The sequence below is a fragment of the Erinaceus europaeus genome, chromosome 2, assembly GCF_950295315.1.
Source record: "Erinaceus europaeus chromosome 2, mEriEur2.1, whole genome shotgun sequence".
NCBI classification, from domain to species: Eukaryota; Metazoa; Chordata; class Mammalia; order Eulipotyphla; family Erinaceidae; genus Erinaceus; species Erinaceus europaeus.
The window spans coordinates 4,013,225-4,066,057 of record NC_080163.1 but is presented as its reverse complement, the minus strand read 5'-3'; the positions used below and the strand labels follow the sequence as shown (position 1 = coordinate 4,066,057).

Genomic DNA, 52,833 nt, shown 5'->3' with positions numbered 1-52,833 from the left:
TCATTGTTGTTGGATAGGACAGAGAGAAATGGAGAGAGGAGGGGAAGACAGAGAGGGGGAGAGAAAGATAGACACCTGCAGACCTGCTTCACCGCCTGTGAAGCGACTCCCCTGCAGGTGGGGAGCCGGGGGCTCAAACCGGGATCCTTCTGCCGTCCTGGCGTTTTGTGCCACCTGCGCTCAATCCACTGCGCCACCGCCCGACTTCCAATTTATATTTATTTTTAACCAGAGCACTGCTCAGCTCTGGTTTATGGTGGTGAAGGGCATTGAGCCTGGGAGTTCAAGGCCTCAACCAGGAGAGTCTCCGGCTTAACCATTATGCTGTTTCCCCCACCCTTTATTTTATTTTTTAAATATTTAATTTATTTATTAATGAGAAAGATAATAGAGAAAGGACCAGACATCATTCTGGTACATGTGCTGCCAGGGGTTGAACTCGGGACCTCATGCTTGAGAGCCCAGTGTCTTACCCACTGCGCCATCTCCTGGACCACTTAATTTTTAATAGTATGCAGAGATAGTGAGAGTGAAGGGGATGGAGAGATGGAGAGAGAGAGACAGAGATACCTACAACATTGTTTCACTGCTTGAAATCAAGAGGAAAGGGGGAGACAGAGAGGAAGAGAGACACCTGCAGCACTGCTTCACCACTCACAAAGTTTTCCCCTCGCTGGTGGGGTCTGGGGGCTCGAACCTGGACCCTTGCACATTATAACATGTGCCCTCAACCATGTAAGCTACTACCAGGCCCCTCTCTCTCTCCGTTCCCTCTCGATTTCTTTCTGTCTCTATAATAATAATTTATTGTAATAAATAAAGTAAAAAAGAAAGAGAGAGAAGGACCAGGTGGTGGCACACCCGGTTAAGCACACACATTGCAGTGTATGAGGACCCAGGTTCAAGCCCCTGGTCCCACCTGCAGGGGGAAAGCTTCACAAGTGGTGAAGCAGGGCTGCTGGTGTCTCTCTGTCTCTCTCCTCTATCTCCCCCTCCGCTCTCAATTTCTGTCTTTATCCAATAATAAATTAATAATGGAGAGAGAGAGAGAGGGCTGAGTGGTAGCACAGCAGGTTAAGTGCACATGGAAAGAAGCGCAAGGACCACAGCAAGGATCCCAGATCCAGCCCCGGGCTCCCCACCTGCAGGGGTGTCACTTCACAGGCAGGTTGTGGCAGGTGTCCATCTTTCTCTCCCCTTCTCTGTCTTCCGCTCCTCTCTCCATTTATCTCTGTCCTATCCAACAATAAAGGCAACAAAATGCAGAAAAATGGCCTCCAGGAGCGGTGGATTTTTTTTTTTTTTTTTTGCCTCCAGAGTTATCACTGAGGCTTGGTGCCTGCATCACAAATCCACTGCTCCTGGAGGCCGTTTTTTCCATCTTGTTGCCCTTGTTGGATAGGACAGAGAGAAGTGGAGAGAGGAGGGGAAGACAGAGAGAAGGAGAGAAAGACAGACACCTGCAGACACCTGTGAAGTGACTCCCCTGCAGGTGGGGAGCCGGGGGCTCGAACAGGGATCCTTATGCCGGTCCTTGTGCTTTGCGCCACGTGTGCTTAACCCGCTGCGCTACCGCCCAACCCCCCTAGGAGCAGTGGATTCCTAGTGCAGGCACCAAGCCCCAGCAATAACCCTGGAGGCAAAAAAGAGAGAGGGAGAGAGAGAAAGAAAGATTGGAACAGGGAGTCCGGCGGTAGCGCAGCGGGTTAAGCACACGTGGCACAAAGCTCTAGGACCTGCTTAAGGATGCTGGTTCGAGCCCCCGGCTCCCCACCTGCAGGGGAGTCGCTTCACAGGTGGTGAAGCAGGTCTGCAGGTGTCTGTCTTTCTCTCCCCCTCTGTCTTCCCCTCCTCTCTCCATTTCTCTCTGTCCTAACAACGACGACATCAATAGCAACAGCAATAACTACAACAATGAAAAACAACAAGGACAACAAAAGGGAAAAATAAATAAATATTTAAAAAAATAAAAGAAAGATTGGAACAAAAGGTCCCACAGATGAGTCCTGGACCCTGTGGGGTGCTCTCTGCTACCTCACTGTGGGGTGAGGGTGGGAGACGGACCCCTAAAGGCTCCTCAGGTACAGGCAGGGTGCAGTGGAGCTGGCCGGGTAGGACACACCCTGGGGACGCTGTGATGCCCCTGAAACACAGCCTGTCAAGGGCAAGGTCCCAAGTTCAGTCCCCAACACCACACATGCCCTGGTCATACTCAGGTTCTTTTCAGTGTCGATAAACACACTTTTGGCCTGGGTGGAGTAAATGGAGTATTGCACTCATATATTTTTCTTTTTATTATTTATTTTTTAATCACCAGGGTTATTTCTGTGGTTAGGCGCCTCCTTGATGATTAATCTACAGCTCCTGGCGGGGGGGGGGGGGCAGGGGGGAGGGGAGAAGAACTTTATTTTTTGAAGACTTTTTAAATATTTATTTATTCCCTTTTGTTGCCTTTGTTGTTTTATTATTGTAGTTATTATTGTTGTTGTTAATGTCGTCACTGTTAGATAGGACAGAGAGAAATGGAGAGAGGAGGAGAAGACAGAGAGGGGGAGAGAAAGACAGACACCTGCAGACCTGCTTCACCGCCTGTGAAGCGACTCCCCTGCAGGTGGGGAGCCGGGGGCTCGAACCGGGATCCTTCCGCCGGTCCCTGCGCTTTGCGCTTAACCCGTTGCGCTACCGCCCAAGTCCCCGAGAACAACTTTTTTTTAATAGGACAGAAATTGAGAGCAGAGAAATACCCAGGCCCTCAACCAGCTGTGCCAATGCCAGTCTCAACACATTAATCTTTTTACTATTTTTAAAAAATAATTTATTTCCCGGAGTCCAGCGGTAGCGCAGCGAGTTAGGCGCACGTGGCGCGAAGCCCAAGGACCGGTGTAAGAATCCTGGTTCGAGCCCCCGGCTCCCCACCTGCAAGGGAGTCGCTTCACCAGCGGTGAAGCAGGTCTGCAGGTGTCTGTCTTTCTCTCCCCCTCTCTGTCTTCCCCTCCTCTCTCCATGTCTCTCTGTCCTATCCAACAATGAGGACATCAATAACAACAATAATAACTACAACAACAATAAAAAGAGGCAACAAAAGGGAAAATAAATAAAATTTTAAAATAACAATAATCTATTTCTTTATTAGTATACGGAGACAGAAAGAAATCAAGAGGGAAGGGGAAGATAGAGAAGGGAAAAGAGGGACCAGGTGGTGGCACACCTCGTTGAACACACGTTACAATGTGCAAGGATCTGGGTTCAAGCCCCTGGTCCCCACCAGAAAGGGGAAAGTGTGTGAGTGGTGAAGCAGCACTGAGGGTGTCTCTCTTTTTTCCCTCGCTCTCTGTCTCCTCCTACCCCCTTGATAGGTGGGTGTCTCTACCCAAATAAATAAAGAAGGATAATAAAAATTTAAGAGAGAGGAGACAGACACCCGCAGCCCTGCATCATCGCTTGTGAAGCTTACCCCTGCAGGTGGGGACCATGAGCTTGAACCCAGGTCCTTGTGCATGGTGACAACGGTAACAAGCACTCAGGAGTCGGGCGGTAACACAGAGAGTTCAGTGCAGGCGGCACAAAGCACAAGGAACAGCATAAGGATCCCGGTTGGAGCCCCCGGCTCCCCACCTGCAGGGGAGTCGCTTCACAGGCAGTGAAGCAGGTCTGCAGGTGTCTGTCTTTCTCTCCCCCTCTCTGTCTTCCCCTCCTCTCTCCATTTCTCTCTGTCCTATCCAACAACAACAACATCAATAACAATAACAACAAATACAAATACAACAACAAAACAACTAGAGCAACAAAAGGGAATAAATAAATATTAAACAAACAAATAAACATGTACACTCAGCCAGGTGCACCACCACCCACCCACCTTTTTTTTCCCTTGCCTCCAGGGTTATCGCTGGGGCTCGGTGCCTACACTATGAATCCACTGCTCCTGGAGGCCATTTTTCCCATTTTGTTACCCTTGTTGTTATTGTTGTTGCCATTGTTGTTCGACAGGACAGAAAGCGAAAAATTGAGAGAGGAGGGGAAGATAGAGAGGGAGAGAGAAAGACACCTGCAGACCTGCTTCACCGCCAGTGAAGCAACTCCCTCCCTCCCCCCGCAGGTGGGGAGCCTGGGGCTTGAACCCAGGATCGTTAGGCCGGTCCTTGAGCTTTGCGTCATGTGCGCCTAACCCGCTGCACTACCGCCCGCCCTTTTGTTATTGTTGTTAAAGACACAGAGAGAAAGACACCACAGCACTGAAGTTTCCTTTTTTTAAAAGTTTTTATTATATCTTTATTTATTTATTGGATAGAGACAGCCAGAAATTGAGAGGAAGGGGGAGATAGAGAGGGAGAGAGGCAGAGAGACACCTGCAGCCCTGCTTCACCGCTGGGAAAGATTTTCCCCCGACTGGCACATTGTAACAAGTGCACTCAACCAGCTGTGCCACCACCCGCCCCCGAAGCTTCCTTCAGTTTGGTGACATCTGGGCCCCAGCCTGGGTCACACCCACGGGGAAGCCGTGCAGTAAGTGAGCTATTCTCTGCTCTCTGCTTCCAATTCCTCTGTCCTTGACCAGCGGCTGCTTAGCATTTGTTTACGGTGGCCCTGGGGGTTGAGCCTGGGACCTCTGAGCCTCAGGCATGATTTTTTTTTTTTTTTGCAGGGCTGGAAAAATAGATCACACAGTACACTGCTCTGTCAAGCGTGTGACCCAGGTTGGAGCCTGGCCCCAGCACATTGAAGGAAGTGTCGTGTTGTGGTCTGTCTCACTATCTGTCTCTCTAAAGGGTGGGAAGGAAGGAGAGGAGGGGGTGGGGCACCAGGAGAAGGAAGGGGGTGGAGAAAGAAGAGAAAAACTTCTTTTTTTTTTTAACCTCCAATATTATCGCTGGGGCTAGGTGCCTGCGCTATGAATCCACTGTTCCTAGTGGCCATCTTTTTTTTTTTTTTTCTTTTTCCATTGTTTTTGTTGCTGCTATTTTTGGATAAGACAGAGGGGAATTGAAAGAGAAGGAGGAAATAGAGAGGGGGAGAGACAGACAGACACCTGCAGCCCTGCTTCACCACTTGTGAAGCTTTCCCCCTTCAGGTGGGGACCAGGGGCTTGAACCCGGGTCTTTGCTTATGGTCATGTGAGCGCTTAAGCAGGTGTGCCACCACCTGATCCCCATCTGAAGGGGGTCCAGTTGCAACGTGGTCACTAAAGGAGGCAGCCCCTCCCGCAGGACCGGACCCACAGGGGTCTTGCTCTAGAGTCCCCCCCACCTGACCTCAGGATGCCTGGTGACCAGCAGCCCCTCCCTCCGCACCTGCCCTGCGCCGGAGGCGCTCACCCCGCAGTTCGGGACCCAGTGCTGTCGGCCTCTCTGTGTCTCCTGGGGAGCCTGGGTTTCTTCACCTGTAAGTCAAGATAATAGTCCGGGCATGGTCCACCCATTAGAGCACATCCCCGCCTTGCCTGGGGAGCTGGGTTCGAGCCCCGGAACAACGTGGGTGCACTGTGGATAGTGGAGTGGTGCCATGGTGTCTCTCCCATCTCCGTAGATTTCTAAATTAAAAAATAATAATAATAATAATTTCTGTATTTTAATGAGAGAGACACAGAGAGGAAGATACATAGACCAGAGCCCTGCTCAGCTCTGGCTGAAGCTGATGCTGGGGACTGAAACTGGGGCCTCACAAACTCAGGCAGGCAAGTCTGTTTGCAAAGGGCTGGGTGGCGGCGTCCCTGGTTGAGAGCAGATGTTACAAAGCCTAAGGATCCGGGTTCAAACACTCAGTCCCCACCTGCAGGGGAATTCACGAGTGGTGAAGCAGGGCTGCAGGTGTCTCTCTGTCTCTCTCCTTCTCTGTCTCCCCCTTCCTCTGAACTTCTGGCTGTCTCTACCCAATAAATAAATAAAGATAATAAAAAAATTTAATAAAATGTTTAATTTATTTATTTACTAGTAGGTACAGAGAAAGTGAGGGCAGACAGACACCTGCAGCCCTGTTTCACTCCTAGCGAAGCTTCCCCCCTGCAGTGGGGACTGGGGGCTTAAACCTGCACAGGGTGATGTGTACTCTCTGGCAGGTGAGCCGCCAGCCAGCCCTCATATTTCTTTGGTTTGGTTTTGGTTTCTTTAATAAAGAAAGAAAAGGGGAGTCGGGCGGTAGCGCAGTGGGCTGAGCGCACATGGCGCGAAGTGCAAGGAGTGGCCTAAGGATCCCGGTTCGAGCCCCCGGCTCCCCACCTGCAGGGGAGTCGCTTCCCAGGCGGTGAAGCAGGTCTGCAGGTGTCTGTCTGTCTCTCCCCCTCTGTCTTCCCCTCCTCTCTCCATTTCTCTCTGTCCTATCCAACAACAACAGCATCAAATACTACAACAATAATAACTACAGCAGCAATAAAAAAAAAACAAGGGCAACAAAAGGGAAAATAAATAAATATAAAAAAAGAAAGAAAGAAAAGAGGGACTGGGCGGTAGTGCAGTGGGTTAAGCGCACATGGCACAAGGACGGGTCTAAGGATCCCAGTTTGAGCCCCCAGTTCCCCACCTGCACGGGGGTCGTTTCATGGGTGGTGAAGCAGGTCTGCAGGTGTCTGTCTTTCTCTCCCCCTCTCTGTCTTCCCTTCCTCTCTCCATTTCTCAATTTCTGTCCTGTCGAACAACAGCAATAACAACAACAATAACAAGGGCAACAGAATGGGGGAAATAGCCTCCAGGAGCAGTGGATTCATAGTGCAAGCACCAAGCTCCAGCAATAACTTTGGAGGCAAAAGAAATAAAATAAAACGAGAAAGAATAGAGGGGAGCTGGGCAGTAGCACAGCAGGTTAAGCGTATATGGCGCAAAGCACAACGGCCAGCGTAAGGATCCCAGTTTGAGCCCCCAGCTCCCCACCTGCAGGGAATTGCTTTGCCAGCGGTGAAGCAGATCTGCAGGTGTCTATCTCTCCTCTCTGTCTTACTCATCTCTCTCTGTCCTATCCAACAATAACAGCTATGACAACAATAAAAGCTACAACAAGCACAACAATAAGGGCAACAAAATGGGAAAAAATGGCCTCCAGGAGTGGTGTATTCCTAGTGCAGGCACCGAGCCCCAGCAATAACCCTGGGGGCAAAAAAAAAAAAAAAAAGAATAGAATAGTGTGCTGGGGCCAGATGGTGGCGCCCCTGGTCAAGTTACATTACAGTGCACAAGGACCCAGGTTCAAGCCCCTGACCCCCATCTGCAGGAAGAAAGCTTCACGAGTGGTGAAGCAGGGCTGCTGGTGTCTCTGTTTCTATCCCCGTGTCTCCCCCTTCCGTCTCAATTTCTCTCTGTCTCTGTTTAATAATAATAAAATATTAAAATAAATAAAAAGAACGTGTCCTGGAGAGACCACTCACCCGTCAGCACACATTTGCCAGACCCTGGGTTCACTGTCTGGGTTGTGAGTTTAAATAAATAATTGAAACATTAATTCCCCAATAAAGAAGTAATAAATAAATAAATAAATAATTGAATTGAATTTGAAAAGGTTGGCAAGATAGCTCACCTGGAAGGGTGCCTGCTTCACCATGTGTGTGTGTGTGTGTGTGTGTGTGTGTGTGTGTGTGTGTGTGTCCCCAGGCTCCTGCTCAGTCCCAGAGGCACTGGAGAAAGTTTCAGTGCTATGGAGTCTTTCCCTCAGCCCAGAGCCGTGGGTGGAGGACAGGATAACTGTGCCTCCCTTAAGACTTTTTTTGTAATATTTATTTTGTTGCCCTTGTTGTTTTATTGTTGTTATTATCGATGTCGTCGTTGTTGGATAGGACAGAGAGAAATGGAGAGAGGAGGGGAAGACAGAGAGGGGGAGAGAAAGACAGACACCTGCAGACCTGCTTCACCGCCTGTGAAGCGGCTCCCCTGCAGGTGGGGAGCCAGGGGGTTCGAACCGGGACCCTTGCGCTTTGCGCCAGGTGCGCTTAACCCGCTGCGCTACCGCCCAATTCCCAAGACCTAAGACTTCAGTGCAAGGTTTGGCATGGACACAGACAGGTAGGTCGCCGTCGTAAGAGCCTTTCCCTGGAAGCCCCCCAACACACACACACTGTCCAGGTCTCCTGAGGGTGCTCTAGGCCAGAAGCTTGCAGCAAAAGGCCCTGGATCCATTCTGCTTGTGTTTTCTGTCCAAGAAAGCAACACTGTCAGTATTTGCAGAATGAGTGAAGGCCTGTCAAAGATTGTGGTTCTGAGACCTGTCTGCAAAACCTGTCAGCTCCCTCGCAGATGACCTCACGACCTCACCAATGTGTCCCAGAACCTCAACTGTCCAGAGCCCACTCTACTAGGAAAAGACAGAAACAGGCTGGGGGTCTGGATCGACCTGTCAAGGCCCATGTCCAGTGGAGAAGCAATTACAGAAGCCAGACCTCCCACCTTCTCCACCCCATAAAGAAATCTGGTCCAGGGAACCGGGTGGTGACACAGCGGGTTAAGCGCAGGTGGCGCAAAGCGCAAGGACCGGTGTAAGGATCCTGGTTCGAGCCCCCGGCTCCCCACCTGCAGGGGAGTCGCTTCACAGGCGGTGAAGCAGGTCTGCAGGTGTCTGTCTTTCTCTCCCCCTCTCTGTCTTCCCCTCCTCTCTCCATTTCTCTCTGTCCTATCCAACAACAATAATAGCAACAACAACAATAACAATGGGTAAAGATGGCCACTAGGAGCAGTGGATTCGTAGTGCAGGCATCGAGCTCCAGCAATAACCCTGGTGACTACTACTACTACTACTAATAATAATAATAAATTCTCCAGGTGGTGGCTCACCTGGTTGAGTGCACATGTTACCATGTGCAAAAACCAGGTTTCAAGGCCCTGCTTCCTGTGTGTGTGTGTGTGTGTGAGAGAGAGAGAGAGAGAGAGAGAGAGAGTGCTTAGTGAGCAGTGACGCAGTGTAGCAGGTGTCTCTCTATCTCCCTCTTACATCTCCACGTCTTTCTGTTATTATCCAATAAATAAATGTAAATAAAAAAATTCCCCAACAAGGATCACTTAAGAGAAATAGTCCCAGAGGCTCCCCAATACACACACACACACACACACACACACACACACACACACACGAGTTCAGGAGACAAGAGCTTATTATATCATTATTTTGGGGGGGTTAAACTGTTCCCATAGAAACAAAACAAGGTCGAATTAAAGCCCACACCCTTCCCCCTGCAACCGGCACCCTCTTCCCCTCTGATCACCTTCATTCTGTTGTCTGTTGGTTTCTTTTTATTTTTGTTTTTGTGGGTGGGTGTTTGTTTTTTTCAGAGAGAGGTCCTGCCTCACTGCCCTCCACCCCGGAGTCCCTCTGGCGGTTCATGATGCTCCCATGTGGTGCCTGGATTGAACCCAGGACCTCAGGCAGGGTAAACCATGGACGCCCTAGTGCAGTGTGTGACTCTCCCGGCCCTCCACTCGTTTCTGTGCATTTTCTTTTGCCAGTTCATCAGTTTGATTTCCTTCTGTTGGCCATGTGGGGGAAGTCCTCCACTCCTTGTCCTTCTCCCTTCCGACTTCCTTTACTTTGCACAACCCCCAAGTGCCTTTAAGTTGCTGCAGATGGCAAAATTGTATCTCTTCTTTTCTTAGCTGAGTAGTACAATCCAAGAATGCACTTAAAGGGGAGGGGGGTCGGCGGTGATGCACTGGGTTAAATGCACATAGTACAAAGAGCAAAGAAAGCTTGAGGATGGTGGTCCGGGAGGTGGCGCAGTGGTAAAGCTTTGGACACTCAAGTATAAGGTCCCTAGTTTGATCCCCAGCAGCACCTGTGCCAGAGTGATGGCTGGTTCTCCTATCTTTCTCATAAATAAATAAAATATTTAAAAGAAAAGAAAACTTAAAGATCCGTGGTCCGGGAGGTGGCGCAGTGGCTAAGGCACCAGAATCTCAACTATGGGGTCCTGAGTTCAATCCCCGGCAGCACATGTACCAGAGTGATGGCTGGTTCTTTCTCTCCTTCTATCTTTCTCATGAATAAATAAATTCTTTAAAAAAAAAAAAAAGAGGGAGTCGGGCTGTAGCGCAGCGGGTTAAGCGCAGGTGGCGCAAAGCACAAGGACCTGCATAAGGATCCCGGTTCGAGCCCCCGGCTCCCCACCTGCAGGGGAGTCGCTTCACAGGCGGTGAAGCAGGTCTGCAGGTGTCTATCTTTCTTTCCCCCTCTCTGCTTTCCCCTCCCTCTCTCCATTTCTCTCTGTCCTATCCAACAACGACAACAACAATAATAACTACAACAATAAAACAACAAGGGCAACAAAAGGGAATAAATAAAATAAATATTAAAAAAAAAAAAGATCCTGGTTCCCCACCTGCAGGGGGGTCGTGGCGGTGAAGCAGGTCTACAGGTGTCTATATATCTCTCTCTTGCTCTATCTTCCCCTCCCCTCAATTCCTCTCTGTCCTATCCAATAAAAATAGAAAAAACTGCCACCTGGATCAGTGAATTCATAGTGCAGGCACCAAGCTCTAATGATAACCCTGGAGGAAAAAAAAAAAAGAATGCACTTTATTAATTAGAGAGAAGGGGACCTAGGTCACACCACTGTAGCACTTGTGAGGCAGGAGATGAAAATTAGAACCTTGTCTAAGGATGGATGAGAAGACAGACAGTGACTGGAGGGTGAGGAAGGAAGGCATTGAGAGGGAGGGCGCGGCCAAGCACTGCATTATCCAGTAAAAGTAAGTAAAGTGTTTAATGTTTATTTATTTATTTGATAGGGCAGAGAGAAATTGAGAGGGAGAGAGAGATCTGTAACACTGTTCTCAGAGAGAAATAGAGAGGGGGAGAGGGAGAGAGTCATCTGTAACACTGTTTCCCCTGCAGGTAGGGACTCAGAGCCTGAAGCCAGGTTTTTGAGCACTGTGGTGTGTTCAGTCAACCAGGTGTGTTCCCACCCAGGCTCGGATAAATAAATGTTTTAAAAAAAACAATAAAACACAAAACACTGGGGGAAAAGCATGATGGTTCTGCAAAAGACTTACATGCCTGAGACTCTGAAGTCTCAGGTTCAGTCCCCAGCACCACCATAAACCAGAGCTGAGCAGTGCTCTGGAAACACCAAAAAAGAAAATAATAATGCTTATTATTTCTATTATTATTCCTTAGTGGGATTTCATTGCTTCATATCAACTTTTTTTTTTTTTTTTTTTCAGATAGCCCAAAAGAGAGGCAGGGGAAAGGAAAGCCACCACCACACCCAAGCTTCCCCCTGTGCACCGGGCTGAGCTTGGCACAGGACAGAACGAATGCTCTAGCTGGGCGAGCTATGTTACCAGTCCCAAATAGTATTTATCTATTTGCTGTGGAGCTGGGGCCTCATGCATATGCGATTTCGGGCTGTATTTCATTCAGAGAAAGAGAAAGACAGAGAGAAAAGGAGAGTGGAGCTTCCCCTGGTGCCGTGGCACCTTCCTTGCTGTGCTGGGCCAGGCTGGTGGCTGTCAGGGAAATAAAGCAAAGGGGGGAGGGGTCTGGAGGAAGAGGTGAGAGACTTGGGGAGGAGGGAGGGTGCTGGTGGGGTCTTGGTGAAGAGGCTGGGGACATGAGACACAGCCCCTGAAAGGCCCAGAGGACCCTGCAGGCTGGTGGGAGCCAGCGGGGGTGGGGGCAGAGGAGGACCCCACCTGGGCAGGGGGTGTCACTGGCCTTTCTGGGTGGGGTGGGCGCTCACGGGCAGGGGTGTTGGGACGCGGCAGCCTGAGGACCCGGCGCCCCAGAGCCGCCCCAGTGACTGCGGGGAGGAAACCAGGAAACCGGGGAACCGGGCTGTTGTTGTTGTAAACACGCGGCCCCACCCGGGCGGAAACACCTGCGGTGGGGCCCCCCAGCCGCGCCAGCTCTGCAGCCTGGCTCAGCCCCCCTTCAGGTCTCTGTCTCTCCCTCTCTCTGGGTCTGTCTCCCCTCTCTTTCTGGGTCTCTGTCCCTCTGTCCCCCTCTCTCTGGGTCTATCTCTCTCTCTCTGGGTCTCTGTCCCCCTCTCTCTCTGCGTCTCTGTCCCCCTCTTTATGGGTCTCTGTCCCCCTCTCTCTGGGTCTCTGTCCCCCTTTCTCTGGGTCTCTGTCCCTCTCTCTCTCTGGTTCTCTGTCTCCCTCTTTCTCTGGGTCTCTGTCCCCCTCTCTCTCTGGGTCTCTGTCCCTCTCTATCTGTGGGTCTCTGGCCCTTTCTTGCATCCAACTACTAACCAGGCCGGACCCTGCTTAGATCAGATAAGATCAGTCATGTTCAGGGTAATTTGGCCGTAGACTCTGACCCTCTCTCTGAGTCAGTCTCTCTCTGTGTCTCTATCCCTCTCACTGGGTCTCTGTCTCCCCACCCTCTAGGTCTCTGTCCCCTTCTCTCTGGGTCTGTCTGCCCCTCTCTCTGGGTCTCGGTACACCCTCCCATCTCTGCCTACCTCTCTGGGTCCGTCTCCCTCTCTCTGGGTCTGTCTCCCGCTTTCTGGGTCTCTGCCCTCCTCTCTGGGTCCGTCTCCCTCTCTAGGTCTCTGGATGTCTGTCCCTATCTTTTTGGCTCCTTGACACCCCCTCCCCCAACAGTGTCTGTGTCCTGTTCTCTGCACCTTGGTCTCTGTACTCTTTCTCCTTTCCTCTCTCTGGTTCCATGCCTTTTTCTATTGATGAAAAATTGTTTTTCACGGGGCCATTGGTGGCACACCTGGTTGAGCGCACATGTCACAATGCACAAGGATCTGGGTTCAAGCCCCACCCCACCCCCTGCCCCCACCTGCAGGGGGAAAGCTTTGTGAGTGGTGAAGCAGGGCTGCAGGTGTCTCTCCCTCTCTATCTCCCCTCATTCTCTCAATTTCTGGCTGTCTCTGTCCGATAAATAAAGATAATTAAAATAGATATTTTTAAAATTATCTTTACTTATTGGATAGAGACAGCCAGAAATTGAGAGGAAGGGGGAGATAAAGAGGACAGACAGAGACACCTGCCACCCTGCTTCACCACTTGTGAAGCTTTCCCCCTGCAGGTGGGGGCGGAGGGCTTGAACTCCAGTCCTTGTGCACTGCAATGTTTGCACTTAACCAGGTGCACCACCACCCAGCCCCCCTCTCTATATATATTTTTAGAGCTTTCTTCTGCTGGAACAGAGAGAAATTGAGAGGGGAAGGGGGAAGGAGAGGGAGAGTTAGTCACCTGCAACAGTTTCACCACTTGTGAAGCTTTCCCCTGGAGGTGGGGATGGGGGTTTGAACCGGGGCCCTTGTGCATGGTAACACATGCGCTTAACCAGGTGTGCTACCGGCGGCCCAGCTGCTCTCTTTATTTACCAGAGCCCCACTCAGCTTGGGATCAGGGTGGCGCTGGGGACTGACTCTCGGGGCCTTTACATAACCACCATGCCATCTCCTCAGCCTGCAAACCTCTTCGCTTTATCAAGGGCGAGAGTGAGCACGGGAGAGCAGAACAGGGCTCACGCTGATGGTGGTGCCAGGGCTGAGCCAGAGACCTGAGCCTCCTGCTTCAGTCTGGGAGAACCATTATGTTGCCTCCTCCACTCTTGCCCAGTCTCCCTGAGTGGGGCGGGGCTGGCTCTCTGCTGAAGCCCCTGGGCGGTGGCCCCTCCTGACCTGTCCTGCCCCTTCCTGCCCTCTTTGAAGAGGTGGTGCTTCCTCTAGCAGGAACCGCGCCCTCACGGGTGGTGTGAAAAGGAGCCGCTGGTCGGGGAGGGGAAGCAGCATCCATCCCTGGAGCCTCCGACCCTCCTCAGGGCCCCGTCTCCCAACCCTTGTACCAGTGCTGCTGCAGTCCCTGGTACAGGCTTGGGGGGCAGGGAGCCGGGGACTCCCACGGAGCCAGCTGAGGGCATAGCCGCAGGGACTCCAAGACTCCAGGGTGGGTGAGGGTCTCCTTTCTTTGGAGTTGTCTTTTAAAATATTTATTCCCTTTTGTTGCCCTTGTTTTTCATTGTTACTGATGTCATCCTTGTTGGACAGGACAGAGAGAAATGGAGAGGGGAGGACGGGGAGAGAAAGACAGACACCGGCAGACCTGCTTCACTGTGTATGGTGACTCCCCTGCAGGTGGGGAGCCAGAGGGGGGGGCTCGAACCGGGATCCTTGCGCAGAGGGTCTCTTATTCTCGCTGCCCTTGGCCCCGTAGCCCCATTTTGTTTTATTTTGGAGTGAAATTGAGGGGATGGTACGTCAAACACCTGCAGCCCTGCTTGTGCAGTGGCCTCCTGCAGGTGGGGGTGGCGAGATTGAACCCCAGCGCTTTCTCATCAGCACTGGCTGATGGTGGTACACAGGAACTGAACCTGGGATAGGGAGCCTCAGGCAGGAGGGGGGTCTCTGTGTCACCATCATGCTATCTACCTCTCCTCCCTTTGCCACCCAGCTGACTCTGCTGCTGCCAGGTCCAACCTGGGACTTGCAAGCCTCCCTCAGTCTGTATCTGACACCCCAGGGCCCCACCCCCGTTGTGCTGCTCAGAAGCCTTCAGCCACTCCAGGCAACCCTGAGGGCCCTGCAGGGCGGCGAACTTGCTCTCCACGGGCGGGCAGTGGCTGGTGAGCATGCTGCTGATGCACTCCGGCAGAGCTTCCCGGCCCCTTGGCCCTTAGAGGGCGGCTGGGGAGCCCACAGCTGAGCTGGTTCCAGGCTGGTCCAGCTTGGCCTCACCTTAGAGCAGCGTTCCTGTGGGCTCAGCTGCCAGCTTGGGAGAAGCAGCAGCCCCAGTTGAGCCTGCTTGTGCACTGGGGGTGTGTGTGAAGCCAGAAGAGTGACTGGCATCCCCGTCCTGGCTCAGGGACAGGAAGTGAGGACCAGACCCGCAGAATGGGGGACCAAAGGGGGTGCCAAGGTGTCAAGCCCTGCAGCCCGGCCGGCAGGTTATCTCTTCTGGCCCCTCCCCAGCGAACAGACCTGAGTGCAGGGGACACTGGAGCCTCCACGCCACTTCCTCCCCAGAGACAGGGGTGGGGCGGGGCGATGGGGGTGGGGGGGGGGCGCGGAGGCGCCCAGGCTCAGGTGAAAGCTGTTCTGACTGCAGGTGTCTTTGCTGCACATGGTCATCGCCATAAAACAGACAGGAGGCAGACCTGGTTCCCAAAGCATAAAAAATAAAAAAGGCAGTTGGGCTGTAGCTCAGCGGGTTAAGCGCAGGAGGCACAAAGGATCTTTTAAGGATCCGGTTCGAGCCCCCGGCTTCCCACCTGCAGGGGAGTCACTTCACAGGCGGTAAAGCAGGTCTGCAGGTGTCTGTCTTCCCCATCTCTCTCCATCCTACCCAACAATGACAATAACTACATCAATAAAACAAGAGGAAATAAATATTAAAGAAAACAACAAAAAAAAATTAAAAAGACCCCCGTGGGGGTCAGGCAGTGACACAGCAAGTTAAGCAAAAGGCTGCAAAGCGCAAGGACCCTGGACATGCCCCAGCTCCCCACCTGCAGGGGGGTCACTTCACAGGCGGTGAAGCAGGCTTGCATTCCCGGCTCCCCTCTTCATTTCTGTCCCATCCAACAACGGCAACAAAATGGGAAAAATGGCCTCCAAGAGCAGTGGATTTGTAGTGCAGGCCCCCAGCCCCAGCCATAACCCTGGAGGCAAAAACCACACACTACAACACCCCCAAGGCAGGCACCAGGAGCTGGCCTTGAGTGGATAAAAGCTTTTATTGAGTTGAGGGGGCGGGTGCGGCCTCAGAACTTCTGGAACTGCTTCTTGGTGCCGGCAGCCTTGGTCACCTTGAGCACGTTGAAGCGCACGGTCTTGCTCAGGGGCCGGCACTCGCCCACCGTGACGATGTCGCCAATCTGGACGTCCCTGGGAAGTGGGCAGTGGCCGTGTCGGGGAGCTTCCAGAGGCCCCCAGCTTCGCCCCCCCCCCCCGTTACGTTCTGCCAGTGAGAGCACCAGGCACAGAGGGGCGGGAGCCCCCGGTGCACTGGATCAGAACACGAGGCTCCCCGTCTGGCTCCCCAGGCCGCCGCCCCCACCCCGCTCACCTGAAGCAGGGGGACAGGTGGACGGACATGTTCTTGTGACGCTTCTCAAAGCGGTTGTACTTCCTGATGTAGTGCAGGTAGTCGCGGCGGATGACGATGGTCCTCTGCATCTTCATCTTGGTCACCACGCCTGGGGCGGGGAGACCACCGGTCAGAGCTCCCCGACAGAGGGGGCGCGGGGCAGCAGGTCCCCCATTAGGCCCACGCCCGACATCAGCCACGCCAAGCGGCCGTCTCAGCAGTGCCAGCCGCGGGCATCTGCAGACCATCATGAGAGTAGCCATCATCTGCCGGGGGGCCCAGAGGAGCGCCCGGAACCCGGAGTCAAAGCCGCAGGGCTGTCACTCACCAGACAGGATCCGGCCCCGAATGGAGACATTTCCGGTGAAGGGGCATTTCTTGTCGATGTAGGTGCCCTCGATGGCCTGGCGGGAAAAGGCAAGCCGTGAACGCGCAGCTCCCGGCAAGGCGGTGCGGCTCTCAGGACACAAGCTACAGCTCCCCTCCCCCCAGCAAACACGCCGGGATCAGAACCCGGGGCCTCGCCTGCCCCCACTGACCTCCTTGGGCGTCTTGAAGCCGAGGCCGATGTTCTTGTAGTACCTGGGCAGCTTCTCCTTGCCGGTCTCCCCGAGCAGGACCCTCTTCTTATTTTGAAAGATGGTCGGCTGCTTCTGGTAGGCACGCTCGGTCTACGGGGCAGAGACGAGACAGAGGCGCCTGACCTCCCCGCAGCTGGGTACCCGCCCGCCAGAGGGGCCAGGCAGGCCGCAGGGACCCGGGTTCAAGCCACTGATCCCCACCTGCAGCGGGGATGGAAAGCTTCACCAGTACTGCAAGTCTCTCTCTCAGATTTTTCTCGATATAGACAGTACTAAATAAATAAAAAACACTAATAAAACAGGGCAGGGTATAGACAACAGACAGCATGACGGTCATGCAGAGAGACTCTCATGCCTGAGGCTACAAAGTCCGAGGTTCAAGTCCCTGCACCACCAGAAGCCACAGCTGATCAGTGCTCTGGTAAAGACAAACAAAACACAACAACACAAGTAGAGCCTGAACCGGAATTGCCGTATTGCACCAAAAGTAAAAGACTCTGATTACAGGTCCAAGAAGGATGACACAGGACCTAGTGGGGGTTGTACTGTTAAGATGGAAAACTGGGAAATGCTATGCACGTACAAACGACTGTATTCACTGTTCAATGTAAAACATTAATTCCCCAATGAAGACATTAAAAAAAAATGACAGACCCACCGACTCCCCAGAGGCTGCAGCCTCCACCCCGCAGCCGCCCCTTCACTCTGTGCAACGCACCACAGTCGGCGGATTGTCTCTTGCTTGCTTTTTATTGGCAACTAAAGAACATGCATTTATTTGTTCGTCGTGTCCTCAAGATAAAAGCGTCGGCAGAAAAAAAGCAAGCGGCCCGGGAGGCGGCGCGGCGGGTAAAGCACTGGACTCCCTGCGCTCAAGCCCTGGCAGCACGTGCACCCGTGGGATGTCTGTTTCTCTTTCTCCTCCCGTCATTCTCAGTAATAAACAAAATGTTTATATGGAAACAAACACAGTAAAAACAAAAGGAGGGGAGGGGAGGGCGGCAGCACGTGCCGCCAAGCGCAGGGACCGGGGTCAGGATCCCGGTTCGAGCCCCCCTGGCTCCCCGCCTGCAGGGGGGGGGGGGTCGCTCCACAGGCGGTGCAGCAGGTCTGCAGGTGTCTGTCTGTCTCTCCCCCTCTCTGTCTGCCCCTCCTCTCTCCGTTTCTCTCTGTCCTGTCCAACAACGACGACGTCAGTAGTAACAATAACTACAACAACAATCAAAAACAAAGGCGACCCAAGGGGAGAGTAAATAAAGAGGGAGCGGGGTGGGAGAGAGGGCGCGGCGGGGGCCTCCGACTCCAGCCCGCACGGAGCCGCGTCTCCCGGGCACCGCGGGAACAGCGCCGCCCCGCCCCGCCGGCCGAGCCCAGCGACCGAGCGACGCCGCGCGGGACAGACAGCGGGACTCGCGGCCCCGACTTGCTCATCTCCTCCGGCCGCTGCGGCCTTAGAGTGAAAAAGCCAAGCGACCGGGCTCCCGCCATTCGCCTCTAGGGTCCCGGCCTCCCCACGCGGCCGCGACTTAAAGCAACTCCCGCTGCTTGGCGGCCATCAACTCCGCCGGCCGCAGACACGCGCCCTGAGCCCCCGCCCCAAAGTCTGTCCCCAGAAAAGGGACGACGCCCCCCCCCCCCCCGCAGACTGTCCCCAGAAAAGGGACGATGGGCCCACCCCCCCGCAGACTGGGCATCCCCCGGCCGGGACGCCATGCCCACCTGAATGTCCGCCATCTTCCCGGCCGCCTGGAAAAAAAGGAGCGTCGCAGCGGCTCACCGCTTCCTTATCCGCCGCGCGTGGGTCGGGGCGGAAGTGACGAGGAGTGGGCGGGGCCTCGAGATGCTGATTGACGGGCGACCCTTGACCGAGCACTGCGGAGAAGCTCGGCGTGGGCGGGGCCGACATCTGCTCTCGAGAGTTTAGCCTAGCCCCGCGTTACTTGAAGGCGGCGACGAAGAGTGGGCGTGGCCTGTCTGGTCCCGCCCGCCTCATCGCGAGAGTTCGACGGAGGCCGCCATGTTCCGAAAAGGCTTTGCCCACGTGGGGGCCGCGTGGCCCCGTCCGTACAGCGCACGGCGGCCTATGGCGGCAGCCATCTTTCTCCGAGGTGGGCGACTGGCCGGTCCCCCCCGCTCGCGCGGCGACTCCGCCTTCTCTGCAAGAGATTTTAACTTGAATAGAATTTCCTGGCACGTTCCATTTAGTCCCCAGGAATTGCTTTAGTGGCAAAAAAGGCCATTCTGATTTTTTTTTTAATTTTTTAACCAGAGCTGATGGTGGTGCGGGGGGGGGGGGGGGGGTTGAACCAGGGACTTTGGTGCCTCAGGCATTAAAGTCTGTTTGCATAACCTTCTGCTATCTACCTCCCGCCCCGGATTGTTCAAATTATTTTTCTTTTAACGTAAGAAGATACAGAAAGGGCAGGGGTAGATAGCATAATGCTTATGCAAAGAGACTCTTCATGCCTGAGGCTCTAAAGTCCGGGGTTCGATCCCCTGCACTGAGCAGTGCTCTGGTTAAAAATAAATTAATTAATTAAAAAAGATACAGAAAGACCGGCGACCTCTGCTCAGCTCTGGGCTTTGAACCTGGATCTCAGAGCCTCTTTGCAGGGCGGGGAGGTTGCATAATAATTATGCAAAAGAAAAAGCCTCTTCTGCCTGAGGCTGCAGGTCCCGGGTTCGATCTCCTGCACCAGCAGCCGGAGCCGAGCTGGGACCAAAAAGGAAAAGGAGAAATCTCTCTCTTCGCATAACCGTTCCCGGGCCCCTCCGTCCTTCTGCTGGTCTTTGCGATGTGCTGAGCGATAAAGCACATGGCTGGAAATGTCGTGCTCGCGGCTTAAAATCCACTGTTCTTAGACTTAAATCCTGAGTGGCCACCATATGGGACTGTAACTACCATGTTAGCAGCGCAGATTCGTAACTGGACACTCACTTCTTGTTTCACGGACTTTTATTTTTCTTCCGACCAGAGCACTGCTGGTCTCTGGCATATTGGTGGTGTAGGGAACTGAACCTGAGACATTGGAGCCGCAGTTGTGAAAGCCATTTTGCTTAGTTTTAGCCCTGGTATCTATTTTAGACACAGACAAGCCTCGCCTCGCAAGGACTTACTGGCCCATGAACCCACCTGTTGTGGAAAAATGTTTCTATTGACTTTTTAATTTTATTATCTTTATCTACTGGATAGAAGCTGCCAGGGATTTAGAGGAATAGGGGCACAGAGAGGGAGACAGACACCTGCAGCGCTGCTTCACCACTTGCAAAGCTTTCCCCCTTGCAGGTGGGGACTGGGCGCCTGAACCCAGGTCCTTGAGCCCTGTGACATGCGCTCGGCCAGCTGTGCCACCACCCAGCTCCAACTTTTGAATTTTTTACCACTTCAGACATGACTTTTCACAGGCAAGGTGAAGATCATGGCAGCCCATGTGCTAGAGTGATGCGAATTTGCTTAATATTTTAAAAAAGCACCAAGCAGGGGCAGAGCTCTGTTATCTCTGCTGTGTTGACAGGTGGCCCAGGTCAGGGCCAGGTGAAATGGTTCCCTGCTTCGCCATGTGAGCAGCCCAGGTTTGAGCCTGGTCTCCACGGGACTGAAGGAAGATTTGGTGTCAGTTTTTGTGTGCTGTCTTCTGCTGAAGAAAAAACTTGAGATGGAGGAGAGAGCTGCTTTCATGCATGAGGGTCAATGCCCTGAATCACCATTAAGCCTGTGTGTGTGGTACCTGCAAATAAATACACGGTAGTCTGCCTGCCATCTTTCCCAGTGGTGGGGTAGGTGTGATTTCCTGGTTTGGTTTTTAACCCGGGGGATTGCTCACCTCTGGTTTATGGTGATGTTGGGATTGAATTTGAGACTTGAGTCTTGGGCATGAGTTTCTTTGCATAACTATTATGCTCTCTAGCCCCCACCCTTTCCTCTTCCTGTTAAATTCTGCAAATTGAGTCAGTGGTAGGTAGTCAGAGGCTCAACCCTCAACATTGCTGTAAGCCAGAGCTGAGTAGGGTTCTTGGAATCTCTCACTAAAAAAATACCGATTCACTTTCGAGGGGTGAGAATCCTCTGGCAATGGACTAAAAACCCAGCACCTATGGAGCTTAAGCTGCCACCCCTGTCCTGGCTCCTTTTTTTTGTATTTATTTTCCCTCGTTATTTTATTGTTGTAGTTATTGATGTCGTTGGGTAGAACAGAGATACACACCTGCTTCACAGCTTGTGAAGCGACTTCCTGCAGGTGGGGAGCCGGGGGCTCGAACCGGGATCCTTGTGCTTCACACCATGTATGCTTAACCGCTGCACAGCTCCTGCTTTTAACATCTGGTCACAGCGCAGTCAGAAATACCTTCTAAAAGGTCACCTGAGTGGTCCAGCACTAGACTCTCCAGCATGAATGGTCTTGAGTTCAATCCCCAGCAGCACATGTACTGGAGAGATGCCTGGCTTTCTCACTAAGAATCACCTAATTCGCCCTACCTTTCCTTTCCTTTATTGAAGGCTGGCCACGCTCGCTGCTTTGCTGCAGCAGTGTGTGCTCTGGCTGCTCCCTTTCGCCCTTTCTTGACTTGTAAGGTGAGCAGACTGTCTGTACTACCTGTAGTCACCCTCTCACCTCCTCAGGCAGCTGGAAATGCCTGTGCCCATAGGACCCTCCTGGCAGGGAGCATAGCGCTAGCAGGGCTGCCAGGTCTCCTGGCAAACTGAGGGGCTGTAAGCAGGAAAGCAGCTTCCTAGTCAGCCCAGGAATCCTTCCCTCCCACCCTACCCGCCTCGCTGCAACATTTGAGGGCGGTTTCATGGTGGCACCACCCGCCAGGGTTGAAGACGGCTGGCAACTAGCTGCCTAGAAAGCGCAATCTGAAAGAGCAAAGAGGGGAGGGGAGCAGAGGGTTTTATCTGGACCCTGCAATGCTTCCTGCTCCTCTGTACAAACCCACCATCCCATGTGGCAGAAACGGCTCCAGGTGGGGCGTGCCCAGCCTAATAGGGTGGCGATCCCATACTTTGCAGCTGAGGGAGGCACTTTACAGGTGTACAGGGCATTGCAGGCCGTGATGTCGGAGACTTACAGGACCAAGGTTGCCTGTAAATCATCTCTAGAGCTTAGTTCTTCCACGAGACGGGCAAAGCCCATCTTTGCGCTTCAAGGCCCCTCTGCTTTTCCTTGTCCTACCGCAGGGCCTGCCTTCACAGCAGACATATACTGCAGACACTCCGAATTTTATTTTAAAATAATTTATTTTATATTACAGAACACAGGGCCGGCACAGGAACCGATGCCCTTAGCTGCCCTCCCAGCGTAAGTCAAGCCCCCTGTACAACATCAGGCCCACACCTGCCCAGGCTAGCACTCTCCACCAGCTGCAGAGTATAGCATCGACCACCCCGGGAGTGAAAGCCCCAAGCCCTCCGTGTTTCCAGGTCACCATTGCAAAATTCCATAGTCGGAGCTGGCTGCTCCAAGTGCTGATTCCTTAAACTTGTGCACAAGCTGGCCTCAGGCAAGCTACACCCACACTCGTGTGAGCTCTGTAGGCCCCAGACAGCTTGCCCTGTGGGGTCCCCCACGCCCCAGGGCCCCGGGGAGGAAGGGAAGGCCAGACGTGAGCAAACAGTCAAGTTTATTGGGCTCAGACCAGGAGTCCGTGGGTCTTAAGGACCTCTGTGAACTTGCAGATCTTCTTCTCGGCGTTCTTCTCGGCCTGTTTCCGTAGCCTCTGTGGAGTGGAGAGAGTGGGAAGTGGTCAGCGGCTGGTCAGCCCGTCCCAGGAGGGCACCCCCCGCCCCCAACCCCCCGCGCCACCCGGCGGAGCCCTGGGCACAGGCCTGGGCGCCCGGCCGCCTCACCATCAGCTGCTTCTTCCTGCGGTAATGCATCTTGGCCTTCTCCTTGCGCTTCTCCTCCAGGGTGGCCGTCACCGCCTGGTACTTCCAGCCCACTTCGTGAGCCAGGCGCCCCAGGTAGGCAAACTGGGATGGGGTGGGAGGAAAGACGGCCGGCCGTGAGGGGCCCGGGCTTGGCGAGGAGCAGCCCTCATGCCCTAGAGTTTTCCCTCCTGGCATCAGCTGAGCCACTGGCATTTTCGGCAGCGCCCTCGGCGGCATCCGCAGACCATCGTGAGAATGAACCATCATCTGCCAGTCTTGGGGGACCCCGGCCCCCAGCCCCCGACTCACCTTCCTCGTTGGCTTCAGACGCACGACCTTGAGGGCAGCCGGCACCACCATCCGCTTTTTCTGTGGGGGAAGCAGAGGGGCTTAAGGGACCTGGAACCAGGGACGGACGGGGAGAGCTGGCTGGGACGGGCGTCTCAGGCAAGGAGCTGTTCTCAGGAGGGTCAAACAATGTAGGTAACGGTCGGTCATCATGGACGCCCCGCCGCCGGGGCCGGGGCTGGGGAGGGGGCTGCGGAGGGGGCTGCAGCCGGCCCAGCTCACCCACCTTGTCGTACGGGGGCGGGATGCCGTCAAACACCTTCAGCCGGTCCAGGGCGGCCTGGCCCCGCTTGGTCTTGTGGGGCAGCATCCCTGCAGGCAGGGGGGGGGGCACCCGGTCAGCGCCGCTGCCCTCGCGCGCCCCGGCCCGGCCCTCCCGGCCCCGGCGGCCTCAGATGGTAGTGCATGCGGTGGTCTCATGGTCGGCCAACTCGAACACGAGGGGACAATCCTCATCAGCGGCCGCCGCGCCCCGCCCCGCCCCGCCCGCCGCTCACCCCGCACGGTCCTCCAGAAGATGCGGCTGGGGGCGCGGAAGTGGTAGGGGCCGCGGGAGGGGTTGGTGTTCATCCGCTTGCGGAGAAAGGCCAGGTACTTCACTGCGGGGCAGGCACAGACGGGCCGGTCAGGCGCTGCCCCGGGGCCCCGCACCGTCCCGGCCTCCCGCACCCCCCCCCCGCCGCCGCCGCACCACTCACGCTTGTTCCGGTAGAAGTTGCCAGAAATGTTGATGCCCTCGCAGCGCACCACCACCACCTTCCGGCCTGTGGGGGGAGAGAGACACACACACACACACACACACAGACAGACAGACAGAGGGCAGGCGCGTCAGCAGGACAAAAGCCGGCGGCAGAGCGCGGGGCCGGGGCGCGGGCCGCAGGTCTCAGAGCGGTGCATGGGGTTCATCTCACGGCCGCGAGGCTCAAACGAAAGATGGTGATTGTTGCTCATCACCGACCGTCCGGGGGCCGCAGGACAGACAGACAGACAAACAGACAAGGTGAAGGAGACTGACTCACCCAGCAGCACCTGCTTGGCCACGATGGCCGCCAGGCGGCCCAGGAGATGGCCTCGGCCATCGAGGATCAAGACCTGCTGGGGGGAGGAGGCAGGTGGGATCTGAAGCGCACGAAGCGCCTCCCGGGGCCGGGTCGGGTCGGGGTGCGAGCTCCTCCTGTGCACGTCCCCGGGACGCGAAGGGAAGCCCGCGCGGCCGGCCGCGTGTCTCCCCAGCCCGAGGGGAGCAGCGCTGCATTTCACCAAAAGTGCCTGCGGCCCCGAGCCGCGCCCCAGGGCGGGTCTGTCTCCCTTCCCTCCTCTCCCTCGCGGAGAGCCCCCCGATTCGCACCCCGGCCGGCCCCACGCCGCCCCGCCGCGCTCCGAGGCCCACCTGCCCCTCCGCCATCTTCGGCAGCCGCCTGGGAAAGAAGGAAGGGACGCCGCAGGGTTTCTTATGCCTCGAAGCAGGGGCGGAGGAAGTGACGCCACGCGGGCTGAGCCGGCGGCTTCGCGGCTTCTCATTGGCCGGCGTGTCGGCGCGTGCGCAGAGACTTCCCCTCGGGAGGAGGGCCGTCTGGAGATGGGCCAATCCGCGAGTGACGCCCCGCCGAGCTAGGCGGGCGGGGCGGGGCCCGGAGGGAGGTCACGTGACCCCGGGGGCAGGGCACGCGGGGCGGGGTCGTCCGGGCCGGGCCGCCATGCTCTTGAGGGGTTGCGGGCGCCGTCCCGCCGCTCCACCCTGGGGCCAGCCATCGGGGGCGCCGCCACCCCCTCCGGCGACCGCGGGCCGCAGGGCGCGTGTGACCGGCGGGAGGCGGGAGGCAGCGGGCTCGGACCTTCCGCGCCGGATCAGGGCTGAACGGTCGGGGTTCCCAGCCCGGCCTCAGTTTCCCCTGCGGTTCAGTGGGCGGCGTGGACGCCCCCGGGGACGGCGCGAGCCCTGGGACCCCGGCTTTGAAGCCTCCCACCGCGCGGCAGGCGCGGTGGCCCCGGGGGAATCTCGCGAGAGCGGCCGGGACCCGGGAGGTGGCGCACCTGGTAGGGCGCACGCCTCCCCGCGCACAAGGCCCCGGGTTCAAGCCCCTGGCCGCCGGGCTGCGGGGCGCTCCGCCACACACTCTGCTCTCGGTCTCTGTTCAAAATCTGCAGGAACCTGGCTCACCAGGTGTCAGACATGGCTGGGAGATGCTGTGGTGTCTCTCCCTGTCTGCCTCTTCCTAGTTATTATTTACTTATTATCATTTATTTATTCATGAGAAAGAGAGAGAACCAGACATCATCCTGGTACTCGTGTGGCCGGGGATTGAACTCGGAACCTCAGGCTTGAGAGTCCAGTGCCTTAACCACTGCGCCACCTCCCGGATCACATTATTATTATTATTATTATTATTTTAACCCGTTCTGGTTTATGGTGGTGCAATCTGAACCTGGGACTTGGGAGCGTCAGCTTGAGAGTCTCTTTACATAACCATTATGCTATCTACCCTCCGCCCTCTTTTTTAAATTATCATTATATTTATTTACTGGATAGAGACAGCGAGCGAGACACCCGCAGTCTTACTTGACTCGTGAAGCTGCCCGTGGGCAGCCGGGGCTTGAACCCGGGGCCTGAGGCTCTGTCATGTGCGCCACCGCCTGGCCCCCTCTTTTTTCTGCCGAGCTCTGGCTGATGGCTCTGTGCAGGGGGATTGAACCTCGGGCCTTGGAAATCTCAGGTAGGAGTCTTCTTGTTACCACCAGTACGCCATCTCCCCCACCCTCGCTTGATGTCTCTGTGTGAAACTTCGGTCTACTTACTGGGAGGGGTGGGAAGTCGGGAAAAACAAAACAAACAAGCGTGGGGAAGAAGCAAAGCAAAGCAAACACAAATGGGCAAGGGCTGGGGAGACAGCATAATGGTTCCGCAAAAAGAGACTGGTGCCTGAGGTTGCAAGGTCCCAGGTTCAGTCCCCAGCGCGGCCACAAGCCAGACCGCGCAGTGCCCTGGCGACAAATGGCTAAACCGGGACGAGGCCTTGCAGAGCAGCGCAACCCAGGGCCTTCTGGCTGAAGGGCCGTTTCCTCTAGGAAGGCCGGCAACACCGGCGGCGTCACATTCCTGCCAAGCGAGAATTCTCTGGATGATGTCTCTCCCCAGAGACAGAGCCTGAAGAGGGCTCGCTGGCTCTGACCCCCTGCGCTGGACAAAAAAGCTAATGAATGAAACATCGCCTTGCCGTGGGGAAACCAAGTCTTAATTCCACCCCACCCTGGCCACACACACACCTGGCCCGAACTGGTAGAAAAAGATGATTTATATACATTGTCCCAGAGAGGAGGACTCTGTGCAAAGCGGGCAGGTGGGCCCTGGAGCCGATGTGGCCTCCGTCCTCAGGAGAGAGAGAGAGGGAACCGGCGAGGCCTAACCCCAGCCGACGTCCTCGCAGGCCCGGCCCTGTGTCCTCTGCCGGGTGACTCCTCAGGGCTTCCGTGCCCTCCGTAAAATGGGACGAGAGACTCCTCCGTCCCGCTGGGTGGCTGGAGTTTCCCGGACGGAGCAGAGGGTAGCACCAAGCTCAAAGCCGGGCACAGACCTGGTGCCCCAAACCGCCATTTACGTGAGGGCTCCGTTCACGGTGAGGGTCTCGGCCCTAGGAGGATCTTTGGGGAAGGACAGAAATGTTTCATTACTTTTTAGAATGACTTACATTATTAATGCAGGCTAGGAAGATAGCTTAGTGGTTCTGGAAAAAAAAAAAAAAAAAAAAAAAGCCTTTCATGACCAAGGCACCAAAGGTCCCAGGATGTTTGACCTCCCACACCACCATAAGTTAAAAGCTGCGCAGTGTTCTGGTAAAGAAACAGAGGAAGAGAAAGGAGGAAGGAAATTATATATGTATAGTACCGTGGTCGAGAGGAGAGATGGGTGTGGGAGACAGCAGAGTGGTCATGCAAACAGACTCTCAAGCCTGAGGCTCCCGGGTCCCACATTCAGTCCCTGTACTTCCATCAGCCAGAGCTGAGCAGTGCACAGGTGTGTGTGTGTGGGGGGGGGGGGGTGCGAGGGTCAAGCACACCAGTCACGAGGCACAAGGATCTGGGCTCAAGTCCCCCACTCCACCGGCAGGCAGCGGCGAAGCAGGTCGGCAGGTGTCTTACTTTTTCTCTCCCCCTCTGACTTCCTCTCCTCTCTCATTTTCTCTCTGTTCGAGCCAATAAAAAGTTTAGGGAGAAAAAAAAAAAAAAAAAGGGCCTTCAGAAGCAGTGCATGTGTAGTGCCATCAGTAACCCTGGAGGCAGAGAGAGACGCAGGACTAATAAACGGTGGTGCTGCCGGCTGAGTGCATGTTACAGTGCGCAAGGAGCCAGGGTCAAGCCTGGATTCAAACCCCCGGTCTCCACTTGCAGGGGGAAAGCTTTGCAAGTGGTGAAGCACGATTAGAGATGTCTCTCCCTTTCCTTCTCTGTCTTCCCCTTCCCTCACTCTGTGTCTATCAAATAAATAAAGCATTTTAAAAGTTTTAATACAAAAGAAAGAAACCAAATCCATTAATGAGAATAAGAAAATCAGCGGTGGAAGGATCCCGGTTCGAGCCCCCGGCTCCCCACCTGCAGGGGAGTCGCTTCCCAGGCGGTGAAGCAGGTCTGCAGGTGTCTGTCTTTCTCTCCCCCTCTGTCTCCCCTCTTCATTTCTCTCTGTCCTATCCAACAAAAATAATAACTACAACAATAAAAACAACAAGGGCAACATAAGGAAATAAAATTTTAAAAATACACACACAAAAAATCATATCATCACTTTGGCACGTGTGACATCAAGAGATTGAATCTGGACCTCATACAAGAGGGTCCGATAATTTTATCCACTGTACCACCTCCAAGGCTGCTGTAATTCATTTATTTTTACCAGAGGACTGCTCAATTCTGTCTTGCGGTGGTTCTGCTATTGAACCTGGAACCCGAGTCATGAAAACGTGTGTTTTTTTTTTTTTTTTTTGCATAACCATTATACCATCTCAGTCCACTTATTAATTTAACCCTTCTCCAAACATCTTATTTATTTATTCCCTTTTGTTGCCCTTGTTGTTTTATTGTTGTAGTTTTTATTGATGTCGTTATTGTTGGATAAGACAGAGAAGTGGAGAGAGAAGGGGAAGACAGAGAGGGGGAGAGAAAGACAGACACCTGCAGACCTGCTTCACCGCCTGTGAAGTGACTCCCCTGCAGGTGGGGAGCCGGGGGCTCGAACCTGGATCCTTACATGATTCTTGTAATTTACACCACGTGCACTTAACCCACTGCGCTACCACCCGACTTCCTTAATTTTTTAAAATATTTTTTGTTCACTTTTGTTGCCTTGTTTTATTGTTGTCGTTATTGATGTCGTCGTTGTTGGATAGGACAGAGAGAAATGGCGCCTGACTCCCTGTTTTATTTCAGTGAGAGAAATACACAGAGAAAAATACAGTGTGAGAGAGACCAGAGCCCTGCTCAGCTCTGGCTGATGGTGGTGCTGGGAACTGAACCAGAGACCTCAGAGCCTCAGGCAGGAGAGTCTGTTGCAGAACCATTATGCTGTCTCCCCAGCCCTCTGCTAATTTTTTAATATTTATTTTATTTATTTATTCCCTTTTGTTGCCCTTGTTGTTTTATTGTTGTAGTTATTATTGTTGTTGTCGTTGTTGGACAGGACAGAGAGAAATGGAGAGAGGAGGGGAAGACAGAGAGGGGGAGAGAAAGACAGACACCTGCAGACCTGCTTCACCATTTGTGAAGCGACTCCCCTGCAGGTGGGGAGCCGGGGCTCGAACCCGGATCCTTATGCGGGTCCTTGTGCTTTGCGCCACCTGCGCTTAGCCTGCTGCGCTACAGCCCGACTCCCGCTAATTTATTTTTATAAATTTTTTTTAAGATTTTCTTTGATAGGACAAAGAAACTGAAGGGGGGCAGGTAGTGCAACACCTGATTAAGTGCATATATTACGGTGTGCAAGGACCCGGGTTCAAGCCCCCCCCTCCACCTGAAGGAGGAAAGCTTCAAGAATGGTAAAGCAGTGCTGTAGGTACCTATCTCTCTCTCTCCCTCTCTCTGTATTATTATTATCATCACTAAATCTTTACTTATTTATTGGATAGAGACAGAACTTGAGAGGGAGAGAGATAGACACCTGCAGCCCTGCTTCACCCACAAAGATTTCCCCTTGCAAGTGGAGACCGGGGGCTCAATCCTGGGTCCTTGGACATTGTCACGTGCGCTCAACCAGGTCCGCCAGCAGTCGGCCCCTCTTCACCCCCCCCCCCGCCTCTCAATCTCTGACTATCTAGCCAATAAATAAAGATAATGAATTTTTTTAATAATAAAAGAAATTGAGAGGGATAGGAAAGAGAGAGAGGAGCATGGACAACATGGCCTCACCACTTGTAAAGCTTCTCCCCGTGGGGGGACCAGGCGTTTAGACCCGGGTCCTCGTGCTCTGTCACAGGAGCACGTCACCTGCTGCCTGGCCCTGCTGACTGACTTTTTCTTTTAACTTTTTCATTATCTTTACTTATTAGTTAGCTAGAGACAGCCAGAAGTCGAGAGGAAAGGGGGTGATAGGGAAGGAGAGGGACAGAGAGACCCCTGCAGCCCTGCTTCACCACTCGCAAAGCTTTCCCCCTGCAGGCGGGGGCCAGGGGCTCAAACCTGGGACCTTGCGCACTGTGATCTGTGCGCTCAACCAGGTGAGCCACCACCCGGCCCCCCGCTAATGGACTTTTCAAGGTGATGGGTTTGTGGTGACTGGGGACATAGCTTGGCTGGTGGAGCACTAGACTTTCGTGCCTGAGATTCATGCCTAGACCCCAAGTACCTCATGGTTGAGATTCCAGTGCTTTATCCACTGCGCCACCTCCCGGATCACCCCTAGGATCTCATGCACTAGTGTCTCTCTCTCTCTCCCTCTCTCTCTCTCACCTGCTTCCTGTGAAACTCCCTCTCTTAGGTGATAAGTAAAATCTTCAAAAACTATTGTTTTGGGCTCAGGACATAGCACAAAGCTCACGCAAAAGACTGCTTCACGGGCGGTGAAGCAGGTCTGCAGCTGTCTGTCTTTCTCTCCCCCTCTCTGTCTTCCCCTCCTCTCTCCATTTCTCTCTGTCCTATCCAACAATGACAACAACAATAATAACCACAACAATAAAACAACAAGGGCAACAAAAGGGAATAAATAAATATTTTTTAAAAATGAAAGGGAGTAGAGCTGTAGCACAGCGGGTTAAGCGCAGGTGGCACAAAGCACAAGGACCGGCATAAGGATCCCAGTTCGAGCCCCTGGTTCCCCCCCTGCAGGGGAGTCGCTGCACAGGCGGTGAAGCAGGTCTTTCTCTCCCCCTCTGTCTTCCCCTCCTCTCTCCATTTCTCTCTGTCCTATCCAACAACAACGACATCAAGAACAACAACAACAATAAAGAACAAGGGCAACAAAAGGGAAAATAATTTTTTTAATAAAAAAAAGAAAAGAAAAATGGCCCCCAGGAGCAGTGTACTTGTAGTGCAGGTACTGAGCCCCAGCAATAGCCCTGGAGGCAAAGCAAAAACTCATGCCTGAGGCTCCTAGGCCGCAGGTTCGATGCCCAGCACACCACAAGCCAGAGCTGAGCAGGGCTCTGACAACATAAATAAAATTGTTTTGCAGCCAGGAGGTGGCGCAATGGATAAAGTTTCAGCCCTTAAACCTGAGGTTCTGGTTCTGATTCTTGGTAATGCTTTGTTTTCTCTCTCCTCCCCCCCCCAATAGACAGATGGATTTTTTGAATTATTATATTAAATAATTAATTTGGATAGAGACAAATCGAGTGGGAAAGGGGAGAGAGACGCCTGCAGCCCTGCTTCAACACTCGCAAAGCTTTCCCCCTGCAGGTGGGGACCAGGGGCTCGAACCAGCATCCTTGTGCACTGTAACGTGTGAGCTCAACCAGGTGCACCACCACCTAGCCCTGATTTTTTATGGTAGTTATATGTAGACTTCTGAAACACACACACACACACACACACACACACACACACACACACACACGTCAGATCACCACCCCCCAAAAAGAAGCAGCCTGGGCGATTCACAATCACCAGCACTTGGATTCAAAAGCATGAGGCCCCAAGTCTGATCCTGGGCACTGCATGTACCAGAGTGGTGCTCTGTTTCTCTTACATCAAAAAATAAGTATTTTGGGAGTCGGGCGGTAGCGCATCAGATTAAGTGCACATGGCGCAAAGTGCAAGGACTGGGGAAAGGATCCCCATTTGAGCCCCCGGCTCCCCACCTGCAGGGGAGTCACTTCACAATCAGCGAAGCAGGTCTGCAGGTGTCTGTCTTTCTCTCCCCCTCTCTGTCTTCCCCTCCTGTCTCCATTTCTCTCTGTCCTGTCCAACAAAGATGACATCAATAACAACAACAATAATAACTACAACAACAACAAAAAGAGCAACAAAAGGGAAAATAAATTTTAAAAAATAGTATTTTGTGGTCTGGGAGGTGGTGCAGTGGATAAAGCACTGGACTCTCAACCATGAGGTCCTGAATTCAGTCCCCAGCAGCACATGGACCAGAGTTTGGTTCTTTCTCTCTCCTATCTTTCTCACTAATAAATGAATAAAATCTTCAAAAAATGTAAGTATTTGGGGCTAGGCCAGCATGAGATCCTGAGTGCAATTCCCAGCAGCACATGGACCAGAGTGATGTCTGGTTGCTTCTCTCTCCTATCTTTTTTTCTCTCTTTTTTTTTTTTTTTTTGCCAGAGCCCTGCTCAGCTCTGACTTGTGGTGGTGCAGGGAATTGAACCTGGGGCCTTGAAACCTCAGGCAGGAGAGTCTCTTTGCATAACCATTGTGCTATCTACCCCTGCCCTCTCTCCTCCTTTCTCATAAATTAATAAATAAATAGGTGAATCAATAATAAAATCTTGCGTAGGGAAGACAGCATAATGGTTATGCAAAGAGACTCTCCTGCCTGAGGTTCCAAGGTCTCAGGTTCAATACCCCGCACTACCATAAACCAGAGCTGAGCAGTGCTCTGGTGAAAATAAATAACTAAACAGTAAAATCTTGAGAGAGAGAGAGAGAGAGAGAGAGAGAAAGAGGCAGTGAGAGAGCTCCCAGCACCCAAGCTTCCTCCTTACTTTTTGCCACTAGGGTCATGACTGGCTCCAGTGCCTACACCATCACTCCACTGCTGCTTTTCCATAGAGAGGGAGAAATAGGAAACGAGAGGAGGGGAAAGTAAGAGAGACACCTGCAGCACTGCTTCACTGCTGTGAAGCTTCCCCATCACAGCGGGGGACCCGGGGCTTGAACCTAGTTCCTCGTGCACAGTAGTGTGCGTGCTCAGCCAGATGCCCTGCCACCCAGCCCTATGAGCTGCCTGCAATGTCAGGCTCAAGCCTGGGTTGCATACATGGTGAAGCAGCTATTTCATCATCCCAAAAACTATATTCAAAGAGTTATTTTGGTTAATAATTAAGATTTCTTGGGCAGGGATAGCTAGTATAATGGTCATGCAAAGGGACTCTCCTGCCTGTGGCTCCGAAGTCCCCGGTCCCATCCCTGTACCAGAATCCAGGGCTGAGCAGTGCTCTGGTAAAGAAAAAAAAAAAAAAGTATTTTCACTAGAGCATTGCCCAGCCCTGGCTTCTGGTGGTACAGGGGTTAAACCTGGGGACTCCGAGATGAAGACAAAAGTCCCTTGTGTAAACCAATGTGCTCTTTTCCCTACCTTTAGATTTTTATTTTGTTTTATATTTTAGTACTTTTATTAGCGATTCACAAACTCATAAGGTAATAGTGGTATAATTCCACACCATTTCCACCACCAGAGTTCTGTGTCTCTGCCTTATTTTGTTTAATTTATTTGCACCTTGAGAGAACTCTGCGGCTGACTTGTGGTAGAGCCGGGGACTGAACGTGAGACCTTGGAGCTACAGGCCTGAAAGTCTTTTCTTTAAAAAAATATTTATTTATTTATTCCCTTTTGTTGTTTTTTATTGTTGTTGTTATTGATGTCATCGTTGTTGGATAGGACAGAGAAATGGAGAGAGGAGGGGAAGACAGAGAGGGGGAAAGACAGACACCTGCAGACCTGCTTCACCGCCTGTGAAGTGACTCCCCTGCAGGTGGGGAGCCGGGGGCTCGAACCGGGATCCTTACGTGCCACTTGTGCTTAACCTGCTGCGCTACCACCCGACTCCCCTTTTTTTTTTTTTAACCAGAGCACTGTTCAGCTCTAGCTTATGGTGCTGCGGGGGATTGAACCTGGGACTTCGGAGCCTCAGGCATGAGACTTGTTTGCATATATACCATTATACTGTCTCCCCTCCATCCTGCCACCATGGTTATTGTGGGATAGAGACAGAGAGAAATTGAGAGAGGGGGATACAGGGATAGAGATACAGGCAGAGACAGAGGCCTGCAGCCCGACGTCATCACTCATGAAGCTTCCCCTACGAGTGGGGACCAGGGGCTTGAACCCTGCTCCTTATACACTGGAATGTGTGTGCTTAACCAGGGCCACCACCACCGGGCCAGCCTTACCTTCGTTATTCTTTTTTGCTTCCAGTAGCTAGGGCTCAGTGCCAGCCTTATGAATCCTCTGCTCCTGGTGGCCACTTTTCCCTTTTCTCTCCCCCCAGCCCCCCGTCATTTCATTGGATAGGACAGAAAGAAGGGAGAGAGAGAGAGAGAGAGAGAGAAAGACACATGTAACACTGCTTCACCGCTTGTCAACCTTCCCCACTGCAGGTGGGGAGTGGGGGCTCGAACCTGGTTCTTCGTTATTTTTCAATATGGAACCCTTCATGAATTTGCCTGTCATCCTTGCGCAGGGACCATGCTTCTCTATATCCGTCCAACTTTCGGATATGGGGCTGCCAAAGCCAGCACACACTTGGCTCTTCGTGCGGGTCCTTGCACTTAGTACTCCGTGCGCTTAACAAGGTGCACCACCACCCGGCTCTCTTCCCCCATCTTTAAATGAGGTGTGACAGAAAGACATTGAGAGGGGAAGGGAAGATAGAGAGGGAAAGAGAAAGAGACGCCTGTAGCCCGGCCTCACTGCTCCTGACGCAGGTGGGGAGAGGGGCCTCAGATCTGAGTCTTCACACAGGATGACGTGTGCGCTCAACTGGTGCTCTGTCCTCCTGCCTTCCTCCCCCTGAGATTAGTTCCCTTTGATGAAAGAGAGAGGGAGAGCAGAACACTGCCCCACTCCAGAATATGGCGCGAAGGGGCTTAAACCTGGGTCCTCCAGGCCTTAAGCACTGAGTCTGGTGAATAGCCACTGGACATCTTCCGAACCCCAGACTTCTATGTCCTTGAAACTGAAGTCACACATAGAAAATGCTTATCAGGGTGTCCGGGTGGTAGCACAGCGGGTTAAGCTCACGTGGCGCCAAGTGCAGGCACCAGGGTAAGGAATCTGGTTCGAGCCCCCAGTATCATACCTGCAGGGGGGTCGCTTCACAGGCGGTGCAGCAGGTCTGCAGGTGTCTGTCTTTCTCTCCCCCTCTCTGTCTTCCCCTCCTCTCTCCATGTCTCTCTGTGCTATCCAACAATGACAGCCAATGGCAACAATGACAATAACAACAACAGGAAGGGCAACAAAGGGAGGAAAATGGCCACTAGGAGCAGTGGATTCATAGTGCAGGCACCGAGCCCCGGCAGTCACCCTGGAGGCAAAAAAAAAAAAAAAAAACAGTCTATCAGGACAGAGGAGACAACATAAAGGTCATAGGACTGTCACACCTATAACCAAAGCGCCAGGTTCAAACCCCAGCACCACTATAAACCAGAGCTAAGCAATGCTCTGCTATGTTTGGCTATCTATATTTCCTCATTAAAATATTTTTTAAAGTGGGGGGTAGATAGCATTATGGTTCTGCAAAGAGACTTTCATACCTGAGACTCCAAGGTCTCAGGTTCAATCCTCTGCACCACCATATGACAGAGCTGAGCAGTGCTCTGGTGTAAAAAAAAAAAAAGAGAGAGAGAGAGAGGTAGAGACGCAGTGGGTTAAGCGCACTGGCGTGAATCACAAGGCTCGAGGATCCTGGTTCGAGCCCCCGGCTCCCCACCTGCAGGGGAGTCGCTTCACAGGCGGTGAAGCAGGTCTGCAGGTGTCTGTCTTTCTCTCCCCCTCTCTGTCTTCCCCTCCTCTCTCCATTTCTCTCTGTCCTATCCAACAACGACAACATCAATAACAACAGCAATAATAACTACAACAACAATAAAAACAAGGGCAACAAAAAGGAAAACAAGTAAATAAACAGATATTTAAAAAAACAACGCCCCACCACCCAGAAGTTGATTTCTCTGTTTCTCCATAACTGGCACCCTTATCTTCCAAGCACAGAATGCCTCTGAGCCGCAGCAAAGGTGCCGGCTTGTCTCCGGGCCCTCCCCCTCCTGGCTGACTTGTGGAGAAAGACCAGCAAGCAAGCCAGAGCCGACCTGGCCCGCACACCCCACCACAGGCAGGCGGCCTGCGATACAGTGGGTATTGGGGGAGGTGGGGGCACGTCAGAGGTGTGTCCTCCAAAATGGCCTGGAGGGGGCGCTGAGCCCCGAGGTGGGCTGTGCAGGTGGGACAGGGGGTCTGCACGGCTGCTGTCACTGCAGCTTCACCATCCTGGGCCAGCTTCTTGAGAGAGAGAGAGAGAGAGAGAGAGAGAGGGACAGTGGGGGGGAGGGACAGAGAGGGAGGGAGAGAGGGATAGTGAGAGAGGGAGGAGAGGGAACGGGGGAGGGAGAGAGCAGGGAGGGGAGGGGAGATGGGGAGAGAAACCACAGCACCAAAGCTTCCCCAGTGCCAAGTACCCCCATGTGGTGTGGGGATTGAACCTGAGACTCTGGAGCCTCAGGCATAAGAGTCTCTGCAGAACCATCATCCTGCCTACTCCTGCCCTCAGGTGAACTATCTCACTGGCTCTTGGAATTTCAATTTTTCCCAGCTTTATGTTGTTGTTGCTGTTGTTATTATTATTATTATTATTATTTGCCTCCAGGGTTATTGCTGAGGCTTGGAGCCTGCACCATGAATCCACTGCTCCTGGAGACCATTTTTCCCCCTTTTGTTGCCCTTGTTGTTGTAGCCTTGTTGTGGTTATTGTTGTTGTTGAGGTCACTTGTTGTTGGATAGGACAAGAGAGAAATGGAGAGAGGAGGGGAAGACAAGGGAAAAGAAAGACAGACACCTGCAGACCTGCTTCACCGCCTGTGAAGCGACTCCCCTGCAGGTGGGGAGCTGGGGGTTTGAGCCGGGATCCTTATGCCGGTCCTTGGGCTTCATGTCAGGTGCACTTAACATGCTGCGCTACCGCCCGACCCCCTCATTGTTATTATTATCATTGGCTTTTTATTTATTTAAGACCTATTTACTCACTAATGAAAGCGAGAGAGAAAGAGAGAGACCACTGCCACATCCAGTCCCGTGACTGAATAACAGACCTTGCACTTGGCTCGCCTAATGCTTGACCCGATGCCTCTTGGACACGCTATTGTCTGTTATTGGCAAAGACTATAGGCGGGGCGACAGCACAGTTCTGCAAAGAGACCCTCACATCTAAGGCAATAAAGTCCCAGGTTCAATCCCCCTCACCACCAGATGCCAGAGCTGAGCATAAAAGAAAGGGATACAGCTTCAAGTGAGGAAGGTGGAGAGCAAGCGGGTCTAATTATACCAACATGGTGGGGGTGAGGGGGAGAGCAAGGTACACAGGGAGAAAGCAGGAAGACAACTTACTCCATATTGTACAGGAGGGGCCCAGCGGTGGCGCAGCGGGTTAAGCACACATGGCACAAAGCGCAAGGACGGCGTAAGGATCCCGGTTCGAGTCCCTGGCTCCCCACCTGCAGGGGGGTCTTCTCACAGCGGTGAAGCAGGTCTGCAGGTGTCTATCTTTCCCCCTCTCTATCTTTCCCTCCTCTCTCGATTTCTCTCCATCCTATCCAATAACAACAACAGCTATAACAACAGTAACAACCACAATAAGGGCAACAAAATGGGAAAAATACCCTCCAGGAGCAGTGGATCTCTAGTGCAGGCGCGGAGCCCCAGCGATGACCCTGGAGGCAAAAACAAACAAATAAATTTTACAGGAAAACAAAAGTGTGGGATGGGGGGAAAACACAGTGGCTCTGTGAGCAGACTTTCATAGCTGAGGTTGCCGGGTCCCAGGTTCAATCCCTTGTACCTCCAAAAGCTAGAACTGAGCAGCGACTTAAGTCTGTCTCTCTCTCTCTCTCTCTCCCCTCTTTCATGAGGAATAAAACACATAACATGTTCTTAATGTCATTTGTCTTCTGCACTATTCCTGTAAGATCACAATTAAACTGTGGGCTCCAGAAGGTGGCATCGTGATTCTGCAGAAAGACTCTCATGCTTGAGGCACCAAAGGTCTCAGGTTCAATCCCCTGTACCACCATAAACCAGTGCTGAGCAGTGCTCTGACAAATAAGTAATTCATAAAGTTAAACTAGAAAATAAATTTAAAAAATACTTTTTAAATTTGGGGGTGGTGGTTGTTGACACCAGGGCTTTGAAGCTCTGGTCAACTTTTTCAGCTAGGAAGAGGGAGTGAGGGAAAGAGGCAATAAATAGTACCTCGCTTTCTTCCCTTTTCTTTTCTTTCTTTTTTTTTTTTTTTGCCACCTGGGTTATCACTGGGGCTCAGTGTCGTCACTATGAAGCCACCACTCCCAATGGCCATTTCTTCCTTTTTTCTTTTTTATTTATTTACAGGACAGAGAGAAATTGAGAGGGATAGAGAGATAGAGAGGGAGAGAGAGAGAGACAGAAAGACACACACCTGCAGGCCTGCTTTACATCTAGTGAAGCATCCCCCCTGCAGGTGGAGAGTGGAGGCTCGAACCCCGGTCCTTGCGCGTGGCAACCTGTGCATTTATCCCAGTGCGCCACCACCTGGTCCAAGTAAGTCACTTTCTCCAACTGGGTGGGGGGCTGGGCCCCAGCCTGAGTCACCGCCAGAGCAAAGCAGGTACAGCCCCCAGGTGAGCTGTGTCTGGGGCTCTCGTCCAGAAGAGCACAATTAACACCGCAGCTCACATCTGTAATATGATGGAGGAGTTTTGAGGGAAATAGTCAGAGGGCTGGGGAGACAGCAGACTGGTCCTGGAGAAGACATTCATGCCTGAGGCTTTGAGTTCCCAGGTTCAGTCCCCAGCTCCACCAAAAGCCAGATGTGAACAGTGCTCTAGTTAAAAACCAAATCTCCTTAGTTTCTGACAAGCAAAGTGGAGTAACAAGGGTGTGGACCAGGTGGGGTGCGGGTTCGAGCAGCTGTTGGTGGGTGGAAACTAGACGCGCCGTGCTTGGTGGCTGTGGTGTGGTTTGTAGAGACGTCGAGATTTGAGGCGGCATGTCTGGGAGCTGCACACGCCGCTGCAATGACGCTATTTCCATCTTGTGTTTGTCTCTGGGGTTATCACTGGGGCTCAGTGGTGACACTATGAATCCACTGCTCCTGGTGGCCATTTTTTCCATTTTATTGACTAGCACAGAGAGAAATTGAGAGGGGAAGGGTAGATAGAGAAGGAGAGGGAAAGACAGACACCTGCAGACCTGCTTCGCTGCTTGTGAAGTGACTCCCCTGCAGGTGGGGAGCCGGGGGGCTTGAACCTGGATCCTTGTGCCGGTCCCTGTGCTTTGTACTTTGTATGTGCACTTAACTCAGGGTGCCATGGCCTGGTCCCCCACCATTTCAATTTTTCCCCTTTTGTTGCCTTGTTGTTTATTGTCATTGTGGTTATTATTGTTGCTATTACTGTCGTTGGATAGGACAGAGAAATGGGGAGACGAGGGGAAGACAGAGAGGGGGAGAGAAAGAAAGAGAGGGGAAGGGTAGATAGAGAAGGAGAGGGAAAGACAGACACCTGCAGACCTGCTTCACCGCTTGTGAAGTGACTCCCCTGCAGGTGGGGAGCCGGAGGCTTGAACCGGGATCCTTATGCCGGTCCTTGCGCTTTACAGCATGTGAGCTCAACCCACTGCAATACCGCCTGGCCCCCGCTATTTCAGTTTTTAAGAAGTCTTGTTCAGAAAGCCAGGAGAGAGTTGAGTGGGTAGAGATGGAAGAGTTATGTGAACTTTGGGCTTAAAAACAAGAGGTCCCTGGGGCCGTGTGGTGGTTCACCCGTGTGGTGGTTCACCCGGTTAAATGTACACATTACCATGTGCAAAGATTCAGGTTCAAGTCCCCGGTCCCCACCTGCAGAGGGAAGCTTCATGAGTAGCGAAGCAGTGCTGCAGGTATCTCTTTCATATATGTATGTACTTTTTCATATATATATATATTTTTTTAACCAGAGCACTGCTCAGCTCTGGTTAATGCTGGTGCAGGGGATTGAACATGGGAGCTGCAGACAGGAGAGTCTCTTTGCAGAACCATGACAACACTATCTACCCCCACTTGGTATTTCTCCCCCTCTCTATCCGCTTTCCATCACAGTTTGTCTCTATCCAATAAATCAATCAATAAATAGTCAACATTAAAAAAGAAGGAGGAGGAAAAGGAGGAGGAGGAGGAGGAGGAGGGGAACAAGAGCTCCCTTGACCTGTAAGGTGTCACAGTAGATAAACTGTTTGACTCTCAAGCGTGAGGTCCTGAGTTTGATCCCCAGCATGGATGCTCTGGTTCTCCCAAATACATAAATAAATAAAAACATACATACATAAATCGGGTGGCCTGGGAGGTGGCACCATGGATGAACTGTTGACTCTCAAGCAGGAGGTCCCAAGTTCAATCCCTGGCAGCACATGTACCAGAGTGGTGTCTGGTTCTTTCTCCTTCTATCTTCTTCATGAATATATAAAATCTTTTTTTTTAAAGACACTGTACTTTAAAAAAAATTATTTGTTGGGAGTCGGGCTGTAGTGCAGCAGGTTAAGCGCAGGTGGCGCAAAGCACAAGGACCGGCATAAGGATCCTGGTTCCAACCCCGGCTCCCCACCTCCAGGGGAGTCGCTTCACAGGCGGTGAAGCAGGTCTGCAGGTGTCTGTCTTTCTCTCCCCCTCTCTGTCTTCCCCTCCTCTCTCCATTTCTCTCTGTCCTATCCAACAACGACAACAACAATAATAACCAACAATAAAACAACAAGGGCAACAAAAGGGAATAAATAAATAAAATAAAAATATAAAAAAAGTGTATGTGTCAGAATATAGTAGTCACATCACTTTATAAAAAAAGTTATTTGTTTATTCCCTTTTGTTGCCCTTGTTTTGTTGTAGTTATTATTGATGTTGTTGTTGTTGGATAAGACAGAGAGAAATGGAGAGAGGAGGGGAAGACAGAGAGGGGGAGAGAAAGACAGACACCTGCAGACCTGCCTCACCGCCTGTGAAGCGACTCCCCTGCAGGTGGGGAGCCGGGGCTCCAACCGGGATCCTTACGCCGGTCCTTGTGCTTTGCGCCACCTGCGCTTAACCCGCTGTGCTACTGCCCGACTCCCTGAATAAATAAAATCTTAAAAGAGAGATTGTGTGTATGTCTGCCAGAAGCTGTGGGATTGTTTAGGCTCGGAACCTTAGAGAAAGCCCTGGCAGTGTGGCCTGGGAGGTGGAGCAGAGGGCAGAGCACAGCATTCGCAAACAAGACGCCCAGTCCAGTCCCTGACATCACGTGTCCGAGGGGCGCTCTGGTCCTCTTTCTCTTCCCCTCTCCTCTCCTCTCGCATGAATAAACATGTAAATAAGTAGATCTAACTTACAAAAAAGAGAAAAAGGAAGAGAGAAGTGGGGGCAGGCAGTGGCACACTCAGTACAGGGCACAAGGACCCAGGTTCAAGCCGAGTCCCCACCTGCAGAGGGGGAGCTTCATGAGTGATAAAGCAGGGCTGCAGGGGTCTCTCTCCTGATGTCCCCCTTCCCTCTAGACTTCTGTCTCTATCAAATAAACAAACAAAATATTTAGCGAGAGGAAGGAAGGAAGGAAGCAAGCCTGTAATTACCTTGTGCAAGGCCCCTGGTCCCCACCTGTATGGGGGAAGCTTCACGAGTGGTGAAGCAGGGCTACAGATGTCTCTCTTTCCCTGTCTCCCTCTTCCCTCTCAGATTCTCTCGGTCACTATTTAAAAAATGAATGAATAAATAAACAAATAAACAAATTAATTAATTCAAAAGAAAGGGGCTGGGTGGTGGCGCAGCAGGTTAAGCGCACATGGCTTGAAATCCAAGGACCGGCATAAGGATCCCGGTTCGAGCCCTCGGCTCCCCACCTGCAGGGGAGTCGCCTCACAGGCGGTGAAGCAGGTCTGCAGGTGTCTGTCTTTCTCTCCCCCTCTCTGTCTTCCCGTCCTCTCTCCATTTCTCTCTGTCCTATCCAACAACGACGACAGCAATCAGAACAATAATAACAACAACGACGATAAACAACAAGGGCAACAAAAGGTAAAACAATAAAAATAAAAGTCTTTAAGAAAAGAAAGAGAGAGAGAGAAGCCAGCTCTCACCTGGCAGAGTGGTCGCTGCCCAGGCTCTGGGGTCGCCACAGCCCCCATCATTCCCTGTGCTCCCTCCTCCCTTTGGGCCCCCACAATGCACCCAGATGGCCAGGCCCTGGGTCCCTCCTCTGCGCCTGTCCGGCCGGCCCTCCCCTCCCTGATCACGGACCCCGACTGCCATGCCACCCCGGACCCTGCACGCCCAGCCTCCAGCCCCTTCTTGCCTTCCCCGAGGGGTCTCCCAGCACCCAGAACTGTCCCCCTGCGCCGCCCAGGCCTGCCCCCCTGCTTGACAAGGACTCACCCAGGTGAGTCCAGGCTACACCAGCTGCTCCCGGGGGCTGGAAACGGGGTGCACCTGTGGACCCCATGAGCTCAGCCACCTGGGCACTGCAGGGCCTTCCGGCCACCCTCCTCCCAGGGGTCCCAGTGGGCTCACCGGCTCCGCAGGGCGGGGAGTCGCCCGCCGCCGCAGGCACCAGGCGGCCGCCAGCAGCGCGGGCAACAGGGGCAGCAGCAGGAGGAGCAGCGGCGAGGCCGCGGGGGCGGGCGGCTCCATGGACCCCAAGGCGCCGGGGGTCCTCAGGGGCTGCAGGGTGGAGGAGTCTGGGGGAGAAGGGGCGAGCAGTGACCAGGGGAAGGGCAGCGAGGCCTCAGGGGCTGCAGGGTGGAGGAGTCTGGGGGGAGAAGGGGCGAGCAGTGACCCAGGGGAAGGGCAGCAAGGCCTCAGGGGCTGCAGGGTGGAGGAGTCTGGGGGAGAAGGGGCGAGCAGTGACCCAGGGAAGGGCAGCAAGGCCTCAGGGGCCAGCCAGCTCGCTCCTCTGTGCCTCAGTTTCCTCATGCACACAGTGGGTGCTGTCAGCGCTCCCGGGAAAGCGCCCAGACAGAGGTGCACAGGGCGACATGCTGGGTGTGAACCCTGGGCCTCCTGCCTGCCTGAGCCCACTGAGTCGGCCCTCAGGCTAAACTTCCCATTCTTTTATTTTAAAGACTTATTGAACTCTGTGGAGGGATTGTACCCGGGACCTGAGAGCCTCAGGCCTGAATGTCTGTGGCATAGGGGGCCGGGGAGGTGGCAGAGTGCATGAGAGTGCTGGGAGCATGAGGTCCTGAGTTTGACCCATGGTACCTACCCCATGTGCCTGGCTGAGGCTCTGTTGTTCTCTCTCTTTAATTTTGTTTTTTACCTTTATATATTTATTGGTTAGAGATAGCTAGAAATCCAGAGGGGAGAGAGAAGGGGTGATGAAGACAGAGAGACAGAGAGACACTGGCAACACTGTTTCACCACTCACAAAGCTTTGCCCCTGCAGGTGGGGACGCGGGGCTCAAACCTGGGTTCTTGCACATAGTAACATGTGCACTCAACCAGGTGCTCTACCACCGAGCCCACTGGTGTTCTCTCTCATAAATAAACAAATACATTTAAAAAATAAAAGGGGGTTGGGTGGGTTAAGAGCACGTGGCGCAAAGCGCAGGGACCGGTGTAAGGATCCCGGTTCGAGCCCCCGGCTCCCCACCTGCAGGGGAGTCGCTTCACAGGCGGTGAAGCAGGTCTGCAGGTGTCTGTCTTTCTCTAACCCCTCTCTGTCTTCCCGTCCTCTCTCCATTTCTCTCTGTCCTATCCAACAACGACAACAACGACGACACCATCAACAACAATAATGACTACAATAACAATAAAACAACAAGGGCAACAAAAGGGAAAATAAATAATTAAAAAATTAATAAAAAGTCTTTTTCCTTTTTGCATAACCACTATGCCATCTCCTCTGTTCATTATTTTAAAATATTTTTACTTTTTTTTTTCCTTTTGTTACCCTGTTTTTTTTATCGTTGTTGTGGTTATTATTATCATTGCTATTGATGTCATTGTTTTTGGATAGGACAGAGAGAAATGGAGAGAGGAGGGGAAGACAGAGAGGGGGAGAGAGAGACAGACACCTGTAGACCTGCTTCACCACTTGTGAAGCGACTCCCCTGCAGGTGGGGAGCCGGGGGCTCAAATCGGGATCTTTACACTGGTCCTTGCGCTTTGTGCCACCTGTGCTTAACCCGCTGCGCTACTGGCCGACTCCCTATTTTTACTTATTTTAATGAGAGAGATACAGAGAGAAAGATACAGAGAAAGACCAGAGCACTGCTCAGCTCTAGCTGATGATGGTGTTGGGGACTGATCCTGGGACCTCAAGGCCTCAGCCATGAAAATCTTTTGCAGAGCCATTATGCTGTCTCCCCATTCCTGCTCATTATTTTGTTTAAAAAGAATGGTTGGGGTAGATAGTATAATGATTATGCATGAGACTTACATGCCCACATGCCCAGAGAACCAGAAGTCCCAGGTTCAATCCCCCGCACCACTATAAGCCGGAGTGAGCTGTGCTCTGCGTCGGGGGGGGGTGGGGTGAGGGGGTTGTGGGGGGGGGGCAGGAACATAGTGTCTGGACCGTATCATTATCATGTGCAATTTCACTGCTACCAGGCCGACCTTTTCATCATCATTATTACATCATTTATTGCCACTAGGGTGATTGCTGGGGCTTAGTGTTGGCACTATGTAACTTTTTTTTATTATCTTATGTTTATGGGATAGAGACAGCCAGAAATGGAAAGGAATGGGGAGATAGAGGAGAGAGACAAGACACCAGAGAGACACCTGCAGCCCTGCTTCACCACTTGTGAAGCTTTCCCTCTGCAGGTGGGGACGGGGGCTTGAACCCGGGTCCTTGCGCGCTGTAACATGTGCGCCTGGCCCCGTGTTGGCAGTGTGAATCCACTGCTCCCAGAAGCCATCCCCCACTTTTTTTCCTTTCCTCTTCCTTTTCTCCCTTCCTTCCTTCAATTCTTTCTTTTTTTTTTTGCCTCTGATCCTGGATGCCACTTTTTCCATTTTTGTGGTCCTTGTTATTATTGTTCTTGCTGTTGTTGTCGGATAGGACAGAGAGAAATGGAGAGGGGAGGGGAAGACAGAGAGGGGGAGAGAAAGACAGACACCTGCAGACCTGCTTCACCGCCTGGGAAGTGACTCCCCTACAGGTAGGGACCTGGGGTTCGAACCGGGATCCTGACGCCGGTCCTTGCGCTTTGTGCCACGTGCGTTTAACCTGCTGCGCTACCGCCTGACTCCAGTAGTCATTATTGTTGTTGTTGTTATTGATGTCGTCGTTGTTGGATAGGACAGAGAGAAATGGAGAGAGGAGGGGAAGACAGAGAGGGGGAGAGAAAGACAGACACCTGCAGACCTGCTCCACCGCCTGTGAAGTGACTCCCCTGCAGGTGGGGAGCCGGGGGTTCGAACCGGGATCCTTTCACCCGTCCCTGTGCTTCATGCCATGTGTGCTTAACCCTCTGCGCTACCACTTGGCCCTCTCTTCTATTTGTATTAGGACATATAGAGAAATAGAGGGGGAAGGGAGGGAGCGAGGGAGGGAGGGAAAGAGAAAGACAGACACCTGCAGACCTGCTTCACTGCTCGTGAAGTGACGCCCCTGCAGGTGGGACTTATTTATTTTTATTTCATATAGATCCCCTGATGCCAGGGCTCCAACTGGGGCATTCACCTTACAGGGTGAACTGTTTTCCAGTCCTACTTCTTTATTTTAATTAATATATGTATATATTATTATTATTATCCAGAGCACCACTCAACTCTGCCTTACGGTGTTTGGGAGATTGAACGTGGGCCCTCAGGCATGAAAGTTTCTTTGTGTAACCATTATGCTGCCTCTACTAACTCTTTATAGAGAAGGGGCGGTAAAGACACCTCAGAGCCACTCCACCACGTAGGGAGCCCGCCCTCCAGTGCTGTGCAAGCTGCTGGGATCCAGGCAGGTCCAGCCTCCTGAAACCTTTGTTTGTTTGTTTGTTTGTTTTTTTCTTTTTTCCCAGAGCACTGCTCAGCTCTGGTTTATGGTGGGGCCAGGGATTGAATCTGGGACTCAGGAATCTCAAACATGGGAGTCTTTTTGCATAACCATTATGCTATCAAGCAGTGTGGGGGGTGGGAAGTGTGAGGGAAAGAGAACCAGAGCATCGCTCTGGCAGCTAGGACGCCAGGGCTGGAATTCTGGACCTCGCCTAGAATCTTATGCCGTGTCCACTGCGTCCCCTCCTGGCCTCCACTCGCACCTTATTTCAGAGTTGATTATCAGACAGTGTCTCGCTGGTGTTTTTTTTTTTTAATTTTTTAAATTATTATTTATTGGATAGAGACTCTCAGAAATCGAGAGGGAAGGGGGTGATAGAGAGGGAGAGAGACAGAGAGACACCTGCAGCCTTGCTTCACCACTCACAAAGCCTTCCCCCTGCAGGTGGGGACGGAGGGCTTGAACCTGGGTCCTCCTGCATTGTAACATGTGCTCTCAACCAGGTGCGCCACCACCCAGCCCCGGTGTTTTTTTTTTTTAATTTATACTTTTAAAAATATTTATTTATTCCCATTTGTTACCCTGGTTTATCGCTGTTGTGGTTGTTATTATTATTTTTATTGATGTTGTCGTTGTTGGATAGGGCAGAGAAATGGAGAGAGATGGGGAAGGCAGAGAGAGGGAGAGAAAGACAGACACCTGCAGACCTGCTTCACCGCCTGTGAAGCGACTCCCCTGCAGGTGGGGAGCCGGGGGCTCGAACCGGGATCCTTACGCCGGTCCTTGCGCTTTGTGCCACCTGCGCTTAACCCGCTGCGCTACCGCCCGACTCCCGTCTCTGTTTTTATAGAGATTTCGAGAAACAAGCAGCCCATCTCAGAGATGGGGCCCAGAAGGGGAGATGAGCTCGCCTAGCAGGCAGGCAGGCAGGCAGGGGCGGGGGGGGGGAGGGGATGCGGGAGCCCTTACCGGGCTGACACTGCACCTCCAGGCACTGGGAGAAATTCCTGCCGGTGATCCCGAGCCTCAGGGCATCCAGCTGCCGGGAGGTGTCCTGCAGGAGGTGGGAGATGTTGGTCTGGACGAAGCGAAGGCAGCTGGGGAGGGGCTGGGGGCAGGGGAGGGAGACGTCACCACCGGATCTGCCCCTCTGGTCTCAGGCCCAGCCCCCAGCCCCCTGCCCCGCCAGGGCTGGGTGTCCGCGAGCCGCCGGGCCCCTGCTCCCCTGACTGCGGTCTGCCGCCGCCCCCGGGGAGGGAGGGGGGGGCCGATCTCCAGAAAGGCTCGTGGCTCCTGACCTCTGACCCCTCCCCGGGGAGCTGACCTGGAAGGCACAGGAGGTGACAAAGGAGATCTCGGTGTCGACCTCCTCCAACAGCTTTTGCATCTCGGACCCGGCCACGGTCTGGAGCCGACCCATCCAGCGCTGGGCCAGGACCAGCCTCCAGAAGGCTCCGCAGATCTCGTCCTGGGGGCGGGGTTGGGGGGGCGACAATCTAGTCTGGGAGCTCTAGGTGGGGGCGTGACCATGGACTTGGGGGCGGAGTCTATATGGTGTAGGCGTGGTCTATATGTGGGGGGCGTGGCCTCCCAGGGCGGGGAGTTCTTGCTTTGGAGGCGTGGTCTCCTGAGAAGGGCGTGGTCTCGGTGTTAGGGGCGGGCCTCCGTGGCGGGGGCGGGGCCTCCATGGAGGGGGCTGGTCCTATATACTGGTAAGGGGCCTCTGGTTGGGGCGTGGCCTTCTGGGATGGGGACAGGTGGACACCCGGGTCCCAGGAGAGAAGGTGCCCCAGTAAAGTAGTCTGGCCCCAGAGTGTGACCCGCCTCCTGTCACTCCCACCCCAGGCCCCTCCCATCTGCGACTCACGTCCTGCAGGTTGGAGGGGACAGTGACCGGGTAATCTTGGAGCAGGTACTTGGTCTGCGGAAGGAAACAGTCAGATCTGGCTGCCAAAGGGAACAGCAGAGCTATGAAGATGGGCGTGTGACAGGGACAAGGGTACAGGAATCCAGAGAGAGAGAGAAGAGGGGAAGAGGAGGAGGACAGAGACTCAGAGAGGGGAGGAGGACAAGGGGACAGGGACCCAGAAAGAGGGGGGACAGAGACTCAACAAGAGAAAGGGGGACTGACTCAGATGAGAGGGGGAGACAGGTCCAGAGGACAGAGACCTGGGGGTGGCAGAGACTGAGAGGATAGAGAGAGAGAGTCTGAGAGAGAGAGGAGAGATAGGGGGCTGGGTGGTGGCGCACCTGGTTGAGCGCGCATGTTACGGTGCATAAGGACCCGGGTTTGAGCCCCTGGTCCCCACCTGCAGGGGGAAGCTTTGCAAGTGGTGAAGCTGTGCTGCCGGTGTCTCTCTGTCTCTCTCCCTCTCTATCACCCCCTCCCTCTCGATTTTGGCTGTCTCTAGCCAATAAATATAGTAAAAAGAGAGAGAGCAAAGGAGAGGACAGGGACTGAGAGACAGGCAGAGATGGGGGTGGAACAGAGGCCCATTAAGAGAGCTGACAGAATCCCAGAAAGAGGGAGAATCCCAGAGGAGGGAGGGCAGCCTCGGAGGTGGCCCAGTGGATAAAACTGATGGACTTAACCATGACGTTTTGAGTTCAATTCCCGGTATTGCATATGCCAGAGGATGCTCTGGTTCTCTCTCTCTCTCTCTCTCTCTCTCTCTCATATAAATCAATCGAGAGAGAGAATCACAGAGGGGTCAGACCCCCAGAAAGAGGGCTCTGGGACACGTGGGGCGCGCGAGTGGGGAACAGAGACCCGGCGACAGCCGCCCACAGACAGCTCACCAGCTTGAGGATTTTGTCGGAGAAGGTGGAGGAGACGGGGCTGTGCTTGAAGGAGCAGCCGGGGCTCCCTGGGAGGCCGGGGCTGAGCAGCGGCAGCAGCAGCAGCAGCAGCGACGTCTGCGGGCGGCGGGCGGGCGGGTGTGTGGGGGGGTGCTCACAGCTCCACTCCCAGCCCCACCTCCTCTGCTCTCTTCCCTCGGCCCAGCTGCCAGGCTGCAGGGATCCCGTCCTCCGCCCAGCACCTCGCTAGCTCCCCCGACTCTGCCCAGAGCCAGAGCGCTCCACTCCCGCTGCGCTCAGCCCAGGATTTGCTCAGCCCTGCTCTGCTCAGCCCTGCTCTGCCCTGCCCTGCCGGGGGCTCCTGCTCAGCCCTGCTCTGCTCTGCCCTGCCCTGCCGGGAGCTCCTCGCTCCTGCTTCCCCCGTCCCCCCCGTCACCTAACTAACCCCCCACCCTTTTCCATGCCGCCATCCTCTGTCCAGCTCCCCCACTCCTGTCTGCTTCTCTCTGTGGTTCATCATCCCCTCCCTGTGGGTCTATTTCTGTGGTCCCTTATCCCTCTCTCTCTCTTCCAGAGCCCTGCTCAGCTCTGGTTTATGGTAGTGTGAGGGATTGAACCTGGGACCTGGGAGCCTCAGGCATGAGAGGCTGTATGTATAACCATCAAGCTATCTCCCCAACCCTGTCCCCCTCTCTCTCTGGGTCTCTGTCCCCCTCTCTCTGGGTCTCTGTCCCCCTCTCTGGGTCTCTGTCCCCCTCTCTCTCTGGGTCTCTGTCCCCCTCTCTCTGGGTCTCTGTCCCCCTCTCTCTCTGGGTCTCTGTCCCCCTCTCTCTGGGTCTCTGTCCCTCTCTCTCTCTGGGTCTCTGTCCCTCTCTCTGGGTCTCTGTCCCCCTCTCTCTCTGGGTCTCTGTCCCTCTCTCTCTCTGGGTCTCTGTCCCCCTCTCTCTCTGGGTCTCTGTCCCCCTCTCTCTCTGGGTCTCTGTCCCTCTCTCTCTCTGGGTCTCTGTCCCCCTCTCTCTGGGTCTCTGTCCCCCTCTCTCTCTGGGTCTCTGTCCCCCTCTCTCTCTGGGTCTCTGTCCCTCTCTCTCTCTGGGTCTCTGTCCCCCTCTCTCTGGGTCTCTGTCCCCCTCTCTCTCTCTGGGTCTCTGTCCCCCTCTCTCTCTGGGTCTCTGTCCCCCTCTCTCTGGGTCTCTGTCCCCCTCTCTCTCTGGGTCTCTGTCCCCCTCTCTCTGGGTCTCTGTCCCCCTCTCTCTCTGGGTCTCTGTCCCCCTCTCTCTCTGGGTCTCTGTCCCCCTCTCTCTCTGGGTCTCTGTCCCCTCTCTCTCTGGGTCTCTGTCCCCCTCTCTCTCTGGGTCTCTGTCCCCCTCTCTCTCTGGGTCTCTGTCCCCCTCTCTCTCTGGGTCTCTGTCCCCCCCTCTCTCTGGGTCTCTGTCCCCCTCTCTCTCTCTGGGTCTCTGTCCCCCCTCTCTCTGGGTCTCTGTCCCCCTCTCTCTGGGTCTCTGTCCCCCTCTCTCTCTGGTTCTCTGTCCCCCTCTCTCTGGGTCTCTGTCCCCCTCTCCCCCTGGGTCTCTGTCCCCCTCTCCCCCTGGGTCTCTGTCCCCCTCTCTCCCTGGGTCTCTGTCCCCCTCTCTCTCTGGGTCTCTATCCCTCTCTCTCTGGGTCTCTGTCCCCCTCTCTCTCTGGGTCTCTGTCCCCCTCTCTCTCTGGGTCTCTGTCCCCCTCTCTGTGTTTCTGTCCCCCTTTCTCTGGGTCTCTGTCCCCCTCTCTCTGGGTCTCTGTCCCCCTCTCTCTGGGTCTCTGTCCCCCCCTCTCTCTGGTTCTCTGTCCCCCTCTCTGGGTCTCTGTCCCCCTCTCTCTCTGGTTCTCTGTCCCCCTCTCTCTGGGTCTCTGTCCCCCCCTCCCTCTGGGTCTCTGTCCCCCTCTCTCCCTGGGTCTCTGTCCCCCTCTCTCTCTGGGTCTCTATCCCTCTCTCTCTGGGTCTCTGTCCCCCTCTCTCTCTGGGTCTCTGTCCCCCTCTCTGGGTCTCAGTTCCTACTCTGTCCATCACCCTTCTATGCCTTTCCCTCCCCACCCACCTCTTCCCATCGTCACCCATCACCTTCTCCGTCACTCCCGGCACCCCTGTCAGCTCCCACCTGGGCACCCACCCTGCCTTCCCGGCACCCAGCTCCCAGCACCCAGCGCCCCGGATACGCACAGGGCTCCAGGCTGGCGCCAGCACTGTCATCTCTGCCGGGGGCCCCTCATGCCTGTGGCCGGATCTTGGAGGGGACAGAAGAGCGAGTCTCGGACCCCCGCACCCCAGCCGCCCTCCCCTCCCCGCCCCCGGCCCCTTGATGTGGCTGGGTTTCCGCCCCCCGGCCCCCCCCCCCGGGCTTCCTGCGCGAGCCCCAGTTACAGTGAAGGCTCCCCATCTCCCTTCCAAGAACCCCGACGTCCGGTCCCCGGAACCCTGCCCAGGTCGGGGACCCCGCGCCCTGCCGGGGAGCACCCCCCGGGCCCGGCCGCCCGCCGTCCCGCACGCACCAGCCGAGCCCCCGCTGGGTGTGGAGGGAGCAGCGGGTGACAGCGGCAGATCGAAAGTGAAAGGAAATTTGGGGGGAGGTGGGAGCACCCGCGTGCCGGGTGTGCGGGGCGGGCGCCCCCTGGCGGTGACAGGTGGCGGGGCGCGAGCCCGGGAGGGAGCGCTGGGGACTGGGGGCTCGAACCCGGCGGAGGTGGGGGGGCCTGTGGCCAGAACCCAAGCAACAGGGCCGGAGCAGCTCGCCCTGGAGCCCCCTTCCTGCTGCACCGCAGCCAGCCTGGCTGTGAGATACAGGGGCGCCCTGCGGATGGGTCCTGGAACCGCCACCCCTGCTGCCCCCGCCATCACTTCTGCGCCTGCCTCCTGCCTCCTCCAGCCCCCCAGTTTGTTCCCTGGATCTGGCCTTGTCTCCTGTCTGCCCCCTTCCCTCTTCTTTCCCCCCCTCTCTAGTCCAGCCATTCCTGTGTCCTTCCTGCCCCCAGGGCCTGTCACCACAAGCTGTCCCTCCCAAGCCACCCAGGTCACGGCGCCCCTCCCAGCAACCCCTCAGCCCTGCTGTCTCTGCGCTGGGACACACCATTCAGCCAACTTACCTTCTCCCTTATCTCCTGCTCCCTTTGGGTCGACAGCTCAGGGCCCACGGAGAACAAGTACCCGGCTGCGAGCAGGTCAGCCCGGGGAGATGAATAGACCCAAAGCCGCCTGGCCTCTGTCTGGCCGGTTGAACCTCCTCTAAGTCCCAGGAGTTTCCCCAGCAGGTGCTGGGAGTGTCTGTTATTCCTGGGAGGTTCCCCCCACCCTGACCACACCTGAGATTATGCTAATGGTGACGCCAAAGCCAAGGCTCTGGACTGTAGCCCAATTCACTGACCTCCAACCTCCAGGAAGGGAGGGGAGCTAGAAAATGAGTTTTCCTTCTCTCTCTTAAATTTTCTCTCTTTCTTTTTTTTAATTTTATTTATTTATTAATGCAAAACTTGGGAGGAGAGAGAAAGAGTCAGACATCACTCTGGTACATGTGCTGCCAGGAATTGAACTCAGGACTTCGTGCTTGAGAGTCCGATGCTTTATCCACTGCACCACCTCCTGGACCACTCTTTCTTCTTCTTCTTCTTCTTCCTCTTTTTAATATTTATTTTCCCTTTTGTTGCCCTTGTTTTATTGTTGTTGATGATGTTGTCGTTGTTGGATAGGACAGAGAGAAACGGAGAGAGGAGGGGAAGACAAAGAGGGGGAGAGAAAGACAGACACCTGCAGACCTGCTTGTGAAGCAACTCCCCTGCAGGTGGAGAACTGGGGGCTCGAACCAGGATCCTTATGCCGGTCCTTGTGCTTTGTGCCATGTGTGCTTAACCCGCTGCACTACCGCCCGATTCCCAGTCTCTCTCTTTCTTTCTCCTCTCTGTCTCTCTCTAAAAACTGGTAGATTATGAGAGAGATAACAGAGCACCGCTCAGCTCTGGCAGAAAGCAGTACCTGGGATTAAACCTGCAGCCTCGGGGGCCTCAGACATGCATGTCCTGTACTCGTCTTCCAGCCCCCCCTCCCTCCCTTTCTTCCTTCTATAGCACTGCTCAGTTTTGGTTTAAGGTATCGCTCAGAACTGAACCCGAGACTCCCAAGCCTCAGCTGTGAAAGTCGTTTGCAGGGCCAAGCCGCTGCCCACCTGCTAGAACACTCATTACCACGTTGGAGGACCAAGTCCCCCCCCCCTCTACAGGCGGGGGTGGGGTTCCTGAGAGGTGGAGCAGTGCTGCCGGTGTCCCCTCTCTCTGTCTCTCCATCTCTCTAAGAAAAGGCAGAAACAATGGGTCCCTTGAAACAGACCTACGAGCTTTTTCCAAAACAGAGACCCAAATCTTTAGCTGCAATATTATTTTTTTAATTCTTTTTTTAAACTTTATTTATGTATTTACTATTGGATAGAGACAGAGAGAAATTGAGGGGAAGGGAAGATAGAGATGGAGAGAGACAGAGAGATACCTGCAGCCCTGCTTCACCACTTGTGAAGCTTTTCCCCTGCAGGTGGGGACCAGGAGCTTGAACCAGGGTCCTTGTGCACTGTATTGTGTGCACTTAACCAGGTGCGCTACCGCCTGGCCCCCTCTGCAATATTCTTGTCTTTAGGTTCATGATTAGTCAACAACTTGTTCCACTTTATACCCTAACTCTTTTTCAGCCACCAGGCTCTAGATGCTACCACAATGCCAACCTGACTTCCCTGGGCAGACAACCCCACCAATGTGTCCTGGAACCCTGCTTCCCCAGAGCCCTTCCCCACTAGGGAAAGAGAGAGACAGGCTGGGAGTATGGACTGACCTGCCAACGCCCATGTCCAGCTGGGAAGCAATTACAGAAGCCAGACCTCCCACCTTCTGCACCCCACAATGACCCTGGGTCCATGCTCCCAGAGGGATAGAGAACAGG

General features: G+C 53.9%; 3 protein-coding genes, 5 non-coding genes and 1 pseudogene across 16 annotated transcripts; all 9 read right to left on the bottom strand.

Moving 5' to 3' along the window:
• Positions 1 to 15,584: 15,584 nt before the first annotated feature.
• On the bottom strand, positions 15,585 to 18,413 carry RPS11 (ribosomal protein S11). The gene is made up of 5 exons (XM_007531309.3): positions 18,257 to 18,413; positions 16,496 to 16,627; positions 16,285 to 16,360; positions 15,936 to 16,065; positions 15,585 to 15,754 (listed from the first exon to the last, which is right to left on the bottom strand). The coding sequence occupies exons 1-5, from the start codon at positions 18,269 to 18,271 to the stop codon at positions 15,631 to 15,633; spliced, it is 477 nt and encodes a 158-aa protein (XP_007531371.1). The 5' UTR covers positions 18,272 to 18,413; the 3' UTR covers positions 15,585 to 15,630.
• Positions 16,140 to 16,227, bottom strand: LOC132537361 (small nucleolar RNA SNORD35). The gene has a single exon (XR_009548804.1). It is a non-coding gene; the product is annotated as a small nucleolar RNA SNORD35 (small nucleolar RNA).
• A 3,344-nt stretch (positions 18,414 to 21,757) lies between the features above and the next one.
• RPL13A (ribosomal protein L13a) lies at positions 21,758 to 24,223 on the bottom strand. 2 transcript variants are annotated; one of them, XM_060174189.1, is made up of 8 exons: positions 24,145 to 24,223; positions 23,774 to 23,846; positions 23,453 to 23,518; positions 23,252 to 23,353; positions 22,981 to 23,066; positions 22,716 to 22,775; positions 22,386 to 22,508; positions 21,758 to 22,255 (listed from the first exon to the last, which is right to left on the bottom strand). In XM_060174189.1, the coding sequence occupies exons 1-8, from the start codon at positions 24,157 to 24,159 to the stop codon at positions 22,169 to 22,171; spliced, it is 612 nt and encodes a 203-aa protein (XP_060030172.1). In that variant the 5' UTR covers positions 24,160 to 24,223; the 3' UTR covers positions 21,758 to 22,168. The 2 variants fall into 2 exon arrangements, with proteins under 2 accessions (XP_060030172.1, XP_060030170.1); XM_060174187.1 differs by having other exon boundaries at positions 23,774 to 23,849; positions 24,145 to 24,222.
• LOC132537360 (small nucleolar RNA SNORD35) lies at positions 22,592 to 22,678 on the bottom strand. Its single transcript, XR_009548803.1, has one exon. It is a non-coding gene; the product is annotated as a small nucleolar RNA SNORD35 (small nucleolar RNA).
• LOC132537336 (small nucleolar RNA SNORD34) lies at positions 22,843 to 22,915 on the bottom strand. The gene has a single exon (XR_009548784.1). It is a non-coding gene; the product is annotated as a small nucleolar RNA SNORD34 (small nucleolar RNA).
• On the bottom strand, positions 23,140 to 23,220 carry LOC132537331 (small nucleolar RNA Z195/SNORD33/SNORD32 family). The gene has a single exon (XR_009548779.1). It is a non-coding gene; the product is annotated as a small nucleolar RNA Z195/SNORD33/SNORD32 family (small nucleolar RNA).
• LOC132537332 (small nucleolar RNA Z195/SNORD33/SNORD32 family) lies at positions 23,632 to 23,715 on the bottom strand. The gene has a single exon (XR_009548780.1). It is a non-coding gene; the product is annotated as a small nucleolar RNA Z195/SNORD33/SNORD32 family (small nucleolar RNA).
• Positions 24,224 to 26,029: 1,806 nt separating the features above from the next.
• On the bottom strand, positions 26,030 to 50,752 carry FLT3LG (fms related receptor tyrosine kinase 3 ligand). 8 transcript variants are annotated; one of them, XR_009545241.1, is made up of 10 exons: positions 50,080 to 50,207; positions 47,883 to 47,999; positions 46,951 to 47,004; positions 46,408 to 46,551; positions 46,053 to 46,191; positions 41,657 to 41,823; positions 41,522 to 41,575; positions 37,568 to 38,270; positions 36,774 to 36,824; positions 26,030 to 26,393 (listed from the first exon to the last, which is right to left on the bottom strand). XR_009545241.1 is itself a non-coding variant. In XM_060174166.1 (9 exons), exons 2-8 carry the CDS (start codon positions 50,107 to 50,109, stop codon positions 41,537 to 41,539), a joined length of 690 nt encoding a protein of 229 aa, XP_060030149.1. In that variant the 5' UTR covers positions 50,110 to 50,143; positions 50,409 to 50,752; the 3' UTR covers positions 26,030 to 26,393; positions 41,522 to 41,536. The 8 variants fall into 8 exon arrangements, 5 of the variants coding, with proteins under 5 accessions (XP_060030149.1, XP_060030150.1, XP_060030166.1 ...); XR_009545243.1 differs by lacking the exon at positions 36,774 to 36,824; XR_009545240.1 differs by lacking the exon at positions 37,568 to 38,270.
• Positions 33,542 to 33,640, bottom strand: LOC132537308 (U6 spliceosomal RNA; annotated as a pseudogene).
• Positions 50,753 to 52,833: the final 2,081 nt, after the last annotated feature.

Excerpts from the sequence above, each read along its gene's own strand:
- RPS11 (XM_007531309.3), bottom strand. Across the intron at positions 16,361-16,495 it reads GCTTCAAGACGCCCAAGGAG|GCCATCGAGGGCACCTACAT; the intron begins GTCAGTGGGGGC and ends TTTTCCCGCCAG. Across the intron at positions 16,066-16,284 it reads TCGGGGCCGGATCCTGTCTG|GCGTGGTGACCAAGATGAAG; the intron begins GTGAGTGACAGC and ends TCCCCGCCCCAG.
- FLT3LG (XM_060174166.1), bottom strand. The coding sequence starts at position 50,109 with ATGACAGTGCTGGCGCCAGCCTGGAGCCCT. Across the intron at positions 48,000-50,079 it reads TGGCGCCAGCCTGGAGCCCT|ACGTCGCTGCTGCTGCTGCT; the intron begins GTGCGTATCCGG and ends CGCCGCCCGCAG. Across the intron at positions 46,552-46,950 it reads TCCCCTCCAACCTGCAGGAC|GACGAGATCTGCGGAGCCTT; the intron begins GTGAGTCGCAGA and ends CCCCGCCCCCAG.
- RPL13A (XM_060174187.1), bottom strand. Across the intron at positions 23,354-23,452 it reads CAACTTCTACCGGAACAAGC|TGAAGTACCTGGCCTTTCTC; the intron begins GTGAGTGGTGCG and ends CCTGCCCCGCAG. Across the intron at positions 22,509-22,715 it reads GTCTGAAGCCAACGAGGAAG|TTTGCCTACCTGGGGCGCCT; the intron begins GTGAGTCGGGGG and ends ACCCCATCCCAG.